Here is a 72,089-nt window from a genome sequence, read left to right as displayed (position 1 = left end):
GCCACATACCTGCGCCATAACTAAAACCGCCTATTTCCACCTCTGTAACATCGCCCGTCTCCGCCCCTGCCTCAGCTCGTCTGCTGCTGACACCCTCATCCATGATTTTGTTACCTCCTAGACTTGACAATGCACTCCTGGCTGGCCTCCCACATTTTACCCTAAGTAATCCAAAATCCTGGAACTCCCTTCCTAACAGCATTGTGGGTGTACCTACACCATATGGACTGCAGCGGTTCAAGAAGGTGGCTCACCACCATCTTCTCAAGGGCAATTAGGGATGGGCACTAAGTACAGGCCTAGCCAGCCAGCGACGCCCACATCCCATCAATGAATTAAAAAAAAGTAAACTTGAGGTAATTCAAAACTCGGCTGCCTGTGTCCTAACTCGCACCAAGTCCCGTTCACCCATCACCCCTGTGCTCGCTGACTTACATTGACTCCTGGTTAAGCAACACCTCAAGTTTAAAATTCTCATCCTTGTTTTCAAATCCCTCCATGGCCTCGCCCCTCACTATCTCTGTAATCTCCTCCAGCCCCACAACTCCCCGCGATATCTGCGCTCCTCTAATTCTGCCCTCTTGAGCATCCCTGATTTTAATCGCTCAACCATTGGTGGCTGTGCCTTCAGCTGCCTAGGCCATAAGCTCTGGAATTCCCTGCCTAAACTCCTCCGCCTCGCTACCTCTCTTTCCTCCTTTAAGACGCTCCTTAAAACTTACCTCTTTGACCAAGCTTTTGGTCACCTACCATGATATCTCCTTATGTGGCTCGTGTCAAATTTTTTTTGTCTTAAAATACTCCTGTGAAGCGCCTTGTGATGTTTTATTACGTTAAAGGCGCTATATAAATACAAGTTGTTGTTGTTGTTGTAAGCCAACGAGCAGCGGTTTTAGCACTGAGATCAGCACCATCATCATGTAAATGAGTACTAAGCACAAACTTTGCGTGCTACCTAGACCAGTTTGACTCAGCGCAGCTAAATAGCGCTGGACCATGACACCGCCCGTTTTCGTGCAATATCCAATTTCTAGGCCATAATCTTTATCTACATATAAAAGTTCATTTTAACTTCCTTTGCCTGGCAGAAACTGGGCAGCAGCAGAGTGAAAATCGAAGTGTTCGATTTACTGACTATGTGCTGCTCTGCTGCCATTTTAACTTGGACAAGCGTAGAGTCTTTCTGCTACGGAGTTTCACTGGCAAAAGAGATGCATAGAGCTGGTATTTTGTATTTAAGTTTCCCATAACGAGTTGCAGACATCAAGCCCTTGATTTTAACTCAGCTGCGGGCTATTGGCGTGTTTCCCGAATTTCGTGTTTCCCACTCGAATCTAAATGGAAGTGGGAGATTGATGCAATTTTAACTCAATTGGCCAATTGATTTCCAACGTGTGGGAAGCCTTTGCAAATGGGTTTCTCATGACTGAAAGTCCCCTCTGATGACGTCATCATTGCTGTTGCATTTAAGGTCCACAGCAAGCCTTGCTTCTTCTGCAGACTGCCAAGCTTTCTTCATTTGATGGCACAGGAACCTGCAGGAACAATGGCCAGCGGGAGGCCAAGAGCAGCTCCTAAGTTTGACGAGGCAGCACGACAGGCATTGGTGGATGGGGCTAGGGCCCACAGGGAGGTCCTGTTCCCTTCATCAGGGAGGAAGAGGCCTCCCAGTCAGACCAAGGCTGTGTGGATACAGGTGGCTGGGGAAGCCAACTCCTTGGAGGTCACACGGCGCACCTGGATGCAGTGCAGGAAAAGATTCCATGATCTTCAAAGCACTGGAAAAGTAAGTATGAAGTTCCCATCACCCTCAATCTGATCCCCATTGCCTTTCCTCACCAGCACTCAGCTTTAGCAATCTCTTCCTCCACATCCCACTTGACACTCACAGCCATGCACCCTTACCCATTCCCTCTCTCTCTATGCTCACAATCACATAACTATTCCACCATGCAGCCCTCACACTCCCTATCACTCTGATGCTTTGAACACAACTGACAACACACAGGGAGGGCCCTTGGTCTTGCAACCTCACTCCATCTTTGCCTCCTTCTAAGTATCTATGCTATGCAATCTCTACACTCACTCCTTCATTCTCACTCAACCTCCACTTGTCTCCCTCATTGCAGGAAAAGAGAGCTCACAATAAAAGGGAAAGAGCCCAGGACAGGAGGAGGCCCACCATCATTAGCCCAGCTCAACCCCTGGGAGGAAGCCGTCTTGGAAATTGTCAGGGTTGAAAAGGATGCGCACGTTCGGGACGGACAGACGGGTGCATCACAGCAAGCTGGTGACAGAATAGTTTTCCATCTCTCTCATTGACATTGCATGAGTCGCTGATAATGATTCTGAAGCTATAACAGATGGACTTATGATCATCTGCAATATGCAATGTGCATGCAACCTTGACCTCACATCTCTAACTCTTTCCTTTACTCCCCCACAGGACCATCGAGAGCCCCTGTCCCCACTGTCCAGGAGGAAGAGCCTGAGCTTCCAGACTCCTCAGAGGAAGCTGCAACCTCTGAGGGCGCAGCGTCAGCAGAAATAAGCGCACCCAGCACCAGCACAGACACTCACACCTCGGTGGGACCTTCGGGACATAGAGTAGTGTTGTCACCTGGTGTATCACAGCTCACAAGTGAGCATCAGCAGATTGTGGAGACAGGGACAGCAGTGGAGAGTCCTTGTCGGAGGGCGCAGGACTCTGTAAGCTCGGCTCAGCTGCATGTCGACCCTCCGCCTCTGGGTCCATCCATAAGATCAGAGGTGATGGAACTCCATGCACAGATGCAGGAGTCTCTGGCAGGTTTTGTCTCTAGGATCGCTGCGAGTGTGGAGCGAATGGAGGAGTCCATAGTGAACATGAGCAGAGCCTTTGTGGAGTCATTGGCGCATGAATGCATCAACATGGAAAGGATGGCTACCTACGTGGAAATGATTGCTGCCTCCATGGTAAGGCTGGCTATGGTAGAGGAGAGGAGGGCTACGGCCATGGAGGAGGTTAGTCGCCAGGGTATGGAAAACATGGTGAGTGTTCAGAATAGAATGACATCACTTGAGGAGCGATGGGCATCTATTGAACATAGAAACCAGAACTTCATGGAAGTCCTTCTAAATAGGACTGCCATTGCAGATACAGGTCCCCATGGACCCCCTGATGTGCAGCAAGGTGCTCTCCAGCCACTTGCAGGCATGAAGGGGGAGCTGACCCATGAGAGGGAGGTTGGTGGCAGAGCTCAATGAAGTGGGGGTTCCTTTCCAGACGCTCACACTTCCATGCCACTGCAGAGCCCTCGGTCAGAGCCCCACCGGAGTCCACACCCAAGTGAGATAGACGTCTCAACCCCTGCACAGCCGCAGAAGCAGCAGACTGTTGACGAGCCCTCACAGGGTCGCCACCCCAGAGAACGCCCGCCAAAGGTGTCGAGACAGGAGCAGCAGGAAAGTGAGCAAGGGGCCTCCACATCTGCTGAATCCACAGGGGAACCATGACGTAGGAGCACATGTAAGAGGAAAATAAAGCACAAGTAGTCACAAGGGTAGTCACTTGGGTGAAATTTTATGTATTGTTAAAAAAAGCCATCAGATGACTTCTGTGAATAAAAAGTCTGATGGCTACTGCTGTATTTGTGGCGTGTGTCATTTCGCGAATGGGACTTTCACATTTAGGGCTTAGGATTACTTGCAATTGTCAGTATGTTGGACAAATAGCTAGGAATCCGCAGGGTCTTGACCATTGTCGATGCTCAGGTAAGAAGCTGCGAGGCAAAAGTGTTTGTTTGGCTAGGCTCAGCAACTCTGGCCAGGATGAATGCGTTCCTTGCATCCCGGGCAGCAATGTTCTGGCATAATGCTGCCGCTGGTTGTTGGTCCTCTGCAGGATGGTTGTTTTCACCCTCCTCCTCCTCCTCCTCCTCCTCCCCATCATCATCTGAGGAGGATATGTGAGGAGCCACTTGGCCCTGAGGAATCTGCAAGCCACAACGCTGTGCCATGTTGTGAAGTGCACAGCAAACCACGATGATTCTGGAGACCCTGGCTGCTGAGTACTGTAGGGCTCCACCTGATCTATCCAGGCATCTGAAGCACATCTTCAGCAAACCGATGGTTTGCTCGATAATGGATCTGGTGGAAATGTGGCTGGAGTTGTAGCGCTCCTCAGCTTCGTTGGCTGGCCTCCTCAATGGCATCATTAGCCAAGTCCTCAGGGGATAGCCCTTGTCTCCAAGTATCCATCCGTGAAGTTGGTCTGGCAGCCTGAATAGCGGAGGCACACTAGACTGGCGCAGTATGAAGGAGTCATGGCAACTGCCAGGGTACATGGCACAAACATGCAAAATCTCCTTCTTGTGGTCACACACCAGCTGAACGTTAAGGGAGTGGAAGCCCTTGCGGTTGACAAAAATACCTGGATTGCGATGGGGTGCCCTAAGGGCCACATGTGTGCAGTCAACGACGCCCTGCACCCTTGGAAAGTCTGCCAGATGAGCTAATCCAACCACTCGCGCCATGACACTTGCACGATCCTTGGTGAAATGGATGTGATTGTGCGTGAGGGCAAAGAGGGCATCGGTTACCTGCGTGATGCAAGTGTGTGCGGCCACCTGGGAAATGCCGCTGATGTCTGCTGATGATCCCTGGAATGAGCCTGAGGCAAAAAAGTTGAGTGCGGTGGTGACTTTGATGGCCACTGGTAAGGAGTGTCCACCTGGTCCTCTGGGCTGCAGGTCTTGCTGTAGCATTGCGCAGATGTCAGTCACTACCTCTCGTGAAAGTCGGAGTCGCCTTTGGCACTGCTGCTCAGTCATGTTGAGGTAGCTGACCCTGTGTCTGTAGACCCTGTTTGGGGGGTATCTCCTGCGCCGACGGGCTTCCAGGCGCTGGCCCCTTCTGGCCTGTGCTGCCTCAGGTGGGTGAGCAGCAGCCTGTTACTCCTGCTGCTGCTGCTGTTGCTGGTGCTGCTGTTGTTCCTGGTTCTGCTGCTGCCGCGCCTGGTGCTCGAGCTCCTCTAATGCCCAGAAGGGAAGGAAAAAAAATGGCTCCCATGCTTCTGGCATATGCCTCCGTTGAGGAAGCGCTGAGTGAAGGTGGCGAGAGGGGTTTCCCAGGAGTTCACACTGGAGATGTGTGTGAGGCTCCAACCTTCCACAGGTGTGGTTAAGCCTGGTAAAAGTTGCCCCAGACCTGAGACAAAAAATCCTGCCACCTGCAAATGATGGCTGATCAAATCTCCTCTTTAATGATTGACCTGCAGCTGATAGTCAGCAAGCCAATAGTGCTCCCGCCAGGTTTCACAGTCGTGATTCCCACCAGGCGTGTTTTATGTGGGAAAAGGGTTAAAAGTGCAAGGAACTGTTAAAATGGCATTATGGAGGCCATTTAGTGGTGATTAAGGGCCTTAAAGACCAGTCCCGCCTGTTGGATGCGGGACGGATTCGGGACCATCAGACACGCCTGAGTAAAAATGGCTCGGAGTCGGGAACCAGGCAGGGGGGGGGTCCCGCCCGTCCCGCCCGCCAGTTTTTGCGCTTTTAACCCTCCGCACGCCTCCAAGCCCGCCTGCATGGCTCAGTTAAAATCGAGGCCCAATAGTTTACACCCTTTTATTACTTAGTTCAAGGTACATCAGGTCAGTTTATATTGTTTTTGTGCTGTTTGTTTGTTGGGTATTTCATTAAGAGGTCTCTACTTTATTACACTGAAACCGAGATAAGAATGTTTAATCTTGTTGAGGTTGAATGTGTGATTATTAAACAAGTCTTCAGTGATCACACACCTACAACCCACAACAGCTGAAAGACCAGCAGCCGTACAGTACTTCAATTCTTTCACTTATTTATTTAGTTGATTGTGCCAGCAGCACCTTGATGACACCCAAAGTGAACCTTTCATGTAACATCAAATAATGCTGCACTGCTATTGGAAAGCTACTCCCGAGGCTGTAGATACAGCTCTGGTTATACTGCCGGGTGGTTTCTACAGCAGTCAAATCCATGTCAAAACAACTGTAAATATACAGACAGATTAGTAACAGAAACAGCTGCCAGCAGGCAAAACACATTGCAGCCTCCAGCTTCAATAGCAGACTGTAGGAATGGGCATAGGCTATTTAGCAACTTGAGCCTGTTCCACCATTCAATTAGATCATGGCTGATCTGTACCTCAACGCCATTTAGCTGCCTTTGCTCCATACACCTGATAAAAATCTGTCGATCCCTGTGGCACCCATTTTTTGGAAGAAGAATTAGCGTTGTGGGGACCAATGTGGGGAAGTGCGCCAATTGCCAAATTGAAAGTTGGCAGCTTCCAAGTGTCCAGAATGCCCGTCTCAAACAAGCGTTAGGACCCCACTCCTAAATGTGGCATAAACTGGGCTGAGCATGCCCGTCGGTTTTTGCAGGTTTACTGTGGCCTAACCAGCGGTCCTTAACGGGACTGCTGAAGGCCACTGACGAGAAGGTAAGTTTGCTTTTTTTTAACTTACATTTTTATGGAGCCAGAAGGAGCTGGAGTGGCTCCACAGCACTGCAGGCCGATGCCGGCCCTGGTTCATGCCCAAACCCCACCCCCCTCTCCCGTTCACCTCTGCCACCCCTCCTAGGACTTAATCCCAACGGCCCCAACTGGCGAGCTGCACAGAGATGTCCGATTGTGTCCACAGTGCGGAGGTTTTATGCAAATGAGTTTCGAGATCCGACTTGCAGCGAGCTCAGGCCGATACATTTGGGCACATATTCCAGATGCCCTGCCCACTTCACACTGACTTCTGGAGCTACATGACTTTCTCCCCCAATATATCAAACTTATGATTCAGTATTGTACATTTAATGACTCAGTTATCATGCCACCAAAGGATCTTCTTGACAACAGCTTGCAGGTTCCTTGCATCAGACAACACAAGCACCTGATACCCAAAACTGTCCTTTTACAGGCCCCTTCCATAAAAGGAAACTGTAACATTTGCATATTGAACTATCATTGGCCCGCAGGCATCTGTAAGGAATACCTATTAGATTCACATGTGATCACATGCTGAGTTGTCATTGGCATGCAGGCATCTGTAAGGGCCTAACTCCATCTTGTCCCCACTGTGCTGTATGATTGAGATCACAGACCTGAGGCTTCATAAAAGAGTTTAAACTGTAATACTCCGTTGTCCTACAATTTATTATTTTTGTACAAAGTGTGCAAAACAAGACATGGTGTCAGAACAGGGATTGAAAATGGACATCGTTGGAGCTCCCTTACCTCGAATGAATTGGGAATCTTTGAACTTACATAGAGAATGGTGCAAGTTCAAGCAACACGTGGAGTTAATGTTCTCGGGTCCGTTGAAAAGAAAAGGGGAGGAAGAAAAATGCAGCTACCTACTCCTGTGGATCGGAGAAAAAGGGAGAGACATTTTTAACACATGGTCTCTCACCGCGGATGAAGCAAAGGTACTGAAAAGTTATTTTGACCGTTTTGAATCATATGTGATGCCCAAGACAAATACGATATTCGCTAGGTACAAGTTTCAGGAGAAAGTACAAGGAGCTAGTGAGTCATTTGAACAGTTCGTGACTGAGTTAAAACTGCTGGTAAAAGACTGTGAAGCACGGTGGCATAGTGGTTAGCACTGTTGCCTCACAGCGCCAGGGACCCGGGTTCAAATCCGGCCTCGGGTGACTGTCTGTGTGGAGTTTGCACATTCTCCCCGTGTTTGCATGGGTTTCCTCCGGGTGCTCCGGTTTCCTCCCACAGTCCAAAGATGTGCGGGTTAGGTTGATTGGCCATGATAAAAAATTGACCCTTAGTGTTAGGGGGGATTAAATACGTGGGGTTACGGGGATAGGGCTTGGGTGGGATGGCTGTCGGTGTAGGGACCGGGTGCTAGGGTTGGATGATCAGCCATGATCTCATTGAATGGCGGAGCAGGCTCGAAGGGCTGAATGGCCTACTCCTGCTCCTATCTTCTATGTTTCTATGTAATATGCTGATAAAGATGAGATGGTCAGAGACCGCATCGTGTTTGGAATACATTCAGCTAAAGTGAGAGAGAAACCTTTGAATGTTGGGTCCGGGCTAACATAGCTAGATCGCACGAGATAGCCCAAGCACAGTTGAAAACCATAATCGGTGCCACGAGCAGCTCAAGTGAACAGACAGTGCACGCAGTTAATAGACACACACTAAAGAACACCGCCCAGAGAGTGTGTTTCAGAACAGAAAGAACAGAGCGAGTTCAAAAATGAGTGACACAGACATAAAACGCTTCAAAAACTGTGGATATTGTGGAAACAAGATGCATGGAAAAAAGAAGCATTGCCCTGCCAAAGGAAGGCAATGTGGTAAACGGAACCACCGTGCTAAAGTTAGCAGGACTGTTTTTAGAAAAACAGTACACACAGTGAGTGACAGCCAAATGCCAGATAGAGAGCCAAATGCAGAGGAACTGTTTATTGATTCTGTGTCACAGAAAAAACAGATTTTAGAGACTGAGCAAGCCTTTGCCGATATTGACATAGGAAATCAGGGCAAAGAGCTTAAGTTTAAACTAGACACTGGATCTCAGGTTAATGTAATTCCTCTGAGTGAGTATCACAGCTTGAAGGATGAGTGTGAGCTACAGCCCACCTCACACAGACTGACCGGCTATGGGGGTGAGCAGCTCATTGTAAAAGGCACATGCATGATGAAATGCAAGTACAAAGAAAGCGACATGATGTTGGACATTTACATTGTTGACACTCGAGCACCTCCAGTGCTAGGTCTAAAGGCATGTTTAGACATGGACCTCGTCAAGCTAGTGCTATCATTGACAGCACCAGTTGATAAACAGACACTCATGGAGGAGTTTGCTGACGTTTTCAAAGGAATCGGACTATTCCCAGGTGAATGCACTATTCACCTTGACCCAGCAGCAACCCCTGTGGTTTGCCCACCGAGAAGGATACCCCTTGCTCTATGTAGTCACCTGAAGGAGGAGCTGCAGAGCATGGAGAATACAGAAATCATCGTCCAGGAAACAGAACCGACAGAGTGGGTCAACGCGTTAGTAATGGTTGAGAAACCATGTACAGGCAAGCTCAGAGTCTGTCTCGACCCCAGGGATTTGAACAAGGCTATCAAATGCCCTCACTACCCTCTACCAACGCTTGATGACATCACACCCAAGCTAGTGGGAGCATGTTACTTCAGTGTAATGGATGCATGATCAGGATACTGAACTATCAAGCTCATGGAAGAGTCATCTAAGCTAACAACGTTCAACACACCATTTGGACGCTACTGATTTCTGCCTTTACCATTTGGTCTTATCTCAGCTCAGGATGAATTCCAGCGGAAGATCGACGAAACCTAAGAAGGCCTCGATGGAGTAGTCGCAATCATAGACGACATCCACATTTATGGCAGGAATAGAGAGGAACATGACAGGAACCTCCATGCGATGCTACACAGATCACGGGAGAAAGGTATCCGGCTCAACCCCGAGAAAAGCATAATCGGATCCACCGAGATCAGTTATTTCGGGCATTGCCTCTCAACTGATGGCATTAAGCTGGATCCAGAGAAAATCTCCGCCATCAAGAAGATGGAGCCGCCGAAGAACCGCGCAGAGCTAGAGACAGTACTAGGCATGGTTAACTACTTAGCCAAGTTTGCCCCGAGCCTCTCCGAAATCAACGCACCCATGCGTCAGTTGCTCAAACAATCCAATGAGTTCCTGTGGGACAAACAACATGACACAGCATTTCAGAAAATGAAAGACCTAATCACCAGAGAACCAGAACCAGTCCTTGCCTACTTCGACACCAACAAAGAGCTCAGACTACAAGTGGACGCGTCAAAGTACGGACTAGGCGCAGTATTACTGCAAGAAGGAAAGCCCATCGGCTACGCTTCCAGATCTCTCAGACAGTGAAATCAACTATGCTCAAATCGAGAAAGAGCTATATGCAATTCTGTTTGGATGTAAGCATTTCCACCAGTACGTCTATGGCCGACAAGTCATTGTGGAATCCGACCACAAGCCCCTCGAGTCAATCATGAGGAAACCACTAGCCGCAGCCCCACCAAGGCTACAGAGAATGATCCTTCAGCTACAGAAGTACGACTTCACAATCATTCACCGTCCAGGCAAAGACATTCCTGTCGCAGACACGCTCTCCAGAAAGTCTCTTAGTTACCAGGACAGCAGCCTCAGTGAAGGCATGGATGTGCAGGTGCACATGGTGTACAACAGCTTACCTGTGAGTGACTCAAAACTGAAGGAGATCTGAGCAGGAACAGAGAAAGATGCACAACTCACACTGCTGAGCAAAGTCATACATGAAGGATGGCTTGAGGAAAGGAGGAAATGCCGTCAGAGCATATCGGAATTCTGGAACCACAGAGACGAACTGTCAGAAAACAACAGAATCATCTTCAAAGGGGAGAAAAATCATCATTCCTACCAGTCTCAGAGAAGACTCAGGGGCAGCACGGTGGCATAGTGGTTAGCACTGTTGCCTCACAGCGCCAGGGACGCGGGTTCGAATCCGGCCCCGGGCAACTGTCTGTGTGGAGTTTGCACATTCTCCCCGTGTTTGCGTGGGTTTTCTCCGGGTGCTCCGGTTTCCTCCCACAGTCCAAAGATGTGCGGGTTAGGTTGATTGGCTATGATAAATTGACCCTTAGTGTTAGGGGGATTAAATACTTGGGGTTACGGGGATAGGGTGGGATATGTGTTGGTGTAGAGGTTACAGGGATCGGGTGGGATATGTGTCGGTGCAGGCTCGATGGGCTGAAATGGCCACTATCTGCACTGTGGGGTTTCTGTGATTCTGTGAAGAGATGTTGACAAAAATTCATGCTGGACATATGGGCATGGAAAAATGCAAACAAAGAGCACGTGACATTATGTTTTGGCCCGGAATGTGCAAACACATTGAGGACATTGTCGGAAAATGTTCCATTTGTCTAGAACGCCACCCATCAAATGTCAAAGAGCCCATGATACCTCACCGTATCCCAGACAGGCCCTGGCAGATCGCGGCAACGGATCTGTTCACATGGAACAACGAGGACTACATAGTGACTGTTGATTACTACAGCAGATTTTTTGAATTGGACAAGCTTCACAGCACCACATCTGCAGCTGTGATCCACAAGCTAAAGGCAGCCTTTGCCAGGCATGGCACTGTAGAGACTTTAGTCTCAGACAATGGCCCCCAATACAAATCAAAAGAGTTTGAGTTGTTTGCCAAGGCATGGGATTTCACACATGTCACATCAAGCCCACATTACCCTCAAAGTAATGGCCTTGCTGAAAAAACTATCCAGATTGCAAAAACACTCATGAACAAAGCCAAAGCGGACAAAAGAGACCCCTAAATCAGTCTCCTTGAGTACCGCAACACTCCGGTTGACAACTTCAAGTCACCAGCACAGCTGTTGATGAGCCGCAGACTTCGCTCAATCCTTCCAAGCACCAGCCAGCAGCTGCAGCCAGAGGTCGTCAGCTGCAAGCAAGTGCATGCAAAACGTGTACAGAGACAGCAACACCAAAAGAGATACTATGACAGGTCAGCTAGACTACTGCCACCGCTGCACAATGGAGAATCCGTCAGAATCCAGGAGCATGACTACTGGAAGCCAGCAGTCGTCATCCAGCCAGCTGACACTGAGCGATCGTATCACGTCCGCACCCCAGAAGGACAGGTGTACCGCCGCAATCTCAGGCACTTCCTGAACACCAAGGAACAACACCGTCATTACGATGAGAGGATCAGTGCAACAGAGTGTGATGAACAGAGCAATACACAAAACACATCATACTTACCTGAACCTAAACCTGAACCTGATTTGTTGACCGATTCAGGAGCATGCTCAGTTCCATACCGCACAAGGTCGGGACGAGAGGTCAAGCCTAGAGTTATCCTTGACTTGTGAACTGTCAAAGGGTGTAGGCGGATCGCTGCCCTAAAAAAAAATGGTACATCGTTATTGAAACGTTGAGATGTTTTCAGTGCTAGTTAAATGCTGAGTTTACTTATGTTTATGCTACTGAGAACATTAGGTAGAAGAAAGGTTTAAAAGTAATGCATAACATTTTTCTGTTAAAAGAAAGGGGATGTAACATTTGCATATTGAATTATCATTGGCCCGCAGGCATCTGTAAGGAATACCTATTAGATTCACATGTGATCACACGCTGAGTTGTCATTGGCCTGCAGGCATCTGTAAGGGCCTAACTCCATCTTGTCCCCACTGTGCTGTATGATTGAGATCACAGACCTGAGGCTTCATAAAAGGGTTTAAACTGTAATACTCCGTTGTCCTACAATTTATTATTTTTGTACAAAGTGTGCAAAACAAGACAGAAACTTGTACAGTACCATCATAAACACAGTGAGACTGTAAGCAAGCTCTTAACCAACCCCTCCTTGTACATCGATATAAACTAGTTACACTTTAACCACTGGCTGGGTTTCAATAGCACTTTCACTGGAAATAGGTTATTAAGCCATTCTGATTCAGAAACGAGATTAAAAGCATGTACTTATCGCTGCTGTGTAGGGGAAGACATTCTTGCTTTATCTTAGTTTGGAGGTGCTGAGTCATTAGTTTCCTCAGCAACACTTAACAATCTCTTCTTGTATTGATCTTTTAGTTGGTGCTTTACTTTTGTCCTAGTTCTGGGTTTCGGTTTTGGGCGAGTGACCTCATGTTCCACTCTCCTGCTTTCAGTAATCACAGCAGCTGATCTCGGCATCCTGGGCTCTGCTATGTAATGCGGGGACTCAGAGTATAATCGCATGAAACCAACTCCCCATGTTTGCTTCACTAAAACCCAACAGCAGATTGGTGGGCTCGTATTTTTGTTTATTACAGAACTAGTTTCCAATCAAGTTTGTTTATAGAAATGTCGTCTTATCTTTTATAACTTGTTAAAATATTCCATTGTTAATTCATAAATCAACTGCAATATTTTATAAGATTAAGTGCAGGATCTCCCGATGAGTCACTGAGGTGAATTCTCATTTTTAGCACTCAGAACACATACCTGAATTCCAAAATGTGCTACTGGCAATTAAAGCTTTGCATTGGGAGTACAAAAGACAAATAAAGTAACTCATTGAGTTTGTCCAGTAAACAGTTCAGTCATACTGACCATGAAAGTTCTAGATGTGATTCCTGGTCTGTGTTGAGTTGTGGGGTGGGGTGGGGGTAGGGGGTGTGGCTATATTGTCCTCTGCTATATCAAAGAAAGCGTAAGGAAAATAGGAAGAGGAGGCCTACCATCAATTCCCCACTCCTGAAAATGGCACTTCTGCTTTTCCTGCTGGCATCCCACCCACCCTTGCCCTCAACAACCCCGCTATATTTAAATGACAGCAGAGGGGGCAGGCCTAGAGCAATCATCCGATTTCCACATCTCCCTCCTGCTGTACTGCCAACTCCAGGTAAGATCTGTACAGGGGCGGCAGTACTTCCTGGAGCAGTGGCAGATAGCCCGCCGAAGGCCCTGGCTGAGGGAGAGCACCTTGCAGAGACTACCTCTCGCTACCTTCTGCCCTCATGAGTCCTTTGTAGAAATTTTTGCAAACACTTCGGAGTGCTGCTACCCTCTTTAATGGTGGCTCTTGCTTCTTTCGGTGCTGCAGCTTTTGTTCCTTTGCAACGCTGCTGTATTTTTCAGCCTGGCAGTGGCAGCCTCCCTCTCTATGCCTGAGATACCACCTAGAACCCACCCTGCATGGTCGTGACCCATGGCCTGGGGTCAAGGTCACTGCGGCGTTGGAGCTGGCAGGTGGAAGTCCTGCCCCAATCCACCTCTTGTGGCGAAGCCACCCCTGATGAAAATCCAACCCTTGGCTGCATTTCCCATTCATGGCTTTTATTTTATTTTTTCTATTCAAACTGTTCTGTGTAAGAAAAGACAGCGCCCATTTCCATTGACCAGTCCCACTGATACTAAGGACTGATCTTTCTGCATTTCCTTCCTTTCTGTCAGTTATTTGCATGTAAAGAATATTTATCTGTACTTCATTTTCCAAAGCAGTGCTACTTTCTCTGCAAATAGAGCAGTTTGTGCCACTCTTTACCCAAAAAAGGATAATACGGGTGCTGATGTTTGCAGAACAGGGCGTTGGAAATCATAACAACTCCCAGCATGTGTCATTATGGAAACAAATATGGAGCAAAATATGTGGAAATATATGTTTTGATCTATTTTAGTTCATTCACAATCTGTTATAGTATTCCAGCTATAGTTCTATGTGTGGTTATATCCTTGGTGTGGAGATGCCGGTGTTGGACTGGGGTGGACAAATGTAAGAAATCACACAACACCAGGTTATATTCCAACAGCTTTATTTGAAATCATAAGCTTTCGGAGCGCTGCTCCTTCGTCAGGTGAAGTGGAGAGATGCATAAAAACACAGCTTATATAGTCAGAGAATAATGTCAGATGTTTACAGGTAATCTTTCTAACTGCCATTTATCACACCTCGGCAGAGAGATAATCACAGCAATCAAAGGTATAAATGGTGTCCAAACAGGTCAGTCAGGAAAACATTACATCACAGAACAATGAGGTGGGGTCACAAGGGGTCAAATGTTGCAGATGCTGGGGTCTGTATGAAAAACAAAAAAAAGACGAAAAACATTTTTTTTGTTGTTGCTGGAAACCACAGCAGGTCCGGTCGCATCTGTGTGGAGAGAACAAGCCAACGACGACTCGAGTCTGGATGACCCTAAGTCAGCTGGGGTTACATGTAGCGTGACATGAATCCAAGATCCTGGTTCAGGCCGTCCTCATGGGTGCGGAACTTGGCTATCAGTTTCTGCTCGATGATTTTGCGTTGTCGTGTGTCTCGCAGGCCGCCTTGGAGAATGCTTACCCGAAGATCGGAGGCTGAATGTCCTTGACTGCTGAAGTGTTCCCCGACTAGGAGGGAACACTCCTGCCTGGCGATTGTTGCGCGGTGTCCGTTCATCCGTTGTTGCAGTGTCTGCATGGTCTCGTGCCTGACGTGAGGACACCACCCACCAGGTACATGGTACATACTCATGTGAGTCGGCCAATGTTGTCTACCTCATACGTTGCAGGAAAGGATGCCGCAGAGCATGGTACATCGGCGAGACCATGCAGACACTGCGACAACGGATGAACGGACACCGCGCAACAATCGCCAGGCAGGAGTATTCCCTCCCAGTCGGGGAACACTTCAGCAGTCAAGGACATTCAGCCTCCGATCTTCGGGTAAGCATTCTCCAAGGCGGCCTGCGAGACACACGACAACGCAAAATCATCGAGCAGAAACTGATAGCCAAGTTTCGTACCCATGAGGACGGCCTGAACCGGGATCTTGGATTCATGTCACGCTACATGTAACCCCACCTGACTTAGGGTCATCCAGACTCGAGTCGTCGTTGGCTTGTTCTCTCCACACAGATGCGGCCGGACCTGCTGTGGTTTCCAGCAAAAAAAAATGTCTTTCGTCTGTTTTTTTGTTTTTCATGCAGACCCCAGCATCTGCAACATTTGACCCCTTGTGACCCCACCTCATTGTTCTTTGATGTAATGTTTTCCTGACTGACCTGTTTGGACACCATTTACACCTTTGATTGCTGTGATTATCCCTCTGCCGAGGTGTGATAAATGGTAGTTAGGAAGATTACTTGTAAACATCTGACATTATTCTCTGACTATATAAGCTGTGTTTTTATGCATCTCTCCACTTCACCTGACGAAGGAGCAGCGCTCCGAAAGCTTGTGATTTCAAATAAAGCTGTTGGACTATAACCTGGTGTTGTATGATTTCTTACATTGGTTATATCCTGTATGGATACTTTTATTTTGAACATGACTACATTGTTTAAGTCTTGAGCATCTTTTTTTTTAATTCATTGATGGGATGTGGGCGTCACTGGCTAGGCCTGCATTTAGTGCCCATCCCTAATTGCCCTTGAGAAGATGGTGGTGAGCCGCCTTCTTAAACCGCTGCAGTCCATATGGTGTAGGTACACCCACAATGCTGTTAGGAAGGGAGTTCCAGGATTTTGGCCCAGCGACAGTGAAGGAACGGCGATACTGGTCCAAGTCAGGATGGTGTGTGGCTTGGAGGGGAACTTGTAGGTGGTGATGTTCCCATGCGTCTGCTGCCCTTGTCCTTCTAAGTGGTAGAGGTCGCAGGTTTGGAAGGTGTTGTTGAAGGAGCTTTGGCGAGTTGCTGCAGTGCATCTTGTAGATGGTACACACTGCAGCCACAGTGCGCCAGTGGTGGAGGGAGTGAATGTTGAAGGTGGTGGATGGAGTGCCAATCAAGCGGGCTGCTTTATCCTGAATGGTGTCGAGCTTCTTGAGTGTTGTTGGAGCTGCACTCATCCAGGCAAGTGGAGAGTATTCCATCACACTCCTGACTTGTGCCTTGTAGATGGTGGAAAGGCTTTGGGGAGTCAGGAGGTGAGACACTCGCCGCAGAATTCCCAGCCTCTGGCCTGCTCTTGTAGCCACAGTATTTATATGGCTGGTCCAGTTCAGTTTCTGATCAATGGTAACCCCCAGGATGTTGATAGTGGGGGATTTAGCAATGGTAATGCCATTGAATGTCAAGGGGAGATGGTTAGAGTCTCGCTTGTTGGAGATGGTCATTGCCTGGCACTTGTGTGGTGCGAATGTTACTTGCCACTTGTCAGCCCAAGTCTGAATGTTGTCCAGGTCTTGCTGCATATGGACACGGACTGCGTCAGTATCTGATGAGTCTAGAATGGTGCTGAACAGTGTGCAATCATCAGCGAACATCCCCACTTCTGACCTTATGATGGAAGGAAGGTCATTGATGAAACAGCTGAAGATGGTTGGGCCTAGGACACTGCCCTGAGGAACTCCTGCAGTGATGTCATGTGATTGAGATGAATGACCTCCAACAACCACAGCCAACTTCCTTTGTGCTAGGTATGATTCCAACCAATGGAGAGTTTTCCCCTTTATTCCCATTGACTTCAGTTTTGCTAGGGCTCCTTGATGCCACACTCGATCAAATGCTGCCTTGATGTCAAGGGCAGTCACTCTCACCTCACCTCTTGAGTTCAGCTCTCTTGTCCATGTTTGGACCAAGGCTATAATGAGGTCAGGAGCTGAGTGGCCCTGGCGGAACCCAAACTGGGCGTCAGTTAGCAGGTTATTGCTGAGTAAGTGCCACTTGATAGCACTGTCGATGACACCTTCCATCACTTTGCTGATAATTGAGAGTAGACTGATGGGACGGTAATTGGCCGGGTCGGATTTGTCCTGCTTTTTGCAGACAGGACATACTTGGGCAATTTTCCACATTGCCGGGTAGATGCCAGTGTTGTAGCTGTATTGGAACAGCTTGGCTAGGGGCACAGCTAGTTCTGGAGCACAAGTCTTCAGTACTATTGCCGGAATATTGTCAGGGCCCATAGCCTTTGCAGTATCCAGTGTCTTCAGCCGTTTCTTGACATCACGTGGAGTGAATTGAATGGGCTGAAGACTGGCATCTGTGATGCTGGGGACCTCAGGAGGAGGCCGAGATGGATCATCCACTCGGCACTTCTGGCTGAAGATAGTTACAAATGCTTCAGCCTTGTCTTTTGCACTCACGTGCTGGGCTCCACCATCATTGAGGATGGGGATATTTTTGGAGCCTCCTCCTCCTGTTAACTGTTTAATTGCCCACCACCACTCACGACTGGATGTGGCAGGACTGCAGAGCTTTGATTTGATCCGATGGTTGTGAGATCGCTTAGCTCTGTCTATCGCATGTTGCTTCCGTTGTTTGGCATGCAAGTAGTCCTGTGTTGTAGTCTCACCAGGTTGACACCTCATTTTTCGGTATGCCTGGTGCTGTCCCTGGCATGCTCTCCTACACTCTTCGTTAAACCAGGGTTGATCTCCCGGCTTGATGGTAATGGTAGAGTGAGGGATATGCCGGGCCATGAGGTTACAGATTGTGGTTGAATACAATTCTGCTGCTGCTGATGGCCCACAGCGCCTCATGGATGCCCAGTTTTGAGTTGCCAGATCTGTTCACAATCTGTCCCATTTAGCACAGTGGTACTGCCACACAGCACGGTGGAGGGTATCCTCAACATGAAGACGGGACTTCGTCTCCACAAGGACTGTGCGGTGGTCACTTCCACCAATGCTGTCATGGACAGATGCATCTGCAACAGGTAGATTGGTGAGGATGAGATCAAGTAGGTTTTTCCCTCTTGTTGGTTCCCTCACCACCTTTCGCAGACCCAGTCTGGTAGCTATGTCCTTTAGGACTCGGCCAGCTCGGTCAGTTGCGGTGCTACCGAGCCACTCTTGGTGATGGACATTGAAGTCCCCCACCCAGAGGACATATTGTGCCCTTGCTACTCTCAGTGCTTCTTCCAATTGGTGTTCAACATGAGGGAGCACTGATTCATCAGCTGAGGGAGGGCAGTAGGTGGTAATTAGCAGGAGGTTTCCTTGCCCATATTTGACTTGATGCCATGAGACCTCATGGGGTCCTGAGTCAATGTTGAGGACTCCCAGGGCTACTCCCTCCTGACTGTATACCATGGTGCCACCACCTCTGGTGATTCTGTCCTGCCGGTGGGACAGGACATACCCAGGGATGGTGATGGTGGTGTCTGGGACATTGGTTGTAAGGTATGATTCGGTAATTATGACTATGTCAGGCTGTTGCTTGACTAGTCTGTGGGACAGCTCTCCCAATTTTGGCACAAGCCCCCAGATGTTGGTAAGGAGGACTTTGCAGGGTCAACAGGGCTGGGTTTGCCGTTATCGTTGTCGTTTCTGGTGCCGAGGTCGATGCCGGGTGGTCTGTCCGGTTTTATTCTTATTGTTTTTCGTAGCGGTTGTTTACAACTGAGTGCCTTGCTAGGCCATTTCAGAGGGCATTAAGAGTCAACCACATTGCTGTGGGTCTGGAGTCACATGTAGGCCAGACCAGGTAAGGACAGCAGATTTCGTTCCCTAAAGGACATTAGTGAACCAGATGGGTTTTTGCAACAATCGACAATGGTATCATGGTCGCCATTACCAGAATTAAATTGAATTGAATTTAAATTCCACCAGCTGCCGTGGTGGGATTTGAACCCATATCCTCTAATGAGCATGCACATTGATATGATTTGCTTTGAGGCAGTTGTGCAGTACAGCCTTGTCTGTTAACAAAGGAACTTCATGGTGCTTTGATTTTCAGAGTTACTGTGTATGAAAGACAAGTAAAGGAATAATAGATAATTGGGGGCAGTACTTGGTGTGGAGGACTGAGTGAGCCTTGGCTCACTGGTAGCATTCTCACCTGTGAGTCAGAAGGTTATAGGATCAAGCCCCACTCTGGTGAGCAGAGATGTGAGTTCTGGTCTCTGAATACTGGGTTGACATCCAGGGAGATACTCTTGTCTTATGGGAGTGGAGTGGTGACCACTTGCATCACATCCAGCCAGTTCTCCTGCTAGAGAGCTCTGAAGGGGCAGTGACATGGCATTACAAGTATCTGTGCTTTTTTACCATGCTTTTAGCCCTGGAATAAGTGTCCTCGAGGCACAAAGCACAGGAATACTGGCCTTAATAGGTTAATATGACGGTGTGGCATTCCTTTTCTATTTTTCTTTCCGTCATGAATAAAAAATTCACACAAGTTCAGTGGCACATTCTCTGGTATTGGGATATCTCACTGTAAGGAAATCATCCGGACAGTAGATAAAGATTTCCGTCTCTGCATTTGATTAGAAGCCAATTTTCGGTAAGTGCTGAAAGCCTTGAAAGCTGCACATGAGATTGTCCAGCTCACTGAACTGCCTTTTCCAAAATAGAACTGTTGAAAGTGAAAACTCAGCATTTTGAAGAACACCCAGGCTAGACCATGTTGATTTTTGCCACATGTTCATTTTAATGTATGATTGGTATTTGCATATAACATTACATAGCAGCTAGGGTTGATTAAGTAATCTAGGAATTGCCCCAGATGGAGGTGTGGGTTCCTTCCATTTCCTTGGGTACTACTCATTTGAAAACTGCTGAAACTAGGATCAAAAATATAGCTCACTCAATGGCTCAGTGTAAATGTACCCCATGGTATGGCACTGAGCCATGCAAACCAGGAAGGACCCAGACTCAATCCCTGTTCTGTGCTGCATTGGGGCCCTTCTTTTCTTCATCCATATGCTGCTTCTCAGTAACAGCATTCATAGACATAATCAAGTCAGCTTTCACATGTATTTTGGCAGCATCCAACTCTGGATTTTCCAAGCCCCGAGGAGGCGGGCATGGAGGCGGGACAGCCGGTAAATTCGGAGAAAGTGGGGGCGGATGGCAAACCCACCCCATCCCGCCTCCGTGCCCTTTTGCCAGGAGATGGGAAGATGTGCAGCTTTAGGTCCCGTCTCCTGGAGATGGGAAAGGCATTTAATCCTTTTAACTGCCTGTTAACAGGTAGTTAACAGGTAGAAAAAAGGATTAGTGCCATCTTACCTTCACAGGTGAAGGCTTCCCGACCTCGGAGAACCCCATCGGGTTGGAGGAGACGTGGAGGAGGTCTGCGGCGGTCGGAGGCCCCTGGAAGTAAAATGTAAAAGTGAGTGATGGGTGCAAGTGTGGAGTGGTAAGTATGCAAGGTGAGTGATAAGTTTTAAAAAGTGTTCACTCACCTTGATTTCTTCCTATAGCCTTCAGCCGCGGAGGATCGGGAGAGCCAACATCCTCCTTGTCAATTTCACAGACTGGCTGCTGGAACCTCCGAACCAACAGCCACGTGAAATTTACAAATTTGAAAGGTTTGATGAGTCCTGAACACAAGGACTCATCAAACTAAAGAGAATGTCAGTGTTTGACAGCTTCACAGAGCTGTCAAATGCTGACATTTCTTCTGTCAAGACGTCTTGACAGATAGCACGTCTGGCATTGATGTGCTCTGTCAGTGACTTCGTCCCTAATTGGCCTGCTGAGCCCACAGGGCGGGCTTAACAAGCTCAATCAGGGGAAAATCCCTCTGGTTGGTCAGGCGAGGATGGAGGCGGGACATTTACACGAAAAGCAGCAGTCCCGCCTCCAACTTGCCTCCATTCACAAAATCCAGCCAACCACTACCCTTGACTCCTTCATCACCCGCGGATTGGAAGGTAGCAAATGTAACCATGCTATTCAAGAAAGGAGGGAAAGAGAAAACAGGGAACTATAGACCAGTTAGCCTGACATCAGTAGTGTGTTTGGATTTTCAAAAAGCATTTGATAAGGTGCCACATAAGAGGCTATTACACAAAATTAAGGCTCATGGGATTGGGGGTAATATTAGTATGGATTGAGGATTGGTTAATGGACAGAAAAAGAGAGTAGGAATAATCGGGTCACTTTCGGGTTGACAGGCTGTAACTAGTGGGGGACCACAAGGATCAGTGCTTGGGCCTCAGCTATTCACAATCTATATCAATGACTTAGATGAAGGGACCGAGTGTTAAGGTAGAAGATCAGCCATGGCAGAGCAGGCTTGAATGGTCGAATGGCCTACTCCTACTCCTATTTCTTATGTTCTTATGTCAGCCTAATGGTGCACAACCCCACTGTTTTGTTTGATTTTGAACTGAGTTTCAAACCCTATAACCTAGGGATTACCAAGACCGCTTATTTCCAGCTCTATAACATTGCTTGCCTCTTCCTATTACACCCTCATTATCGCTGAAACACCTATCCACACCTTTGTCACCTGCAGACTCGACTTCTCCAACAACCTCCAATTTCCACCACCCACATCTTATCCTCCACTTAGCTTTGCTTACCAATTGTGCCATTCTTGCTAACTGAATTAATGGGTTTGGATAATGAGTGAACAAAGGTCATTGAATCAAGAAGAAACAAATGAGGAGAAAAGGTAAAGTAGCTGGGGAGTTTCTAGTACCGATTTTAGCGTGGAGCTTGGCCATTTTAACTCTCAGGACTCATTTAAATACACCAGGCCTGAACCTCACCCTCAACCTCACCCAGCAGAGGCCACAGCCAGGGGGAGTCCCAAGGATTCCTTATGAGCTTGGAGGCGAACACCTGCTTTGCCTGGCCCACAAGGAAGCCTTTAAAAAATGTTTTAATGTACTTACCTGGACCTCTTCTGGCTTTAGATCCATTTCCCGACAGCTTCACCAGGTACAGTTGGCATGTGGCCTGGGTTAAAATTGAGTTGCACTCCGAATGACATCATCAGACTGCAACTTTTACATTTTAATGAGGCCCTCAGTGGTAAGGGCTTCACAAGCTGGCTGAAGCGCGCCAAATAAAATGGCGGGTAGCAAGAGTGTGCATAGACCAGAGGTGAGTGTCACACTGCCTCTATTTGAACTCCCTGCATACCCTGTTTTTGACAGGCGTAGGGGGTTAAAATCAAGGGAGAGTTCCTGTGCTCGCTGACCTACATTTGCTCCCAGTTTAAAATTTTCATCCTTGTTATCAAATCCCTCTAAGGCCTCGCCCCTCCCTATCTCTGTAACCTCCTCCAGCCCTACAACAATCAGAGATCTCTGTGCTCCTCCACTTCTGGCCTCTTGCAAACCCCCGATTTTATTTGCTCCTCCATTGGTGGCTGTGCCTTCAGCTGTCTAGCCCCTAAGCTCTGAAACTCCCTCCCTAAACCTCTCCACCTCTCTACTTCTCTTTCTTCCTTTAAGATGTTCTTTAAAACCTACCTCTTTGACCAAGCTTTTGGTCACGTGTCCTAATATCTCCTTATGTGGCTCAGTGTCAGATTTTACTTGATAACTCTCCTGTGAAGCGCCTTGGGATGTTTTACTACGTTAAAGGCACAGGCACGATGGGACAAATGGATTCCTTCTGTGCTGTATTATTCTATGGTTCTAAGATAAAAATGCCAGTTGTTGATGTTGTAAACTGTTTCGAGTGCATGTTGCCAAGGGATGTCATTGACTTGGATGGTGTCCAAGCCAATGACAGAAGATTCATCAATGTGTTCAAGAGTTCCAGAGATGCATAGCATAGGCTGCAAGATCATCAGTGGAATGGCCGTGCTGAACATCATACTAGTGATAAATACAGAAAATGCTGGAAATACTCAGCAGGTCAGGCAGCATCTGTGGAGAGAGAAACAGAGTTAACGAGGCCAATCAACCCAAAATTGGAAGTGCTGGGAGGCAGCAGCCGGGTGCGTTCCGAAAGCTGCCGAGCAGCGGGCCCACCCTCAACCCACCTCTGTTATTAAAATCCAGCCCGTTGACTCTGTTTCTCTCTCCACAGATGCTGCCTGGTCTGTTGAGTATTTCCAGCATTTTCTGTTTTTATTTCAGATTTCCAGCATCTGCAGTATTTTGCTTTGGTATCATACTGGTGATGACAGATTAAAGAAAAAGAAAGAAAGAATTGCATTTATATAGCACCTTTCACGACCACTGGACATCCCAAAGTGCTTTACAGCCAATGAAGTATTTTTGAAGTGTAGTCACTATTGTAATGTGGGAAACGTAGCACCCAAATTACGTACAGCAAGCTCTCACAAGCAGCAATGTGATTAGTCCAGCACCTTCATGACAATGGATAATTTGAGAGTTAACAGCAGTCCTATTCTATCGGTCATAAATCAGGATGCTCATGAAAAATTAAATACCCTGACAAAACTTGTTGACTGAACTCGCATATGATCACAATGGTCACTTGAGTTAGTGGCTAAGTAACTGTATTCCAACAAGGACACCCGTCCAAAGCCTGCAGGCCCTTTTTAACATATGCGTATCAGGTCCCAGTGATGTCATCAAGACCTGACTACAAGTTTTCCTAGGCGGCCTGAGCAAGAAGCAGCAGTGCCTCCCCTGCCAGACTGCTTTTTACACCAAAGACTGCACCAATAGGAATGCAAATGAGCAGCCCCAGGAAACTCGCGTATAACTCCCTCTGTGGGTCACCAGGGCAACAGCGGTGTAACTCACTTTGAGCAAATTCTAGGCCTCTATTTTTAGCACGCTGGTTAACCTATTTGCATTAAATTCTTCAACTGCACTATTTTTGCAGCCTTTAACCCATCTAAAATAAGAGGGTTAATGACACAGATAGGAATTTGATGCAAACATGTTAGCTAGTGCAACAAAAGATAAAGTGAAATGCTTTCCTGGGGATGTGGTGAGACCTGATGCTGATAAATGGATGTGCTACATTCATGTCATTACCAAAATGGAGAGGGAAACAAAACAACTATCCTATGACACTCATGTTATGTGACAAATGTTAGATGTGTTGGAAAAAAAACATTGCTCGGGTGTCCTTTTAGTTAACATAGTCAACCGGAGCAACAAAGGCAGGCAGGTAGTGCAGGGAACCCCTGCGGACATCCCCCTTTCAAACAAGTATACCGCTTTGGATACTGTTGAGGGGGATGACTCACCAGGGGAAGGCAGCAGCAGCCAACTTCCTGGCACTGGCGGTGCTCCTGCTGCCCAGGAAGGGGGGAAAAAGAGTGGGAGAGCAATAGTGATAGGGGATTCTATAGTAAGGGGAACAGATAGGCGTTTCTGTGGCCGTAGACGTGAATCCAGGATGGTTTGTTGCCTCCCTGGTGCCAGGGTCAAGGATGTCACTGAGCGGCTGCAGGGCATTCTGGAGGGGGAGGGTGAACAGCCAGTGGTCGTGGTCCACATTGGTACCAACGACATAGGTAAAAAGAGGGATGAGGTCCTGCAGCAAGAATTTAGGGAGCTAGGTGAAGGATTAAAGAGCAGGACCTCAAGGGTTGTAATCTCTGGATTACTCCCGGTGCCACGTGCTAGTAAGTATAGAAATAGGAAGATAGAACAGATGAATGCGTGGCTAAAGGGATGGTGCAGGGGGGAGGGCTTTAGTTTCCTGGATCACTGGGTCTGCTTCTGGGAAAGGTGGGACTTGTACAAGTCGGACGGTTTACACCTGAACCAGAGGGGAACCAATATCCTTGCGGGGAGGTTTGCTAGCACTGCTGGGGGGGGTTTAAACTAACTTGGCAGGGGGATGGGGTACAGAGTGGAGCTATAGTAGGGGGTGATTTACAGCCAAATACAGAGGGAAAAACAAGTCAGCTGGGAAGGCAAAGCAAATATGTGAAGGCAAAAGAGAATATGGCAGGGCTGGAAGGCATTTATTTTAATGCAAGGAGTCTTGCAAATAAGGTGGATGAACTGAAGTTGTTGTTGAACACATGGGAGTACGATATTGTTGCTATCACGGAGACATGGTTGAGGGAGGGTCAGGACTGGCAGCTCAATATTCCGGGGTATAGAATCTTCAGGCGAGACAGAGGGGGGTGTAAAAGGGGAGGGGGTGTTGCAATATTAATTAAGGAGTCAATTACTGCTGTAAGGAGGGATGATATATTAGCGGGTTCCTCTAATGAGGCCATATGGGTAGAACTTAAAAACAAAAAGGGGGCAAGCACTTTGCTGGGAGTGTACTATAGGCCCCCAAACAGTCAGGGGGAGATAGAGGAACAGATATGTAGGCAAATCTCAGAAAAGTGCGAAAATAATAGGGTAATAGTGGGGGATTTCAACTTCCCCAATATAAATTGGGATAGTCAGAGTGTGAAAGGCTTAGAGGGTGCAGAATTCTTAAAGTGCATCCAGGAGAGCTTTTTGAGCCAACATGTAGAAAGTCCTATAAGAGAGGGGGCGGTACTGGACCTAATTCTGGGGAATGTAGCCGGGCAAGTGGTGGAAGTGTCAGTAGGAGAGCATTTTGGCGACAGTGACCACAATTCGGTGAGATTTAAGGTGGTCATGGAAAAAGACAAAGACGGCCCGGAAATAAGGGTTCTAAATTGGGGGAAGGCCGATTTTAATATGATAAGGCAGGATCTGGCCAAATTGGACTGGGAGCAGCTACTTATAGGAAAATCCGCATCAAAACAGTGGGAGACTTTCAGAAGGGAAATAGAGAGAGTACAACGCCAACATGTTCCTGTAAAGGTCAAGGGTGGGACCAACAAGCAAAGGGAACCTTGGATGACAAGGGATATACAAAAATGCATTAGAAATAAAAGGGGGGCTTTTGGCAGTTACAAAAGACTAAAGACGGAAGAAGCCCTAGAGGAGTATAAAAAATGCAGGGGCATACTTAAAAAAGAAATTAGGAGGGCGAGGAGGGGCCATGAAATAACACTGGCGAGCAAAATAAAGGAAAATCCTAAGATGTTTTATAAGTATATTAAGGGCAAGAGGATAACCAGGGAAAGGGTAGGGCCCATTAGGGACCAAAGTGGCAATCTGTGTGTAGAGCCAGATGATGTAGGCGGGGTTTTAAATGAATTTTTTGCATCTGTGTTCACTATGGAGAAAGACGATGCAGACATAGAAATCGGGCAAGGGGGCTGTGACATACTTGAACATATTAGCATCGAGAGGGAGGAGGTGCTAGCGGTTTTAGCAGGCCAAAAAGTGGATAAATCCCCAGGCCCGGACGAGATGTATCCCAGGCTGCTGTGGGAGGCAAAGGAGGAGATTGCAGGGGCTCTGACACAAATTTTCAGAACCTCTCTGGCCACAGGGGATGTACCAGAGGACTGGAGAACAGCTAACGTAGTACCATTATTCAAGAAGGGTAGCAGGGATAAACCAGGGAATTACAGGCCAGTGAGCCTAACATCTGTGGTAGGGAAATTATTGGAAAAAATTCTGAGGGACAAAATTAGTCTCCACTTGGAGAGGCAAGGATTAATCGGGGATAGTCAGCATGGCTTTGTCAAGGGTAAATCATGTCTGACAAATCTGATTGAATTTTTCGAGGGGGTGACTAGGGGGGTGGATGAGGGAAATGCTGTGGATGTGGTTTACATGGACTTCAGTAAAGCTTTTGACAAAGTCCCGCATAGGAGACTGGTCAAGAAGGTAAGAGCCCATGGGATCCAGGGTGCCTTGGCGCGTTGGATCCTAAACTGGCTGAGTGGCAGGAGGCAGAGGGTGATGGTCGAAGGTTGCTTTTGTGACTGGAAGCCTGTGTCCAGTGGGGTACCTCAGGGATCGGTGCTGGGTCCCTTGTTGTTTGTGATCTACATAAATGATTTGGATGAGAATGTAAAAGGTATGATCAGTAAGTTCGCAGATGACACGAAAATTGGTGGGGTGGTAAATTGTGAGGAGGAAAGCCTCAGGCTACAGGACGATATAAACGGGTTGGTCAGATGGGCGGAAAAGTGGCAAATGGAATTTAACCCTGAAAAGTGCGAGGTGATGCATTTTGGACGGACAAATAAGGCAAGGGAATACACAATGAGTGGTAGGACCCTAGGAAGTACAGAGGGTCAGAGGGACCTTGGTGTACATGTACATAGATCCCTGAAGGCAGCGGAACAGGTAGATAAGGTGGTTAAAAAGGCATGTGGGATACTTGCCTTCATTAGCCGAGGCATAGAATATAAGAGCAGGGAGGTTATGATGGAACTGTACAAAACGCTGGTGAGGCCACAGCTGGAGTACTGTGTGCAGTTCTGGTCGCCTCACTATAGGAAGGATGTGATTGCTTTGGAGAGGGTGCAGAGAAGATTCACCAGGATGTTACCTGGGATGGAGCGCCTCAGCTATGAAGAGAGGCTGGACAGGCTGGGGTTGTTTTCCTTGGAGCAAAGAAGGCTGAGGGGGGACCTGATTGAGGTGTACAAAATGATGAGGGGCATAGATAGGGTAGACAAAGAGGAACTTTTCCCCTTAGTCGGGGGCTCAATAACAAGGGGGCATAGATTCAGGGTAAGGGGCAGGAGATTTAGAGGGGATTTGAGGAGGAACTTTTTCACCCAGAGGGTGGTTGGAATGTGGAACTCAATGCCTGAAAGGGTGGTAGAGGCAGGAACCCTCACAACATTCAAGAAGCATTTGGATGAGCACTTGAAATGCCATTGCATACAAGGCTATGGACCAAATGCTGGAAAATGGGATTAGACTGGACAGGGATGGATGGGCGGCGCAGACACGATGGGCCGAAGGGCCTCTTTCTGTGCTGTAAAACTCTATGACTCTATGACTCTATAACTGTAAGAAGTCACACGACACCAGGTTATAGTCCAACAGCTTTATTTGAAATCACAAGCTTTCGGAGCGCTGCTCCTTCTTCACCTGAAGAAGGAGCAGCGCTCCGAAAGCTTGTGATTTCAAATAAAGCTGTTGGACTATAACCTGGTGTCGTGTGACTTCTTACATTTGTCCACCCCAGTCCAACTCCGGCATCTCCACACCTTGTTTATAACTTTTCAAGTGGCTGTATAGACATCAGAACCAGACACTTGCAGTTTATCAAACAGCCTTTCAAAGCAGTACCTGCCTCAGTATATAAAGTATTATGCTCATGCATAATGGTATTCCCTTGATTAAAAGGTAGGCTGACCTCATCTGCATGGTACAAGACACTCCAGGGCAGTCAGCTTGAATAGGTAATGATCTCTGTGTCACTACAATAGCCTGTTAAAATGATAAATCACCTGCAGTTTATTACTTATGAATGCTATTATTGCCTTAAAAGTCTACTGTAATGCTGCGGGAGTATTTTTAGAAGGGTTGGTCCCATCTAAGCTTTTTTTTAAATAATGTATTTTCTAAAACGTTAATTTGAACCAGTAATTAAATGACATTGAATGACATTTTTATAATTGGCTTAACTCTATCAACTCTGGTGCCTAAAAAAATCAAAATAGATGATGGCCTCATCTAGCCTTTTTGAAGTAATGTTTTCAGCAATCCAATTGCACTGGGCAATAAGCAAATAAGCAGGGTGGCTTCCTTTTTTCAAATAAAGATTTTCCAACCTGGAGCTCTGACTGGTTAATGTTCTGCTGCGTTCTCAGGACATGTATATTTGTCTAATTCCTGTGGGGGCTTGCAACCACAGATACCAGCAACTTTCCAGAACAACATCCATGACCTTTTTAAAAAATTCATTCCTGGGATGTGGGTGTCGCTGGCAAGGCCAGCATTTATTGCCCATCTCTAATTGCCTTTGAGAAGGTGGTGGTGAGCCGCCTTCTTGAACCGCTGCAGTCCGTTTGTGAAGGTACTTCTATAGTGCTGTTAGAGAGGGAATTCCAGGATTTTGACCCAACGACGATGAAGGAACGGCAATGTATTTCCAAGTCAGGATAGTGTGTAACTTGGAGGGGAACTTGCAGGTGATGGTGCTTCCATGTGCCTGCTGCCCTTGTCCTTCTAGGTGGAAGAGGTTGTGGGTTTGGGAGGTGCTGCCAAAGAAGCCTTGGCGAGTTGCTGCAGTGCATCTTGTAGATGGTAAACACTGCAGTCACAGTACGCCGGTGGTGGAGGGAGTGAATGTTTAAGGTGGTGGATGGGGTGCCAATCAAGCGGTATACTTTGTCCTGGATGGTGTCGAGCTTCTTGAGTGTTGTTGGAGCTGCACTCATCCAGACAAGTGGAGAGTATTCCACCACACTCCTGATTTGTGCCTTGTAGATGGTGGAAAGGCTTTGGGGAGTCAGGAGGTGAGATACTCGCCGCAGAATACCTAGCCTCTGACATGCTCTTGTAGCCACAGTATTTATGTGGCTGATCCAGTTAAGTTTCTGGCCAATGGTGATCCCCCAGGATGTTGATGATGGGGGATCCAGCGATGGTAATGCCATTGAATGTCAAGGGGCAGTGGTTACACTCTCACTTGTTGGAGATAGTTATTGCCTGGCACTAGTGTGGTGCGCATGTTACCTGCCACTTATCAGCCCAAGCCTGAATGTCATTCAGCTCTTGTTGCATTCGGGCATGGACTGCTTCATTATCTGAGGAGTTGTGAATGAAACTGAACACTGTGTAATCATCAGTGAACATCCCCACTTCTGAGCTTAGGTTGGAGGGAAGGTCATTGATGAAGCAGCTGAAAATGGTTGGGCTTTGGACACGTCCCTGAGGAACTCATAGATACATAGATACATAGAAGATAGGAGCAGGAGTAGGCCATTCGGCCCTTCGAGCCTGCTCTGCCATTCAATGAGATCATGGCTGATCATCCAAATTCAGTACCCGGTCCCTGCCTTCTCCCCATATCCCTTGATCCCTTTAGCCTTAAGAAATATATCCAACTCTTTCTTGAATATATTTAATGAATTGGCCTCCACCGCCCTCTGTGGCAGAGAATTCCACAGGTTCACCACTCTCTGGGTGAAGAAATTCCTCCTCATTTCAGTCCTAAATGGCTTACCCCTTATCCTTAGACTATGACCCCTGGTTCTGGGCTCCCCGGCCATCAGAAACATCCTTCCTGCATCTAGTCTGTCCAGACCTGACAAAATTTTATAGGTTTCGATGAGATGACCTCTCAATCTTCTAAACTCCAGTGAGTATAAGCCCAATCGACACAATCTCTCCTCATACGTCATTCCTGCCATCCCAGGTATCAGCCTGGTGAATCTTTGCTGCACTCCTTCCATGGCAAGAACGTCCTTCCTCAGGTAAGGCGACCAAAACTGCACACAATACTCAAGGTGTGGTCTCACCAAGGCCCTGTACAACTGCAGCAAGACATCCTTGTTCTTGTACTCGAACCCTCTTGCTACGAAGGCCAACATACCATTTGCCTTCTTAACCGCCTGCTGCACCTGCATGCTTACCTTCAGTGACTGGTGTACAAGAACACCCAGGTCTCTTTGCACTTCCCCTTCTCCCAATCTATTACTATTCAAATAATAATCTGCCTTCCTGTTTTTGCCACCAAAGTGGATAACCTCACATTTATCCACATTATAGTGCATTTGCCATGTTTCTGCCCAATCACCCAACTTGTCCAAATCGTGCTGGAGTTTCACGACATCCTCCTCGCAGCTTACCCTCCCGCCCAGCTTTGTGTCGTCTGCAAATTTGGAGATATTACATCCAATTCCCTCGTCCAGATCATTAATATATATTGTGAACAGCTGGGGTCCCAGGACCGATCCCTGCGGTACCCCACTAGTCACTGCCTGCCACTTGGAAAACGACCCGTTTATTCCAACTCTTTGCTTTCTGTCTGCCAACCAGTTCTCTATCCAAGTCAATACCTTGCCCCCAATCCCATGTGCCTTAATTTTGCACGCTAATCTCTTATGCGGGACCTTATCGAAAGCCTTCTGAAAGTCCAAATACACCACATCCACTGGTTCTCCCTTATCTATTTTACCAGTTACATCCTCAAAAAATTCCAGTAGATTAGTCAAGCATGATTTACCTTTTGTAAATCCATGTTGACTTTGTCCGATCCAGTCACTGCTTTCCAAGTGCTCTGCTATTACATCTTTTATAATGGACTCTAGCATTTTCCACACTACCGATGTCAAGCTTACCGGTCTATAATTCCCCGCCTTTTCTCTACCACCTTTTTTGAATAGTGGGGTAACATTAGCTACCCGCCAATCCATGGGTACCGTTCCAGAGTCTATCGAGTTCTGGAAGATGACCAGCAATGCATCTACTATTTCTAGGGCCACTTCCTTAAGTACCCTGGGATGTAGATTATCAGGCCCTGGGGATTTATCAGCCTTCAGTCCCATCAATTTTCCTAACACCATTTCCCTACAAATACTGATTTCTTTCAGTTCCACCCTTTCATCAGACCCTATGTTCCCCGGCATCTCTGGGATGTTATTTGTGTCCTCCTTTGTGAAGACAGAAGCAAAATATGTATTTAGTTGGTCAGTCATTTCTTTGTTCCCCATTATAAATTCCCCCGATTCTGACTGCAAGGGACCTACGCTTGACTTCCCCAATCTTTTTCTCTTCACATATCTATAAAAGCTTTTACAGTCAGTTTTTATGTTCTCTGCAGTGATGTCCTGGGGCTGAGATGATTGACCTGCAACAACTACAACCATCTTCCTTTGTGCTAGGTATGACTCTAGCCAGTGGAGAGTTTCCCCCGGATTCCTATTGACTTCAGTTTTACTGGGGCTCCTTGATGCCACACTCAGACAAATGCTGCCTTGATGTCAAGGGCAGTCACTCTCACCTCACCTCTGGAATTCAGCTCCTTTGTCCATGTTTGAACTAAGGCTGTAATGAGGTCTGGAGTCGAGTGGTCTTGGTGGAACCCAAACTGGCCATCAGTGAGCAGGTTATTGGTGAGTAAGTGCAGCTTGATAGCACTCTTGATGACACCTTCCATCACTTTGCTGATGATTGAGAGTAGACTGATAGGAAGTTAATTGGCTGGATTGGATTTCTCCTGCTTTTTGTGGACAGGACATACCTGGGTAGTTTTCCACATTGTTGGGTAGATGCCAGTGTTGTAGCTGTACTGGAACAGCTTGGATAGAGGTGTGGCTAGTTCTGGAGCTCAAGACTTCAGCATGATAGATGGGATGTTGTCGGGGCCCATAGCCTTTGCTGTATCCAATGCGCTCAGCCATTTCTTGATTTCATGTGGAGTGAATTGAATTGGCTGAAGACTGGCTTCTGTGATGGGAGGGACCTCAAGAGGAGGCCGATGTGGATCCTCCACTCGGCACTTCTGGCTGAAGATGGTTGCAAACGCTTCAGCCTTGTCTTTTGCACTCACGTACTGGGCTCCATCATCATTGAGGATGGGGATATTCTAGAGTCTCCTCTGAAGTGGCCGAGCAAGACACTCATTTGTACAAGGCACCAGGGATGGGAAATAGATGCCAGCCTTGCCAGTGATGCCCACATCCCGAGAATGAATAAAAAATACTTAAGACTCTTACACAAATACTACGTGAATGTTCATGGACTCACTTACTCTAATCCTCAAGTTTATAATTACATTTACACAAACTCATTAAGACATCGCAGAATCTTTAACATTCAACATGTTGAAGAGATGAAAAGCTGCAGACACATATCTTATACATCTCTGTGTGCATGCCATCCACAATCATGTACAGACTTATCCATATAAATAACCTCATTCAACAGTTACCCATATATCAGGGCCTTGTAAACATTGCAGGAGAGCAGAAATAAAAATAGAAAATGCTGGAAGGACACAACAGGCTGATTGGCATCAGTTTTCCACCATTCAATTTTCTTTTCTTTTTATCTCTACTGTGGCAGAGAGCAGCTTGACTGAGATCCATTCCCTGCCCAGCAATGCGGTTTGACACCACAACCACAGCTTTGGAAAAGTTGTATACAAAACCTCAGAACCAGTTCAACAACCCTTGTGCTGCATAGAAGCCCAACCATCACTGCTGTGTTAGCCCTGCTCAATGGTAGGCCCTAAATTCGATAGCAGCAATTCTCTGTAAACAGGTGTCCCTGACTATATCTGTTACTAGTTTGTAATAATCAGGATTATTCCTCTGGGTGTGACAAAGTCAACGTGGATTTACAAAAGGTAAATCGTGCTTGACTAATCTATTGGAATATTTTGAGGATGTAACTGGTAAAATAGATAAGGGAGAACCAGTGGATGTGGTGTATTTGGACTTTCAGAAGGCTTTCGATAAGGTCCCGCAAAAGAGATTAGCGTGTAAAGTTTAGGCACATGGGATTAGGGGCAAGGTATTGACTTGGATAGAGAACTGGTTGGCAGACAGAAAGCAAAGAGTTGGAATAAACGGGTCCTTTTCCGAGTGGCAGGCAGTGACTCGTGGGGTACCGCAGGGATCGGTCCTTGGACCCCAGCTATTCACAATATATATTAATGATCTAGACAAGGGAACTAGATGTAATATCTCCAAATTTGCAGACGACACAAAGCTGGGTGGGCGTGTGTGCTGTGAGGAGGATGCCGAGAAACTCCAGGATGATTTGGACAGGTTGGGTGATTGGGCAAAAGCATGGCAGATGCAATATAACGTGGATAAATGTGAGGTTATCCACTTTGTTGGCAAAAACAGGAAGGTAGATTATTATCTGAATGGCAATAGATTGGGAGAAGGGGAAGTGCAACGAGACCTGGGTGTCCTTGTGCACCAGTCGCTGAAGGTAAGCATGCAGGTGCAGCAGGCAGTTAAGAAGGCAAATGGTATGTTGGCCTTCATAGCAAGAGGGTTTGAGTACAGGAACAAGGATGTCTTGCTGCAGTTATACAGGGCCTTGGTGAGACCACATCTTGAGTATTGTGTGCCGTTTTGGTCGCCTTATCTGAGGAAGGATGTTCTTGCCATGGAAGGAGTTCAACGAAGATTCACCAGGCTGATACCTGGGATGGCAGGAATGACGTATGAGGAGAGATTGGGTCGATTGGGCTTGTACTCGCTGGAGTTTAGAAGAATGAGAGGGGATCTCATTGAAACATATAAAATTCTGACAGGACTGGACAGACTAGATGCAGGAAGGATGTTCCCGATGGTCGGGAAGTCCAGAACCAGGGGTCACAGTCTAAGGATAAGGGGTATGCCATTTAGGACAGAAATGAGGAGGAATTTCTTCACCCAGAGAGTGGTGAACCTGTGGAATTCTCTACCACAGAAGGCAGTAGAGGCCAATACATTAAATATATTCAAGAAGGAGTTGGATATATTTCTTAAGGCTAAAGTGATCAAGGGGCATGGGGAGAAAGCAGGGACCGGGTACTGAATTTGGATGATCGGCCATGATCGCATTGAATGGCGGAGCAGGCTCGAGGGGCCGAATGGCCTACTCCTGCTCTTATCTTCTATGTTACCAATGCACAGATAGCTCCAGGAAAAATGTAAGACTGTGGGGTCCACAAGTGTGGCACATTCATTATGGAATTCAGCCGCAAATTTTCTTCATATTGTGAAAATTTGAAAGGGGCAATAATTTGGATTATTGCGTTGCTGCATGCATCTAATTTTTGCTGTTCTCCAAAATATGTACATTCTAATATTAAATAATTCGAATAAAGGAGCTAATTTCACAATCACCTATATGCAGTTATTCCTGTATATTTTTTTATCCCTCTGATTTTCAACCCTCCTATCCTGAAGGCACTGAGCATTGCTTTGGGTACGGTTCCATAGCTGGTGGTCACCCTCCAGTACCTCACCCATGTGACCATGCTTCATGATTGAGATGAGAAATTGAGTATGGGCATGTTATTCAACTATGGGGAGCATCACAGCTGAACTCAATCTTATTCTCACTCGACATCTGCACCGATGCTGAGAAGAGAGTGGACAGTGATCAGGACAGGGAATCTACACACAAACGGAGATTCCGCCACACATCCGGCGAAGTTACTGCAGCCAGGCGGGGGCAGCTCAGAGGAACTTCCCAGCCCATGAACCCTGGCTGATGGTTCCCCTTGCTAGCTCAGGAAGATGATGATAATTATCGTGTTCCTCCTGTGGCCCTGGCTGATATCAGCTAATTCAGCACAGATTGGGGAAAGACAGAAAGAAAGAAGTTGCATTTATATAGTGCCTTTCCTGACCTCAGGGCATCCCAAAGCACTTTACAGCTAATGAAGTAGTTTTTGTAGCGTAGTCACTATTGTAATGTAGGGAAACGCAGCAGCCATTTTGTACATAAGGCCAATTCTCATTCCTTATATTCTTATGTGCAAATATTGAAATTTCTCTGATGAGTATGTAAGTATAATCTATTGCTAAATTTTGGCTCTTTTTAGTAGTGTAGTCTAAACAAAGAGCCCTGAATTTTACTTTAAACCAAAGCATTAGTGCCCTCAGGTAAGTCCCTTTCGAACCTTATTTTAAATTTAGAATGATACCACCAAAGTTATGGAAACTGATCCTTATCATTAAAAAATGTAAATGTGTTTGAAAATGTGCAAATTGCAGATTTCTATCCCAGATCACTAGTGATCTTGTCAGCTTTCTATAAATATTTGTTTTGCCACAAAGTCTTTCACTTTAAGATGATCTTATGTATTCTGAGATTGGAGAATCACTTAATCATGGGAAATAATTTGAAATAATTTCTGACAGAATGTGAAGACGTAAGACTGCTACAATTTTTATCAAAATCATTCAAATTTACCCACAGTAACTTATCCCAATTTATAACTTTGTAAAAACATTGCTGCAATTCTGCATTAGTATTCCTTGCTTCAGAATTGCTGTTTTACATGACTGGCTGTTCCTATACTTTTTTTTGTCTTATAATACACCTGTGGAGCACCTTGGGAAGTTTTACTATGTTAAAGGCGCTATATAAATACAAGTTGTTGTTGTTGTTTATATTAACAAGGCCCACGTTGTACCTGTGGATGTTATAACTATGAGGACAACATTTGGTCCAACATTACAAATCAAAACCAGTTGAGAGACAGGAACCAGGAAAGTTCCAACAGCTAGTGGAGCCCTGGGAATACCAAAAACAAATTTACTATAGCTGGCCCATGATGTTTCCTTGGCAAAACATGAAGAATAAAACATCTCTAAAGATGGCTCAGCATCTCTAAAGATGTGGCTGATTTTTGCAGGAGGTGTGACAAATGTGAGTGTGTGGTTAAACTGAGGGATCACAGAAAAGTGCTGCTGCAAACCTTAACTGTTATTATTTAAGACAGCAGACATAGATATTGTAGGCCCCATGCCTGACAGTCCAGGAAACATTACATATTAACCACGATAGACTACGGGGGCGATTTTGCCAGCCCTGGGGAGGCAGGTATGGAGGCGGGACTGCCGGGAAAATGGCAGAATTTGGGGGCGGGTGCCCAACCCGCCTCCATGTCATCTTCCTAGGAGGCGGGTAGCCGTCCCATGCTGGGTCCCGTCTCCTTGGAGTTGGGAAGGGATTAAAGCCTATTGACTGCCTGCTAACAGGTAGTTAACAGGCAGAAATTAGGATTATCCCCTTTTTGCCCTCACAAGTGCGGGCTTCCCGAAGGTTCCAAAACCTGCCAGGTCAGCGAGGCGAGTACTGGGTCGGGGGGGTGCAAAAGTGTGCTATGAAGGTAAGTGATGGGTGCAAGAGTGTAGAGATGAGTATCTGACTAAGTGCAAAGTGTTAGTAAAAGTGTACTTACCTTTGTTTTTTCCTGCAGGCTTCAGTCAGTGTGTATGCGGAGAGTCTTGGACCTCCGTGTTGCAGATGAGAGACGCCCGTTGCATTCTCAGATGCAACAACCATCTCATTTCTGTAAAAGAATGAAGTTTGATGAAGTCTTGAATTCAAACCTCATCAAACTACAGAGAATGTCACTGTTTGACAGCTTCACAGAGCTGTCAAACGATGACAATTTTTGACAGATGAAACATCATACGTTGACGTTCTCTGCAACCGGCTTTCCCTTAATCGGCCTGCTAAGCCCACTGGGCGGGCTTAACAAGGTCAATCAAGGGAAAATAGCGTGGGTTGGCCACAAACCGATGGAGGCGGGACATCGACTCGCCAAGCAGCAGTCCCGCTTCCAACACGCCTCCATTAACAAAATCGCCCCCTTCGTGTCCAGATATCCAGACACAGCACCTCATCTTTCGATTAGGCACTTTACAGCCTTCTGGACTCAACATTGAGTTCAACAATTTCAAACTATAAACCCTGCCCCCATTTTTCATGCTGTATGATTTTGCCATTCCCATTTGCAACATTTTATCTTCCCTGCCTCTTACATATAAGCACAATATGTTCCTTCAATTCCTTCCTCCTCTCCAACCCTACCCCCCCCACCCACCCCCCATCTCTGCACCTGCTTAATATCTGTTACATCTCCAGCTTTTTCCAGTTCTGATGAAGGGTCCCAGACCTGAAACATTAACTCTGTTTCTCTCTCCACGGATGCTGCCTGGCCTGCTGAGCATTTCCAGCATTTCCTGTTGTTATTTCAGATTTCCAGCATCCGCAGTATTTTGCTATTGTATCCAGACATGATGCTTTTGCATCAGTGGACATAGATGCTGTGGCTAATGTATTGTTAGAAATGTTCACTCAGGTCAGATTCCCAAAAGAGACTTAGTACCAGCAGAGGGTTACTCTTATGTCTGAGCTAGTCACTCACTTGTGGCAACAGCGCCAAATGAAATAGCGTCACCCATCTCATAACACCCTCAGATGAATGGGCTGGTTGAAAGATATAATGGTATACTGACTCAAATGCTATGTTCATATGCTAAGCTGAACCCAAAGCACTGGGATTAAAGATTTTCATATGAACTATTTGTCTACGGGGCAGGAGGAGGGGGAAGTGCTTCACGAATCTACAGGATGCTTACTATTTGAAATACTATGTGAATGCTAAGCCCATGGTCTGATAACACTAACTTCTTCGGCAGCACCTCCCAGACCTGTGACCTCCACTACCTAGAAGGACAAAGGCAGCAGGTGTATGGGAACACCTCCAAGTTCCCCTGCAAGTCACACGCTATGTTGATTTGGACATATATCACCATTCCTTCATCGTCGCTGGGTCAAAATCCTAGAACTCCCTATCTAACAGCACTGTGGGAGCACCTTCACCGCATGGACTGCAGTGGTTCAAGAAGAAGGCCCACCACCACCTTCTCAAGATCAGAGAACTATAACCAGGGAAGACTGTTGATAAGGACAGAAATGTGGTAGGCTGAGGGATGACCTGACTATATTAGCTGAGGTAGCACAGGAGAATCTAGGACATGTGTAGAGCTGTCAGAAATCTGATATGACCACAGTCCCAGGCACGGGGAATATCAGGTGGGGCAGAGACTGCTGGTTCTGTTACCAGCAAAGCAGAACATATTACCAGCATAGGTGGGCCTGTACATTGAGGTGGAAAGGCACAAGCATATAGTCGAGATAGTCAGTCAAAGGTAAAAGCACCAGATCTTCCATGGAATTATGCTAAACACTCATCCCACCTGCAAGGAGTGGCTTCCTGTATCATGGCCATAAAAACATTTGGGCCCAGGAAACCCACGGGCCATGATCCCAGCAATTATGCCAGGATCATATCCACTGGTGATTTCCACTGCTGATCCTGCCAGACTATGCAGGGTCGGTGGGGGAGGTCTCCTAATTCGAATGACCTCAGCGAATGTCCATGCTAATACAGGCGAATCTCGAACCCCCACCTTCACCCCAAGGTCACATGCTGCAGCATAATCAGTTGGGCCCGTCGGATCCTCCCCAGAAGCAAGAGGAAAGAGGTCCCTTGGCTCCCTTTGCAAAAAGGCCAATTAAAAAACTCACCAATATCTTCCAGAGTCCAGGATGTGGTCCACAGTCTGACCCCAAAGGCAGGCCTCACAACTGCCATTTGGCAACCCAGTAACAGTCTTCCCACCGCCAAGCCTCCCCAACCTGCACCAAGGCCAGGGAAGTACAACGCAGAGTCCCCGACCTTGACCCACTCCTGTTGACACCACTGGCCTTATAAGGGACAAGCACAAGGCAGTAACTCCAGTGCTAGGCCAGGCCCTAATATATTTGGGTCCTGACCTAATTTTCCATAGTTCTGGTGTACTCCTGCTGGCGTTACAGGGGAGCATACTGGAAAGGTTGAGGATTTTTGATCCGTGTGAGATATTTGAGGGAGGAGCCAAGCCATTCAATTAAAATACAGGCATCTTGTGAGTTTTGTTTGAATATGTTTGATTAGCAATCCCTTTTGAGTGTAAAAGACTCGTATTTAAAGTTCCTTTTTCCCAGGCAAATTTGGAAAAGCATTTATCAGCTTGTCTTGTACCACTTGAAGCTATCAGAGAGAGACACATAGGCCACAGAGACTCTGTGGACAGTCACCAACAAACTAAGGAGAATCTGTGAGGGCAGTAAAGTAAAACGCAGGAAGAAGGAAGTCCTGTTTAATCCTGGGCTTGGTACAAATGACCCTGATATTAGGCTGTCACAGGCACACACTGGGCCATAGGGAATGAGGGCTCCTTACAGGAGAAGTCGGAAATATTGAACCCAATTTATTCAAGCAAAAACTCAAAATGTAGCACTGCCATCTCCCTGAGTGGCTGAGACTGTCGTCACTGAAAATACTTCCCACTTCAGTTTTTATTCTTTTACCTTCACTAGTGGTGAAACTAGTCTCCCAATCATCATCTGTTTCAGTATAATCACTATGGCCCAGTAATTGTGTTGATTAATCCAGCAAAATATTTTCTCACTGCTGCTGTGGCCTTTGTAATCTGGGTTAATGCCATATATGAGATGTGTTGAGTTTGAGCAACAAAAAATAGAAAAATATATTTCAGGAGTAGTTTTAGCACTGTAATATCAACCTTAAACTATGGAAGTAAACACTTCAAAACAATATAAGGCCAGCACTATAGGAGGGGACGGGGCCAGGGCACTGACTCCAACACTGGGTGCTCCCACATTCGCAGCCTCCCATCAAGTGGGTATCTCATTGGAGGCATACCAGGCCGGCAAATGGCAGAAGGGGTTGCCAGGCCTCTGTAGATTTCAAGGAGGATTTTTGTTTTATTTCTAAAGCAACCTCCTTAAAAAGTGGGTCGAAGAGGCTACTAATATCTCTTTACAAAGTGGAACATGACATGACACGCCCACCTGGAACAGACACAGCGTGCGGTCTCTGGGGCAAGGCAGGCACACTTGATGCACCCCTATTGGTGCAGGTGCCCGCCATTGACATGGTAATTGAGGTACCTCCCTTGACCCCGTGAAATTTGGTGGAGTTAGTTCTGGGATTCCCCCCACCCCCGCCGCCATGTACTCCATGCATGTGAGGACAGGACAATCCATGCACAGGCAGAAGAACCAGCCCTCAGACAGTCAATCGGCTCCAAGACCCCTGCAGAAGAATGGTGGCAAATTTTAAATAAGAACGCGTGGAGGTTGCTTTGGCCATGGCACTCCCATTATCGAAAGGGCACAAAAATACTATGTTAAAGGGCCTATAGAGAGGAGAGGATTGAAACTCTATTTTAAATATATGTTATTCACACACATCCTAGTGATCAGAAAAAAAATGCAAAATTATTCTGAGCTTATTTTGTCTGTGATACTTTGTATCATTGGTTTAATTGGTGGCTTTATTTGAAAGTACAGTTGTTTTTAACTCCTCTGATTAATTTACAATGGAGTAAATGTGACTGAGTGGTAATAATAGTTGACAATTTAGCACACCATAACAATTCTCCAGTGAACACTAATAGAGGAAAAACACAACCAAAGACAAAACCAGGCCAGTTTGTATTGTAGTGTATTTCAGGATATGCATACAAATGTCAACATTTTAATGATATAAAAGTGTCCTCATGCAGCTTTAATCAGGCCTACAACAGCATTTGTTTGGAATAATTGGTTCTACCTATCTTTCCACACCTCACTCCAATGGAGCATCAACCCTGTGAAAACCCAAGGTGATCAAACACTATTTTATTGTCAGTGATCTATATCTTAAATATTCATACTAAACGACTACATTAGGACCTCACACTGCTTACCACTGAGGATATATTTAATTTGCATTCCCTCCTATTTCACCCATGACATTTATCAAACTGCAAGCTAATACCTTCATGTACTCTCTTTATTTTATTTTACACATTCATGCTGAACTTAGGCTACAGAAAAGTAAATGAGATGCACAAAAAATGCTTGAATTGCAACTAGTGATATAACTTGAGATGTGCTACAGGGCTTCCCTATGGAGTTACGCAGCAGATAAATGATTATTGACCTGGACTTTGCAGTCGGCAGCGTACCTACGGAGTACGCTGCTGGCATCTGAATACAATGCGCACTTACCTGATGGGGACCCTCCTTTGCGAACTTGCTGTTTGACGCTGCGTACTGGAGGGCGGCGTAATGACCCATGGATCCCAGCGAGCATGTGTGGAAGTGTACCTGGGATCACATGGGCCGGTGCTCCAATCAGGAAACAGGTGTCTGATTCATTTAAACCCTCATTGCTAGAGCCTTCTCTTATGTTCATTAATAAATAGACATTCTTATTATGAACACAGCTGGCTTTTGCTAGTTACTTTATTGAGCACATGTGGACTAGGTACAGTATCTGTAGAGGCATCCATCTTGACTGCTGCCTTGTGGGTAGCCTAGTGCCTCATGGGTAATGTAGTCTTAATATACATACAGCTGGGTAGTGTAGTCTTATACATACAGCTATATACAGCTCTACACAGCTCTACGGCTCCACTTAGTGTTCACTATAGAATGACATGTTATTGATCATTACATCCCCCTTTCTTTGAGGTTTAACAAAATCAATATCAATCAACTTTCAAGAAAACAATAAAGATAATATCAGTAACACTTTTGTTAGTGCTCTATAAACATAAACATTTTCAAAACAGTCAACACATTTTCAAAGCTTTACATTGTACTCAAAGATTAAGTCTATCAGGCTTTTTTACTTCACGTGTGGATCTTCTCAACACGGGTAAGTCTGATGTGTCTTCATGAGATTGTTCTGGCAGTGAATGACAAGATGCAGTTGCGGCATTGTCATCAATCTGCTCTTGTATAGATCGAGGTCTCCTTGCGATCTTTGCTTGGAGAGGGTTTCAGTGTTTCCTTCACTCTTCATGCCATAACTCTCAATGTAGTCAATGCACTCTCGAAAAACTGCTGGCAGCTGGATCCCATCATACAGCATAGTCCTCTCAGCAGCCTCGGCTAATGGAACACCAAAGATTGGCCTGAGGGAAGAAGGAGTATCCACCGGAACTGCTTCCTGCTCTGGTGCAGGCTTCTTCTTTTTCTTTTTCTCTTTCCACTGCTTAACAACATCTGCTGTGGTTATACCTTTGGACTTTTTCTCCTTGTGTTTTTCCTCTTTGTGCTTTTCTTCCTTTGGCTTCTCTTTGACCTTAAAGTCTTTTTCTTTCTTCTTGGAGAAACTAGGCTTTTTGAAGACATGGATACCCTTTGGCCTTTTCATCCTTGATGGGCTCTCTGCTTCATCACCTGAGTCATCTGGTCTGCTTATGGCACAGTTTATACGGTAGACTCTCTTGACCAGTTCTAAGTCTTCACAAGCTTTGTCACCTAGTATCAAATCAAGTCTTTCAGCCACAACAGAAAACATGAGATGATGCACTTTGTCTTTGACTATCACTTTAAGTCTGCATACACCTAAGCTATCTATTTTCTGTCCATTATAGCTCTTCAGTAGTACTGACTTTTTCTGTATTTTGGGCTTTTCTTTCATATTTTTTATGTCACTCATACTGATTAAGTTTGCTTTTGCCCCAGTGTCCAGTTTCAATGTAACTAATGCTCCGTTTATCTACAGTGGGATCATCCATTTGTCCACTTTTACTGCATTGACTTTATGTTCAGCATTGTCCATTTCTGAGGGCTGCACATTTTCTGTATCCTTTTTGATATCCTCACATGACACCATTCATACAAAAAATGTCTCACTTAAATCAGTGTCCTCAATTACATTAACTCGTTGCCCTTTCTTAGTTTGTACTTTTGAAAAGCATTGTTTGGCAAAGTGATTCTTTCCATTACACTTTGTGCACATTTTTCCAAATGCTGGGCATTGTCTTAACTGGTGTTTGTAACCACAGCGTTTACAATTAAAATTTCATCCTCCGATTGCTTTTCATTTCTGTTCTGCCCACGTTTCTTCCCCTTGTAGGACACAGCACCGACAGCAGCATTATCACTCATTACAATCGCATCATTATTGATTTCACTGAAAGTCTTCACGTGCTTTCGAGCTAGCTCGCTGGCTTGGCATATTTTCACTGCATTTTCCAAATTTAGTTCGGTTTCTCTCAACAGGCGTTCCCTGACTTTTTTATCATCAATACCAAACACAATCTGGTCACGAATCATGGATGATTTCAGCTCAGAGAAATTACATGTCTGTGCTTTCAGTTCAGATCAGTTATAAAGCTATCAAAAGTCTCATTTTGCTGCAGTGTCTGAGAACGGACGATGTATCTTTCATAGGTCTCATTCTTTTTGGGAGAGCAATGTGCATCAAATTTTTTTAGCACATCTTCTAATTTTTCTCTGGTCTCCTCTGGATTAAATACAAATGTATTAAATACCTCTATCGCCTGTGGGCCTGCAACTGTAAGCAGCAACGCTATCTTCCTTGCGTCTGGCTTCGTACCGAATCCGATGGCTGCAATGTAGAGTTCGAATTGCTGTTTAAAAGTCTGCCAATTGTAGTCGATTTTTTCTGTGAGTTTCAAACGCTCTGGTGGCTTCAAATTCTCCATGTCACTTTTCACAATTTTCAGCAGATCTTCACCATCCTGGTACCATCTTATGTTCATTAATAAATAGACATTCTTATTATGAACACAGCTAGCTTTTGCTAGACACTTTTATTGAGCACATGTGGACTAGGTACAGTATCTGTAGAGGCTTCCATCTTGACTGCTGCCTTGTGGGTAGCCTAGTGCCTCATGGGTAATGTAGTCTTAATATACATACAGCTGGGTAGTGTAGTCTTATACATACAGCTATATACAGCTCTACACAGCTCTACGGCACCACCTAGTGTCCACTATAGAATGACATGTTATTGATCATTACACCTTCCAGGATTGAAATTTGCATAAACATCTCTAAATAATTACTTAAAATATAGCTAGTATTACAGATTTCCCATCTCCCTACAGGTAATAGCAGCACAACTTCAGAACTAAATTGAAACAATTGATAACCTGCTTTACTAATCCACGTTTGGCGAGCCTGATACTTATTCTGACAACTTTATTGAACGGAAACACACAGGCACTAAAATAAACTAACAAAAAAAGCTCTTTGCAATTCTACGAAGCTCATGGCTAAATTATTCAAATGGAGCTCAGGTGCTTCCATCTGTTATAATGTTCCAATTTCACTTTTATGCGAGCTAAATAATGTTAAAATATGCCAAACAATGCTTTGGATCTTTTTAGATATTACATAGGATATACAGTACAGAAACAGGCCATTCGGCCCAACCAGTCCATGCCGGCATTTATGCTCCACTCAATCCTCCTCCTGTCTTTCTTCATCTAACTCTATCAGCATAACCCTCTCTTCCCTTCTCCCTCATATGCGTATCTAGTCTCCCCTTAAATGCATCTATACTATTCGCTTCAACTATTCCCTGTGGTAGTGAGTTCCACATTCTCACCACTCTCTGGGTAAAGAAGTTCCTTCTGAATTCCTTATTTGATTTCTTGGTGACTATCTTATATTGATGGCTTCTAGTTTTGCTCGTCCCCACATGTGGAAACACTATCGGTGTCTACTCTATCAAAACCTTTCATAATTTTAAACACCTCTATTTGGCTACCCCTCAGCCTTCTCTTTTCAAGAGAAAAGAGACCCAGCCTGTTCATCCTTTCCTGATAGGTATTTCTGGTATCATCTTTGTAAAACTTTTTTGCACCCTCTCCAGTGCTTCTATGTCCTTTTTATAATACGGTGACCAGAATTCTGCGCAGTACTCTAAATGTGATCTAACTAGGGTTCAATATAAGTTTAGCATAACTTCTCTACTATTCAATTCAATCCCTCTAGAAATAAACCCTAGTGCTTGGTTTGCTTTTCTTATGGCCTTGTTAACCTGTGTCGCTACTTTCAGTGATTTGTGTATTTGTACTCTGAGATCCCTTTGCTCTTCTACCCCACTTAGATTCGTATTTTCCAAGTAATATCAGACCTCCCTATTTTTCTAACCAAAATGTAATACCTCACATTTATCTGCGTTGAATTTCATTTGTCAATTATATGCCCATTCTTCAAGTTTATTAATGTCTCCTTGTAATTTGTTGCAGTCCTCCTCAGTATTGACAATCCCACCACCCCCCACCCGCCCCCCCCCCCCACCCAATTTGGTGTCTTCTGCAAATTTAGAAATTGTGTTTTTGATTCCAAAATCCAAATCGTTAATATAAATTGAGAACAACAGTGGTCCCAGCACTGATCCTTGTGGAACGCCACTTCTCACCTTCTGCCACTCTGAATAGCTACCCTTTACACCTACTCCCTGCTTTCTGTCTTGAAGCCAGCTAGTTATCCATTCTGCTACTTGTCCCCAACTCTGCATTCTCTGACCTTATTCATTAGTCCATTATGTGGTACGTTATCGAAGGCCTTTTGAAAATCTAGATAAATTACATCTACTCCATTACCCTTGTCTACTCTCTCTGTTACCTCTTCAAAAAAATTCAGTGAGGTTGGTCAAGCCAGACTTTCCCTTTTGCAATCCATGCAAACTATTCATTATTATAGTTTTAGTTTCTAGATGTTCTTCTATTTTCTGCTTTAGTAGGGATTCCATTACTTTTCCTAACACCGATGTTACGCTGACTAGTCCATAGTTCCCTGGACATGTTTTATCTCCCTTCTTACATGTTAGCTATCTGCCAGTCCTCTGGCATGACACCTTGTTTTAACAAATTATTAAGTATGTGTAGTAATGCCTCTGCTATCTCTTCCATAGATTCTTTTAAAATGCACGGATATAATCCATCTGGACCAGGGGTTTTATCCTCTTTGAGTATGATTAGTTTATTTAATATTTCTCCTCTTTTTATTTTAAATGCAGTTATCTCATTTCTAATCTCATCATCCAATGCCATGTCCACCTGTTCTGTCTCCCTGATAAATACTGAAGCAAAGTAATTATTTAATATTTCTGCCATCTCTCTATCGCTGCCTGTGATATTATCCTGTCCATCCCTTAGTAGCCCTATTCCCATCCTGACTTTCCTTTTTTTATTTATGTGCTTGTAAAATATTTTACTATTTTGTTTTATGTTCCTTGATAATTTGATTTCATAGTTCCTCTTTGCCTTCCTAATTGTTTTTTTGACTTCTCTCCTAATCTCTTTGTATTCTATCTTGCCATGTACTTAATGTATGCCTCTTTCCTTACCCTCAATTTTTCCCTTATGTCTTTCTTCATCCATGGTGTCTCATTAGTGTTTAACTTGTTCTTGTTTTTTAGCGGAATATATTTTTCCTGGCTGTTGAACACCATTTTAAATATTTCGCATTGCTGTTCTACATCATTGTTTGCCAATATTGTTGTCCAGTTTATTTTCCCAAGTTCTATTCTCAGCCCCACAAAATTGGCTTTTCTCCAATCTATTCATCATACTTATGTCCTTCACAATTACTATCTTAAAGCCTATTATATGATGGTCACTATTGCTGAGATGTTCCCCTACTTTTACTTCTTTTATCTGCTCTGGTTCATTCCCCATTACTAGATCCAATAGTGAATCCTCCCTTGTTGGGCTTTTTACCTATTGGTTTAGAAAGGAGTCCTGTACACATTGTAAACATTCCATTCCCTTATCCCCTTTACCTACGACCTCTTCTGGCTAATTAATATCAGGGTAGTTGAAATTCCCCATGATTATTATTCTATGCTTTTTACTCATTTCTCTAATTTGTTTGCATATTCCTTTTGCCACCTTCCTTACACTATTTGGTGGTCTGTAGACTACCCCCATTAATATGATTGATCCTGTATTATCTTTTATCTCGATCCACATAGATTCTATTTTTGTCTTGCTGATAGCTGCCTCACTTTTTTCTACTGCCATTATGTTATCCCTATTAAGTACGGCTACTCCACCTTTCCTTTTTCCCTCTCTATCTTTTCTAAATATGTTATATCCTGCAATGTTTAATTCCCAGTCCTGATTTTTCTGTAGCCATGTCTCAGTAATCCCTACTATGTCTGGTTCCTCACAATGTATTATTGCCTCCAGCTCCTCTGTTTTATTACGGACACTGTGTGCATTGCTGTACAGACAGTTTAACTAATTTTTAATAGCAGTTCCTCTCTCTTTATTGTTAACCATCTTTTTACACCCCTGTTCTATAACCCTTTTTATTCCCTGGCCATCAATGCCCTCCTTTACTTTATTCATTCCTGTGTGCTCCTTTTCTGTTTTGTTTATATTTATGCTGGTTTCATTTCTTGTAGATCCCTCCCCCCATCTTACTAGTTTAAAGCCTTTGCCACCTCCCTATTTACCCTTTCCACTAGGACACGGGTCCCATCCCGGTTCAGGTGGAGCCCATCCCGTTGGTACAGCTGTTTCCTGTCCCAGTACTGGTGCCAGTGTCTCATGAAAAGGCTCTTTCCCACATCAGCCCTTTAGCCACATGTTAATTCTCCTGCTCTGACTGTTTCTATCCCCTTACACTGTATCTGTTTGCACCAGCTGTAAAATTTTCGTAGGTAATTGCTGGACAGTTGGTGCGCAATTAACCCAACTCTGCACCAGCAATGAGGATTCCCCCATCAGTGCAGATAATCTGTCAAGTCGGAACAGATCACAAGTTCGGGATTTAGTGCATTCGCAAGCGTATGCGGAAATCTCGAACTTGCGGTCAATTTCAATGGCGGTATTATATCCACGGCAAATTCTGGCCCATTTGTGAAGCCGGGAATACTCCTGAGGCAGAATGTTCAGTTTAGCTTTGTGGTTCATTGGCTGTTTGCACCAGCATTATAGTGCTTTTGTGCTCACAGCTGGACTGGAAGATTTGGTTTTTCATAGTCTGCGATGGCACCTTTACTACTTCACTGACTGCAGTGCCGCCAGTATTATATATGGGCCCGAAACTCCCGGGTTCAGACTCCACCGCCTGGAGTACGGTGGAGCAAAACCCACTTCCGTCTTGACCAGCCAGTTCTGGTTTTTATGCAGACATTCATTAGAAGGGCAGATGGGGGATGGTGGGAATGGCGGGATTTATGATAGATGGCTTTATCACATCCTAAATCCATGGGTCATTCTTCAGCCTGCCTGTACTTCCATCGGAATTGAGGCCATCATGTGAATACAGCAGAAGCTCCAAATTCCCACTTCCCCCAACCCCCCAGGAGAAATAGCTGATTTGCGCCCTTTCCCAGCCCAAGAACTTTGGACACGATGGGTTGGACTTTGCTTAATCGGTCTCTACAGGTTTAAAGAGGAATTTCCACCGGTGCCCTGAGCCCAACCCAGGGTCATCAGGTTTTGTGGTGGGCCCCCAATTGTATCCCCACCAGCAAGCAGGGCCCACTAGTGGCCCCAATGAAAATGAAGGCAATGCTGCAGCGAGGAAGCAGGGGACTTTATTAAAAGGCCCACAGGGGCCCCCAAAAATTGGACCAATTCATTTACTGAATGCCTTAGCCAAGATTGAGGTCTTTAGCAGGTAAGTAATCAGAGATCGAGGTGAATGGCAGTCAGTATAAATCAAAATTAGGAGAGATGTAAAACGGGCTGTCGACTTGCAACAACAACAGCTTGCATTTATGTAGCATCTTTAATATTTCACAGGAGCGTTTTAAAACTAAATTTGCTACTGTACTGAGTCATATAAGGAAATATTAGGACAGGTGATCAAAAGCTTGGACAAAGAGGGAGGTTTTAAGGATTGTCTTAAAGGAGGAGAGAGAGGGAGAGAGGCAGAGAGATTTAGGGAGGGAATTCCAGAGCTTAGGGCCTAGGCAACGAAAGGCATGTCGACAAAAATCAGGGATGCGCAAGAGGCCAGAAGTGGAGGAGCACAGAGATCTTGGAGGGTCGTAGTGCTGGATGAGGTTACAAGAGATAGGGAGGAGCAAGGCCATGGAGGGATTTCAAAACAAGGATGAGAATTTTAAAATTGAGGAGTTGCCAGACCAGGAGCCAATGTAGGTCAGCGACCACATGGGAGATGGGTGAGCCGGACTTGGTGCGAGTTAGGATACAGGCAGCAGAGTTTTGGATGAGCTCACATTTATGGAGGGTGCATGGTGGGAGGCCCACCAGGAGAGCATTGGAATAGTTGAGGCCAAAGGTAACAAAGACGTGAATCAGGCATTTTACACTAACTCACATTGTCAAGATCTACCCTCTACTCGGCCCTCTATCTCTACTTGGAAAATTTGGGTACATTCCCACTGCTGGTGGGATTGATTTGATTTAATTTAATTGCAATTAATTAAAGGGTAAGTCATGGCAGGACAGCCCGGTACCGTGGTATGCTCCTCCTGCGCTATGTGGGAACACAGGGACACTTCCTGTGTCCCTGACAACTATGTGTGCAGGAGGTGTGTCCATCTGCAGCTACTGGCAGACCACATTGCAGCGCTGGAGCTGCGATTGGATACATACTGGACCATTCGCGAGGCAGAGGACGTCGTGAATAGCACGTTTAATTAGTTGGTCACACCGCAGGCAAAGGTTGGACAGGCAGAAAGGGAACGGGTGACCAACAGACAGAGAACTAGGCACAGGCAGATAGTGCAGGGGTCCCTTGTGGACATCCCCCTCTCAAACAGATACACCACTTTGAGTACTGTTGGGGGGGATGGCTTATCAGAGGAAGGCAGCAGCAGCCAACTTCCTGGCACCAGGGGTGGCTCTGCTGCACAGGACGGGAGGAAAAAGAGGGGTAGAGCTATAGTAATAGGGGATTCTATTGTAAGGGGAATAGATAGGTGTTTCTGCGGCCGCAAACGAGACTCCAGGATGGTGTGTTGCCTCCCTGGTGCAAGGGTCAAGGATGTCTCAGAGTGGCTGCAGAACATCTTAGAAGGGGAGGGTGAACAGCCAGTTGTCGTGGTGCATATAGGTACCAACGATATAGGTAAAAAACGGGATGAGGCCCTAAAAGCTGAATATAGGGAGTTAGGAGGTAAATTAAAAAATAGGACCTCAAAGGTAGTAATCTCAGATTGCTACCAGTGCCACGTGCTCGTCAGAGTAGAAATAGAAGGATATTTCAGGTGAATACGTGGCTAGAGGAATGGTGCGAGAGGGAGGGATTCAAATTCCTGGGACATTGGAACCGGTTTTGGGGGAGGTGGGACCAGTTCAAACCGGACGGTTTGCACCTGGGCAGGGCCGGGACCGATGTCCTACGGGGAGTGTTTGCTAGTGCCCGGGGGGGAGGATTTAAACTAAAATGGCAGGGGGTTGGGAACCTGAGCAGGGGGACAGAGGAAAGGGAAACAAGGATGTAAGCAAAAGATAGGAAGGAGAAAAACAAAACTGGCAGTCAGAGAAATCAACGGTTTAAAACAAACATGGCCACAGTAAATAATAATTATAATAGGTCTAAGAGCGTTAAAAAAACAAGCCTGAAGGCTTTCTGTCTTAATGCGAGGAGCATTCGTAATAAGGTGGATGAATTAGCTGCGCAAATAGAGGTAAACGAATATGATATGATTGGGATTACGCAAACATGGCTCCAGGGTGGCCAAGGCTGGGAACTCAACATCCAGGGGTATTCAATATTTAGGAAAGATAGGCAAAAAGGAAAGGGAGGTGGGGTAGCATTGCTGGTTAAAGAAGGGATTAACACAATTCTAAGGAAGGATATTAGCTCTGATGATGTGGAATCTGTATGGGTAGAACTGAGAAATACCGAGGGGCAGAAAACATTAGTGGGAGTGGTATATAGACCTCCAAACAGTAATGCGGAGGTTGGGGATGGCATTAAAAGGGAAATTAAAGAAGCGTGCAATAAGGGCACAGCAGCCATCATGGGTGACTTTAATCTACATATAGATTGGGCGAACCAAATTAGTAACAATACTGTGGAGGAGGAATTCCTGGAGTGTTTACAGGATGGTTTCCTGGACCAATATGTCGAGGAACCAACCAGAGATCAGGCCGTCTTAGACTGGGTATTATGTAATGAGAAAGGATTAATTAGCAATCTTGTTGTACGAGGCCCCTTGGGTCGGAGCGATCATAATATGCTCGAATTCTTCATTAAGATGGAGAATGAAGTAGTTGACTCAGAGACTAGGGTCCTGAATTTAAACAAAGGAAACTATGATGGTCTGAGGCGCGAGTTGGGTACGATTGATTGGGGAATGTCATTCAAAGGGTTGAAGGTGGATAATGTGGAAATTGACATTATGCTTAGCATGCTGGGTAGAATAAAATGGCCAAGTAAAAGAACAAACTTGCTTAGGTTGTAGCTAAAGCAAGAAAAAGTAAATATGTCACAACGTGTCCAGGACCAAGAGATCTTTCATAATACCCACCCACACTGAGGATGTGATAACAGCTATAATTGACTCAGTAGCACAAGGGATGCATAAGGCTATAGAATAGATAAAGTATTAATGATTGTTCCTAGACAAAGAAGCAAAACTATTGAGTAAGTTAATCATCTTGGTAACAAGATGATCAGACATGAGTAAGTAAATCATCTTGGTAACAAGATTCAGACAGGACCTCCTGACAGAATATATGATTGACTAACCTTGTCTGGAGATATTTCTGTCCTGCTGACCTTTTGATTGTCCTTGTGCAAAGCCTTAATTTGTTTAAAATGATAGAATACCATTACACGTGATTTATGGAATGCTTGCTTGTTTGAGTGTATAAATATGCTGCATTCGCTGATGTCCTTTAGAGATGTTGGCCTAGCCTTTGTCCAGGCATCTCTCTCCTTGTGCAAGTAAAAATTAAACTAACAGTCTGACGGTACTGCTTGGGTTTTAGAGTCTTACTCGGAGTCGAGATTTCGACAATAGGCAATGGCAAACATTCAAAGGCCACATGGATGAACTACCGAATTTGTTCATCCCAGTTTGGCATAAAAATAAAACCAAAAAGGTGACTCAACCGTGGCTAACAAGGGAAATTGGGGAGAGCATAAGATCCCAGGAGAGGACATATAAATTGGCCAGAAAAAGCAGTAAACCTGAGGATTGGGAGCAGTTTAGGATTCAACAAAGGAGGACAAAGGGATTAATTAAGAAAGGGAAAATAGAATATGAGAGTAAGCTTGCAGGGAACATAAAAACTGACTGTAAAAGCTTTTATAGATATGTGAAGAGAAAAAGATTGGTGAAGTCAAGCGTAGGTCCCTTACAGTCAGAATCAGGGGAATTTATAATGGGGAACAAAGAAATGGCAGACCAATTAAATACATACTTTGGTTCTGTCTTCACAAAGGAGGACACAAATAACCTCCCAGAGATGTCGGGGAACATAGGGTCTGATGAAAGGGAGGAACTGAAAGAAATCAGTATTTGTAGGGAAATGGTGTTGGGGAAATTGATGGGATTGAAGGCCGATAAACCCCCAGGGCCTGATAATCTACATCCAAGGGTACTTAAGGAAGTGGCCCTAGAAATAGTAGATGCATTGCTGATCATCTTCCAACATTCAATAGAATCTGGAACAGTACCCATGGATTGAAGGGTAGCTAATGTTACTCCACTATTCAAAAAAGGTGGTAGAGAGAAAACGGGGAACTACAGACCAGTAAGCCTGACATCGGTAGTGGGGAAAATGCTATAGTCCATTATAAAAGATGTAATAGCAGAGCACTTGGAAAACATTGACAGGATCGGACAAGTCAACATGGATTTACAAAAGGTAAATCGTGCTTGACTAATCTACTGGAATTTTTTGAGGATGTAACTAGTAAAATAGATAAGGGAGAACCAGTGGATGTGGTGTATTTGGACTTTCAGAAGGCTTTTGATAAGGTCCCGCATAAGAGATTAGCGTGTAAAGTTAAGGCACATGGGATTGGGGGCAAGGTATTGACTTGGATAGAGAACTGGTTGGCAGACAGAAAGTATAGAGTTGGAATAAACGGGTCTTTTTCCGAGTGGCAGGCAGTGACTAGTGGGGTACCGCAGGGATCGATCCTTGGACCCCAACTATTCACAATATATATTAGTGATCTGGACAAGGGAGCTAGATGTAATATCTCCAAATTTGCAGACGACACAATGCTGGGTGGGCGTGTGTGCTGTGAGGAGGATGCCGAGAAACTCCAGGATGATTTGGACAGGTTGGGTGATTGGGCAGAAGCATGGCAGATGCAATTTAACGTGGATAAATGTGAGGTTATCCACTTTGGTGGCAAAAACAGGAAGGCAGATTATTGTCTGAATGGCAATAGATTGGGAAAAGGGGAAGTGCAACGAGATCTGGGTGTCCTTGTGCACCAGTCGCTGAAGGTAAGCATGCAGGTGCAGCAGGCGGTTAAGAAGGCAAATGGTATGTTGGCCTTCATAGCGAGAGGGTTTGAGTACAGGAACAAGGGTGTCTTGCTGCAGTTGTACAGGGCCTTGGTGAGACCACATCTTGAGTATTGTGTGCAGTTTTGTTTGCCTTATCTGAGGAAGGATGTTCTTGCCATGGAAGGAGTTCAGCGAAGATTCACCAGGCTGATACCTGGGATGGCAGGAATGACGTATGAGGGGAGATTGGGACAATTGGGCTTGTACTCGCTGGAGTTTAGAAGAATGAGAGGGGATCTCATTTAAACTTATAAAATTCTGACAGGACTGGACAGACTAGATGCAGGAAGGATGTTCCTGATGGTCGGGGAGTCCAGAACCAGGGGTCACAGCTAAGGATAAGGGGTAGGCCATTTAGGACAGGAATGAGGAGGAATTTCTTCACCCAGAGATTGGTGAACCTGTGGAATTCTCTACCACAGAAGGCAGTAGAGGCCAATACATTAAATATATTCAAGAAGGAGTTGGATATATTTCTTAAGGCTAAAGGGATCAAGGGGTATGGGGACAAAGCAGGGACCGGGTACTGAATTTGGATGATCAGCCATGATCGCATTGAATGGCGGAGCAGGCTCGAGGGGCCGAATGGCCAACTCCTGCTCCTATCTTCTATGTTTCTATGTTTCTGTGCCCCCAACCTACAAGGTTCATCTAGTGATCCCTGGGAATGGTGGAAACAAGATGGAAAATGGACTGCGTACCCAGGTTCCACCCTTCTGGCGGGATAGTGGAAGAAAATCCACCACGCCGTGTTTAATGACTGCGTGTTCGCAGTCCAGCTGGCCTTTATTTTTCGGTTCTATATTTGCTTTTCAAGATAACATGATCATTTAGGTGTTCACCATTTTCTTTGTGTTGGATATTTTTTTTCCACTTATCTCGACCCCAACATGGTACCCAGACAAGAGTAAAAGAGTCTATTTCTGCATTGTCGTCACATTAATATACATGAAAAAATGCTGGTAGGAAAGGAGAGAGGTGACAATATGGTTATAATGGGCCAGAATTTGTTGCAGCAGGGCATCTAATGGCGTCAGCCATGAGTTAGACTTGCCCCTGCACCCTTCAGCTCCAAGGATTTTTGCGCGCAAATTTGCTGAAATTGCGAGCGGCCTGCACAGAGCAGCATTAAACAGAGTGCACATAAACAGAGTGTTTCATTTGGGAATTTGGAAAGTGTGGGAATTTCTGGTAAGTATTGGGTAAGTAGAAGCTGTAAAAGTGAAATTTAGTGTAACATTTTGGTTTAAAACTAGAACTTTATAAACTGTAGATAACAGAAGCTGCCTACCAGCAGCAGTTAACTGTCAGTCAGCTGTAAGTGTTTGTCTTGAATAGGTGCTAATCACAGGGAGCAGGGGAGCTGAGTCAACACCTGTAAATTGGGTGAGGCTCCTAGATATAAAAGTAAACAGTTCTGCAGAGCACAGAGTGGCATTAAATGGAGTGCACATAAACAGAGTGTTTTATTTGGGAATTTGGAAAGAGTGGGAAGGAGTTGCTGCTTTTTGCCTACACTGCTTGTAGTGCTTTGTATTACAGGTAGATATTTAATTTCATAACCCATAACTTAATCTAGATCAAGTAAGTAGTCAAGAAATTAAACTGTAAACTAAGTTGCTTAAATACAAATTTAATTACATTTAATTAAATAAAACTAGATCATATAGGGATGGCAGTGCAGGTGGTGTGCTGCAACTGCAGCAGGTGGGAGTTTGTGGAGAGCATTGTGATCCCGAACAACCACGTTTGCAGTAAGTGCCTGCCACTTGAGGAACTTCAGATCAGAGTTTTTGAGCTGGAGTCTGAGGTGCAGACATTGCAAAGCATCAGGGAAGGGGAGAGTTACCTGGACACTTTGATCCAGGAGGCAGTCACACCCCTTAGGTTATGTAGTGGTACATGTCTGGTTAGTGGTCAGGGACAGGAGGGTGTGACAGCAACTCAGGCAGGTAACGGGACTCCAGGTGCAGTGCTGGAGGAGCCACGGAATTTGTCGTTATGCAACAGGTATGAGGTTCTTGCTGCCTGTGTGGATGAGGGAAAAGCCTGCAGGATGGATGAGCAAGCTGACCATAGCACCATGGTGCAGGAGGCCAGTCAAGTGAGGGGAGTGAAAGGGAATGTAGTTGCGGTAGGGGACAGTATAGTCAGTGGGATAGATACTGTTCTCTGCAGCCACGACCGGGAGTTTCGAAGGTTGTGTTGTCTGCCCGGTGCCAGGGTTAAAGACATCTCCTCGCAGCTGGAGAAGAACTTGGAGTGGGAAGGGGAGGATCCAGTTGTCGTGGTCCACGTAGGAACCAACAACATAGGTAGAATGAGGAATGAGGTTCTGCTGAGAGAGTTTGAGGAGTTCGGGTCCAAATAAAAATGCAGAATCTCACAGGTAATAATCTCTGGATTGTTACCTGAGCCACGTGCCAATTGGCATAGGGATAAGCAGATTAGAAGGTTAAATGCGTGGCTCATAGAGAAGTGTGGGAGGCAGGGGTTTTGCTTCATGGGGCACTGGCACCAGTACTGGGGAAAGAAGGAGCTGTTCCATTCAGACGGGCTCCACTTAAACCGGGCTGGAACCAGTGTCCTGGCGAATCAAATAACTAGGGCAGTAGACAGGGCTTTAAACTAATGAAGGGGGGCTGGGAGGATTCAGGAAAGAGTAAATTTAAAAGCAGCGAGAGAAAGTCAAGACTCTAGAGCAGAGTAGAGCTTTGGGTAAAAATAAGCAGAGTGGGTCAGGAAGGAACAGAGAGAGTAACAAAGGTAATAGGGCATCAGTGACTAAGGTGACATCAGGGAAAAACAGAAAGAAGTCAAAGCTAAAGGCACTATATCTGAATGTGCGAAGCATTTGCAACAAAACAGATGAATTAATAGCTCAGATAGAAATGAATAAGTCTGATCTAATAGCCATTATGGAGACTTTGGGGGCGATTTTGCCAGCCCTGGGGAGGCGGGTAAACATAGAAACATAGGAGCAGGAGTAGGCCATTCGACCCTTCGAGCCTGCTCTACCATTCAATATGATCATGGCTGATCCTCTATCTCAATACCATATTCCCGCTCGCTCCCCGTACCCCTTGATGCCTTTTGTGTCTAGAAATCTATCTATCTCCTTCTTAAATATATTCAGTAACTTGGCCTCCACAGCCTTCTGTGGTAGAGAATTCCACAGGTTCACCACCCTCTGAGTGATAAGGTGCCACACAAGAGGTTATCAAACAAAATTGAGGTTCATAGGATTGGTGGTAATATACTGGCATGGATTGAGGATTGGTTAACAGACAGAAAACAGAGAGTGGGAATAAACGGGTCATTTTCAGGTTGGCAAGCTGTAACTAGTGGGGTACTGCAAGGATCAGTGCTTGGGCCTCAGCTATTCACAATCTATATCAATGATTTGGATGAGGGGACCAAATGTAATATATCCAAGTTTACTGATGATACAAAGCTAGCTGGGAATGTAAGTTATGAGGAGGATGCAAAGAGGCTTCAAGGGCATATAGACAGGCTAAGTGAGTGGGCAAGAACATGGCAAATTGAATATACTGTGGAGAAATGTGGTTATCCACTTTGGTAGGAAAAATAGAAAAGCAGAGTATTTTTTAAATGGTGAGAGATTGGGAAATGTTGGTGTTCAGAGGGACCTGGGTGTCCTTGTACATGAATCACTGAAAGTTAACATGCAGGTACAGCAAGCAATTTGGAAAGCAAATGGTATGTTGGCCTTTATTACAAGAGGATTTGAGTATAAAAGTAAAGATGTCTTACTGCAATTATATAGTGCCCTGGTGAGACCACACCTGGAGTATTGTGTACAGTTTTGGTCTCCTTAACTAAGGAAGGATATACTTGTCATGGAGGGAGTGCAACAAAGGTTCACCAGACTGATTCCTGGGATGGGGGGATTGTTCTATGAGGAGAGATTGAGTAGAGGAGGCCTATATTCTCTACAGTTTAGAAGAATGAGAGGTGATCTCATTGAAACATACAAAATTCTTACAGGGCTTGACAGGGTAGATGTAGGGAGGATGTTTCCCCTGGCTGGGGAGTCTAGAACCAGGGGTCACAGTCTCAGAATAAAGGGTTGGCCATTTAGGACTGAGATGAGGAGAAATTTCTTCACTCAGAGGGTTGTGAATCTTTGGATTTCTCTACCCCAGAGGGCTGTGGAGGCTCAGTTGTTGAGTATATTCAAGACAGAGATCGATAGATTTTTGGTTATTAAGGGAATCAAGGGATATGGGATTGGGCAGGAAGGTGGAGTTGAGGTAGAAGATCAGCCACAATCTTATTGAATGGAGGAGCAGGCTCGAGGGGCCGAATGGCCTACTCCTGCTCCTATTTCTTCTGGTCTTATAGTGAAGCAGTGAGGGCAATAGGGCATCTGGGAGCTGAGTGAACAGGGCAACCAACAGGGTACCTCCTTAACCAATGAGATTTAAAGATTGGGAAATAAACAAAGATGGAAAGAGAAGAAGGGTGAATTAAATTCAAAGTCAAATCAGGCACAGAGAAATAAAGAGAGGGAAAGAAAGATTGGATTAAGATATTTAAAAATAGAGACAGAGGAAAAGTAAGAAAAAAAATTAAATTTAATATTTGACCATCTCCCCGAAAAAATCAAAGAATTGAAGGAATGAGACTCCACACTTATAATAGTAAATTTTTGGTGCCAGAGAGGTTCATTAGCAGTCATTAACAGCTATCATATCATTAAAAGGGTACTTATGCTAGTAATGACAAGACTTAACTTTCTGTAATTAAAAACAGAAAATGCTGGAAATACTCAGCAGGTCAGGCAGCATCTGTGGAGAGAGAAACAGAGTTATTGTTTCAGGTTGATAACCTTTTGTCAGAACTGGAAAAAGTTAAAGATGTAACAGATTTTAAGCAAGTGCAGGGGCAGAGAAAGTTGAGAGCAGAGGAAAGAACAAAAGGGAAGGCCTGTGATGGGTAGAAGGCAGGAGAGATTAAATGACAAAAGGGATGATAGTACAAAGCAAAAGGAGATGGTAATGGGACAAGTAAAGAAATAAAAGATGATTCTAGAAGATGTGTAAATGGAAATGGCAGAATCATCAACAGCTATCATTTGAGAGAGAGTAAAAAAATGATAAGGGCAGAGGTTATGGTCTGAAAAGGGGCAGAGGTGATGGTCTGAAATTGTTGAACTCAATGTTGAGTCCAGAAGGTTGTAAAGTGCCTGATTGAGGTGCTGTCCCTCGAGCTTATGTTGAGCTTCGTTGGAATAGTGTAAGAGGCCGAGGACAGAGAGGTCAGAGTGGGAGTGGAGCGGAGAATTAAAGTGACAGGCAACCGGAAGCTCAGGGTCCCCCTTACGGACTGAACGGAGGTGTTCCGCAAAGCGGTCACCCAATCTGCGTTTGGTCTCCCCAATGTAGAAGAGACCACATCGTGAGCAGCGAATACAGTATACTAAATTGCAAGAAGTACAAGTAAATCACTGCTTCTGTAGTGGGTTTAGTGGCCAATTAATAGGCAAATGCAGCAAGTGTCTAAAGAAAAAGGAAGTCTAAGTACAAGATGCTGTTTAGGTAAAGCTAACGGCAGAGCAGCGCATCTTGGACAGCACATTTTGGATCTTCACATTTAACAGCGCACCTGCTCCTTGCCTAAAGTTGCTGCACCATTTACCCATAAATAACGTCGAGCACCATGAGCCTTGCTGTTATTTTGACAGAATATTCTGGCCCATTTGAAAACAAATTAAAAGCCTTAACATATGCTATAGGAAAAAGCATACTTTCTATTTATGTATCTTCCTCTGTGTGCATATATGTGTGGAAAATGAAATAAGCCGTTAAGTTGCTGCCCTTTCTGAGATGGGTTTAGTCCTATCTCGCCTCCTCTGTTCCATGTTAGATTAAAATCTAAATGTCAACTTGCCTAGTACAAGATACATCATTATGCTTCTTAATGCTGTGCAATAAAAAGGGTTTTAGGGTGAATTTACATTCAAATGTGATCTCAACATCAACAACAATTTGCATTTATATAGCGCCTTTAACATAGGCCAGAATTGGAGGAGCGCAGAGATCTCGGAGGGTTGTAGGGCTTGAAGAGGTTTCAGAGATAGGGAGGGGCGAGGCCATGGAGGGGTTTCAAAACAAGGATGAGAATTTTAAAATCAGGGCGTTGGTGGACCAGGAGCCAATAAGTCAATGAGCACAGGGGAATGGGACTCGGTGCAAGTTAGGATAAGAGCAGCAGAGTTTTGGAGCTCAAGTTTATGGAGGGTGGAAGATGGGAGGCTTACCAGGAGAACATTGGAATAGTCAAATCTAGAGGTAACAAAGGCATGGATGAGGGTTTCAGCAGCAGATCAGCTGAGGCGGGGTGGAGATGGGCGATGTTACGGAGGTGGAAGTATGTGGTCTTGGTGATGGAGTGGATATAGGGTCGGAAGCTCATCTCAGTGTCAAAAAGGATGCATAGGTTGCAAACGGTCTGGTTTGGCTTCAGGCAGTGGCCAGGGAGAGGGATGGAATCGTTGGCTAAGGAACGGATTTTTGTAGCGGGGATCAAAGACAATGGTTTCCCAAAATTTAGTTGAAGGACATTTCTGTTCATCCAGTCGGACAAGCAGCGTGACAAATCAGAGGCAGTGGAGGGGCCAAGAGAGGTGTTGCTGAAGTAAAGTTGGGTGTCGTCAGCATATGTGGAACTTGACGTTGTGCTTTCGGATGATCTCATCAAGGGACAACATGTAGATGAGAAATAGGGTTAATTCATTTGAAATTAAAATATAAGAAGAAGGTTATTAAACAGAATTTGCCTTTTACTTACTTACTTATATTAAAATGTTTTTCCCTAATATAAATCACAAAATGCAAACACTGCCATAGGCCACGGTGGCTACACAAATAATTTTCTTTGTGTCTGGATTGGAATTTTATTCACTACTAATGCGAACAGTACAAGATTGATGTATCTTTGCGGAAGCGTTTGAGCTGTGGGGTGCACTTGTTCTTTGCCAAGAGATTTATTTTCCATTTGGCACTAATTGGGCAAAAACTGTAAAATTCACAACAAAAAGGATGCAAACCTCTATTTTGTCAACAAAGGTGCTCTGTGACTGAGCCTAAGGCTGGAATCAGGTGAACATATGCCAGAGCCTTCATCTAACCTGAAATGCTTGAGTCTTCTCAGGGTTACAATGCTGTGAGTTGTGACATTGTTTCTAAAAGCTTAGTTTTTTTTAGGTAAGATGGTAAATTCTTTGCTTGTAAAGTATTCCTCGCCCCTCTATACACATAGTGCTGTTCTCCTTTAAATAATCTCAGGAAGATTTACAAAAATCCTATTGATGATCGTAAACCTTCTGCATTTCCTTTTCTTTCTGCCAACCCATTAGCTTCTTTCAACTATTAAACATTTCACCAGGAGCTGGACTTCATTCAGCAGAGCTCCTCGCACCACCCAAACTCCGACCACACTTAAAATGGACCCTATGGTGTTAAGCCAGAGCAAAACCTTGGCACCCGACCTAAGGCACCGTACGACGTACGTGTGAAATGGAACATGCTGCCCAGCAGTCAAGCAATACCAGAACACAGAGCAATACACATGACTTTTTTGGGCTGACATAGGCCTTTTATCAGGTTATTGTCCCAGTCCATTGAAGAAACTACACTCCCTCATTCGGAGGAGGATAAGGGCTGAGAAGGTGAAGGATTCCACTATCTCACAAACATTTAAGTAGCAAGACAAGCCCCTCCATAACAATGGATAGAATGAAAGATTCTGTTATGTATGTACCTTTAAGAGAAGAACTGATTTTATACTGCAGTACCGGCAGTGACCACCCCTGTATAAAAGGCCCTAGCAGGCTTCTGTACTTCAGTCTGATGTTACCCTCTGTCAGACCTCATTCTCAGCATTGCTGGCTGTGCAGCAGTACACAAGGAGAAGGAGCAGCCAGACCAGGAGAGTGGAGAGTGGAAAGTGGTGGTCTCCTGACCAGGAAGAGGAGGAGAATGCTGGACCACCACCACCACCAACTCCACCATCATCATAACATCAACTGAGGTGCCTGGAGAGAGAGGACAGAGGAGGAGAAGGAGAAAGGAGGCCAGCAACAACATCAACCAGGGGAGAGGCCTTTCCATTACTGCCTCCCCAAATTGGCCTCCACTTCAGGAGAGGGAGAGAGGGGAGAGAAACAATCAACAACCACCAACTGTTTGGAAGGAGGGAAGAACAACATCATCTTTTCAGAACATCTACAGGTGGGTGTTATTTGGTGCACTCTCCCAAAGACTTTGTATTTTAGGTGGGGGGAGAAAAGAAGAAAAAAGGGCCGGATCATCAAGGGGTGTGTGTGTGTGTGTGTGGCTCTTGTAAAACACTAGGCCACACACACCACTAATAAGCACCCCTTCCTATTGCCTGGCCTGGGATAGCTGGAGCTGCCTAGGTGAACAGCCCAATTAATACATCATTAAGACCTGGTGTGGGACTGAGCCTGGGGCATCTCCAGCTTTCCCAGGTGAAGACATCTTCTCCCCCTGCCAGAAGACCACCCTCAAAGACTTAAATTTTTCCATCAGAGAGTGCACCCCTGCCAACACCCACCCACCCACCATCCTGAGTGGCAACCCTGCCCTTGCGGCCTCCCTCCTTCCCAACCCCCCCTCTCTCTCTCTCGTTGTCTCTCTCTCTCTGCCTTTCTCTCAAAAGGCACCTCATCTATCTATATTTTGATTACCTATTGAGCAGAGGGGAGAAGGCCCCTCCCCCAATTCTAATCAATAGGGGGAGAGGCGTGCCTTCAATTTAAACAGCTCCCTCTTCTCAATAGAGGACCAAAAAATACCTGAGGCTACTGTTGTATCCGTGTGTTAATGGAGACACGGAATGCAGGAGTTGGTTTAACAGGTGTTTACTGAACAAAGTCTGGAGGTGAACTAAAAGATACAAGATGCTATACAGGCTTATATACCCGAGTGGTCACTACCGGTATTACAGTACACAGGGGCTCTTAAAGGTACATACACTACAGACACAATTAACACCTTCAGGCCTGTGACTTGGGGTGAGTGTAGCCCTTTTTTAGAAAACACCCCAGAATGGCGGCTGCATCTTCGCCAGTGGCGGGGCCAGCCAGGATTATGCGGGAGTAGCAGCCACAGCCACAGCCACAGCTGCTCCCGCTGCTTCTGCTGCCCCATCACCATTTAGATTGATAACAAAAAAGCTTGGGGTGAAGAGCTACACTCACCCCACTATGACCATTGAGGCCTGCGTTAAAGCCATGGCTGGGGTTGTCGGCCCCTCAGCCATCGTCGTGAACTCAAAAATGTATGGGAAGGCTGTGTTCTTCCTGGGGTCGGAGCGGGCAGTGTCCCTGGCCGTCGCCAAGGGGCTCACCGTGGGCGGGACCTTCCTGCCGGTGGATCCTCTCGAGGCCACCGCGCAGAGAATTGTCATCTCAAACGTCCCGCCCTATGTCCCTGGTGAGCTCCTCCTCCCACATTTGCGCCAACTTGGGGAGGTGAGGTCGGGGATCACGCCCATCCCGCTCGGCTTCCGGGAAGCCAGTCTTCGCCACGTCTTCTCCTTCCGGCGCCAGCTGTTGGTCCAGCTGGCGTGGGAGGAGGACACCGACGGGGCGTTCATCATCCACCATGAGGGGACCGCCTATCGCGTCTTCTGGACGTCGGACGGTGTGCGGTGCCACGCCTGCAAGGAGGTGGGGAACATCCGGAAAAACTGCCCCGCCTCCAAGGCCGCCGGATCATCTCGTGCGGCCGAGGCTGGAGCCGCCGCCGCTCCTCCCCCCGGATCTGCCCGCGCGTCGGGAACGTCTGATGCCACCAAGGCCTCCGGCGGGAGGGAGAGAGCGCGTCCAGCCGGAAAGAAGGCGCGGCGAAAAAATAAACACCTTACGGCGGGTCCCCCCGTGGATGGCCAACCCTTGCCCCTTGCGCCCCTTACACCCGCGCTCCTCGCGGAGTTAATCGGGGCAGACGCGAGTGGGAGAGGCCTCGTGCCCGAGCCTGTGGCCGCAACCGCCGCAGCGGTAACTCCAATACCTGTGGCCGGGCTTGGGCCCGAGGAACCCGACAAACCTGCGCCGCCGGAGGGAGCAGAGGAGGGGGCCTCTGCAGACATGGGGGTCTCCCTCGCTCCCTCCGTGCTAAAAAGAAGGCGCGACCCCCTGGAAGAGGAGGAGGACCGGGAGGAGGAAGGTCCCTCCGAGCAGGGGGAGTCGTCGCCCGCCGCGGGTACTGCGCCCCCCCCCCCGCTGTCGTCATTACCAGCGATCGGAAGGGGTCGCCTGTCCCTCGGGAGGCTGAGGCAGATGTGTCTGTCCGGCACGTGCCTCCCGGGGATGGGGACGAGACCCTGCCCGTGGGGGGGGGGGTCGCGGAACAACCCGCGGCTATTGGCATTTTATCGATGCCATTACCCCTCGCCGGGTCGGGCGGCCTGGGGTCTAGGTTGCACGAGCTCGAGGAAAATGAGCTCGCCCAATGCGACCCGGACATCTCCCAGGGGCTGCTCGACCTGGTAGAGGGTTTAATTCAAAACACCCCATCCGCTGGGCCGGAGGTTGGTGGCAGGGAGGAGGATGGCCCCCTGGCTGCGTCTCTGGTGCCGGACGTACTGGAGGAGCTGAGAATTGTTCTCTCCCCGGTTTCTCCGGTCGTTCCGGCGTCTGAGGCGGAGGGGAGCTCTGAACCGCCGCCGTCTTCTGGCCCAGCACCCCTAGAGGAGCCCAGGGAGGAATCCTCTGCCGCCGATCCTGGGGGTGGGATCTGGGTGGAGGCGGGGCCGGCTGGTGCGGCCGAGCTGTTCGCTGAGCACTGCGCGGCGGACGGGTCGGCTGCTGGTGACGACCCCCTGGAGAAGGATGGGGACTCGGTGATGGGCACGGAGGACGATTCGGACTCCAGCGCCGACGAGGTGATGGATGGCCTCGTGCCCCTCGCCGAGTCTCCCCTCATTCCCGTAAGGGAACTCTGGGATTTTATGGCCACGTGCCTGGGTCAGCGCAATAAGGTCCGGCTGGCCCTCGACAGGTCGTCGGAGCTGGCGCTGCTCATTGTGCCCATCCGCGCCGCCGTTAAAATCATGGGCGCGGACGAGGGCGTGGACCCACTCGAGCTGCGTCAGCTCAGAACGTTTCTCACTGGGCTGCTGAGGAAGTGGCGGCTGATCAGTGGCTGCGCTTCCTCCCCCCGTTAGGTGTAGGTCGAGGCTGCACTATGCTTCTGACATGAAGATAACCATAGCCAGCCTCAACATCAACGGCAGCACGGAGGCGCGCCGCAGATTCAATAACTTCTCGGTCCTTCGGGACGGGAAGTATGCGGTGTGCTTCCTGCAAGAAACCCACGCCATTACGGGAGACAAAGCCACATGGCTCCTGGAGTGGCAAGGAGGGGTCAGCATGAGTCACCTCTCCAACAATTCCAGCGGGGTGGCTATCTTGCTGGCTCCACATTTTCAGCCGGAGATCTTGGGGGTCAAGGAGCACGTGCCGGGCCGCTTGCTCCAGGTCACTGTTTGCCTGGGGGGCGTGCCGCTCCATCTAGTGAACGTGTACGCCCCTCAGACCGGTGCGCAGCAAGTGCGCTTCTTCGAAGAAGTGTCCGCTCTTTTGGGCTCCGTCGACGTGGGCGAGTGCGTCATCCTCGGGGGGGATTTTAACTGCACCCTCGAGGCGAGGGACCGTTCGGGTCCCCCGCGAAGCCCGGCGGCGATGGAGAAGTTGAGGGACCTGGTCCGGTCCTTCGACCTCTTGGACGTCTGGCGAAAACTGCACCCCGACTCCAGCGCCTTCAGTAGCGTGAGGTTTGGGGGAGGAAGGTCCAGAATCGACCGACTCTACATTTCCCGGGCGTACATCTCCTGCGTTCCGGCGGCTTCCATGCGGCCAGTGTCGTGCACGGACCACCACCTGGTGTGGGCGGAGCTCGCTCCGCTGCACGCGCGGGGGGGGTGTCCGCGTACTGGCATTTTAACAACCTGCTGCTGGAGGACGCGCGTTTCCAGGATTTGTTTCGTCGGTTCTGGGCCGACTGGAGAAGGAAGCGGGGGGGCTTCGCCTCCTTGAGGCTATGGTGGGACGTGGGCAAGGCTCACATCCATCTCTTCTGTCAGGAGTACGCGAAGGGTTCAACCAAGAGGCGGGAGGCCCGGGTCGGGCGGTTCGAGAAGGAGGTGCTCGACCTGGAGTCCCGTCTCTGTCAGGTCGTCGAGGACCCGGCCCTGCGGAACGTGTACGAAGAGAAGAAGGGTGCGCTGAAGGACCTGCAGCTCGTCGGGTCCCGAGGCGCGTACGTGAGGTCGCGGATCCAGCTCCTGCGGGACCTGGACCGCGGCTCCCCCTTCTACTCGCTGGAAAAAAGACGGGGGGTCCGTAAGCAGCTCTTGGGGCTGCTGGCCGACGACGGATCTCTGTTCTCGGGTCCGGAGGGAATCAGCGCGGAGACCCGCGCCTACTACGGGGCTCTGTTCTCTCCAGATCCGTCCAGCGAGGATGCGCGCAGAGTTTTGTGGGAGGACCTGCCGAAGGTCAGCCCGGAGGGCACTGAAAAATTGGACGCTCCGCTAAGTCTGGCGGAGCTGACCGGCGCCCTCCGCCAGCTCTCTAGGCGAAAGTCCCCGGGGCTGGACGGGCTGACCGTGGAGTTCCACAGGACGTTCTGGGATGTCTTGGGGGGCGACTACGCGCGGGTCCTGGGGGAAAGTTTGGCGACCGGGGAGATGCCCCTCTCTTGGCGCAGGGCGGTCATTGTCCTGCTGCCTAAGATGGGCGATCTCCGCCTCCTTAAGAACTGGCGCCCGGTCTCCCTCCTCAACACAGACTATAAAATCTTTGCCAGGGCCATGTCTGCTCGCCTTGGCACCGTGCTGGCCCACATGATCCACCCCGACCAGTCCTACACGGTCCCGGGCTGGACCATCCACGATAACATCCATCTGGTCCGGGACCTGGTCCACCACTCCCAGAGGGCTGGTCTGTCGGTCGCCTTCCTTTCCCTGGATCAGGAGAAGGCGTTCGACAGGGTGGATCACGAGTATCTCTTCGGGACTCTGCGCGCATTCGGGTTCGGGACGCATTTCGTCACCCGGATCCGACTTCTGTACGCAGCCGCGGAGTGTCTGATTAAAGTTAACGGGTCCTTGACGGCGCCCCTTCGCTTCGGGAGGGGGGTGCGTCAGGGATGCCTCATGTCCGGTCAGTTATACGCCGTTTGCGTGGAGCCATTCCTGCGCCTCTTGCGGAAGAGGTTGATGGGACTGGCTCTGCAAGGGCTGGGCGTGGAGGTGGTCCTCTCGGCTTACGCCGATGACGTTCTCCTCATGGTCACGGATCCCGCTGACTTGCGGAGGATGCGGGAATGCCAGCAGATTTACTCGGACGCATCCTCCGCCAAGATCAACTGGGAGAAATGTTCCGGACTTCTGGTGGGTCAGTGGCGGGTGGACTCCCTGCCGGAGGAGTTCAGGCCTTTCGCCTGGAGCACCACGCACCTCCTCTATTTGGGAGTCTACCTTAGCCCTGCCGAGGACGCCTGGCCGGCGAACTGGCAAGAGCTGGAGGCCAAACTCACCGCTCGCCTAGGACACTGGACAGGACTGCTCCGAGTGTTGTCCTACAGGGGTCGAGTGCTGGTCATAAACCAGCTGGTGGCCGCCATGTTGTGGTACCGGTTGGTCACTTTGATCCCTCCCCCTGCGTTTGTCGCCAAGATGCAGAAGAAGCTCATCGACTTCTTCTGGGACAAAAGGAAGCACTGGGTCTCTGCCGCGGTTCTGTGTCTCCCGCTTAGGGAGGGCGGTCAGGCGCTGGTGTGCCTTCGCACCCAGGCTGCGACTTTCTGTCTTCAGACGCTGCAGAGATACCTGTACGTCGAGAATCCTCCGAGATGGTGTGCGCTGGCGACGTATTTCTTCCGCCAGCTGCACGGCCTCAATTACGACACGCAGCTCCTGTTTGTGAAAGTGGGCTGCAGGCGTGCCGGCCTGCGGGAGCTGCCTGTCTTCTACCAGGAACTGCTATGGGTTTGGAACTATGTCGCTTCCAGGCGGAGCTCTCCCCCGTCAGGAGCGGCGGCTCTCCTTCGGGAGCCACTGCTCAGGAATCTGCACCTCCACGACCGCGGGTTCGGACGGCTGGCGGAGGGCAGGGCTGTGCCTGGCAAGGAGACCAGAGTCGGGGACCTGCTCGATGGCGGAGGAGCGGGCTGAATGGCACCGGAGGAGCTGGCGCGGCACCTGTCCTGGGCCAACGTCCGGCTCGCGGTCGAAGCCATCGAATCGGTGAAAGTGGCACTGGGCCCCGACTCCACTAGGTGTATCGAGTCGGCTCAAGCTCGTGGGGCGATCCCGTCCGAGCTTACCCCCGTCCGGACGGAATTCCTCATCAGCGCCCGGCCCCGAAACTCCCCTCGGGAACTGGCGCCTCACAACTTGAGCCGTCTTGAGGAAATACCGTCCGTGCCTTTTCATTCCGTGTGGAGGGGTTTCCTGTACGGGCTGCTCCTGCACACTCTCCACTTTGCCTTCTTTATCTACCGTCCGGACACGTCTTGGCGTGGCGTCTTTCCGACCGGCGGAGGCGGAGGTCCCCAATGGAGGGCTCTCTATGCAGGAGTCCTCCCTTGTTCCATCGGGGACTTGGCCTGGAGGGTGTTGCACGGGGCGGTCCCGTGCAATAAGGTTTTAAGTAGGTTCACGGACTCCCAGGCCGCCTGCATTTTTTGCGGCCTGGAGGAGTCCGTGTTTCACGTTTATATGGAGTGTGAGAGGTTGCAGCCCCTCTTTCACTACTTGAAGGGGCTGCTCCTCGATTTTTGTTTGCGCTTCAGTCCCACGCTCTTGATCTACGGTCACCCGGTGCGGAGGGGAGCGGGCAGGTTGGAGGACCTCCTTGTGGGCATGCTCCTCGGCCTGGCTAAAAAAGCCATCAATTGGTCCAGGAGCGGGTGGTCGAGGGGGTCGTCCAGCCGGATTGCCTGCCTCTCTTCCGCGGCCATGTTCGCGCCCGGGTGGCCCTGGAGATGGAGCACACGGTGTCCGCCGGTGCGCTTGAGTATTTCCGTGACCGGTGGGCACCGCGGGGACTGGAGTGCATCATCAACCCGGAAAACCAAATTTTAATTTGATTTTTTATGTTTTAGTTGAACTTTTGTTAATTTACAGTCCAATTTGTTTTGGGGTTTTTTTTGGGTCCAAACAAAAGAGTGCCCTCTGTTCAGTAAAATACCTGTTTAATTGTTCTCCCGAAGTCTGTGTATTATTGAGGCGCGGACTTTACAGATTCCATCGAGCTCTGTTTCTGGACATGAGTTATAACCTTGTCAGGCAAAATCCCACCTCAGCCAGTAGTAGACAAATGACCTTCTAAGAGAGCAAACCACAAGCACTGGAGTAATTTCATATCTGGCAGGATCACAGCTGGGACGTGCACTGAGAGCCTTATGATGTACACAAGTGTTGTGACTGATTGCTAGATTACATCTTAAAAGAAGTGATTAAAAAAGAAATATATATAAATACATAGCTACACTATCAAAGGAACCAAGGCTGTATATCCTGGAATCAATTTATTTTTAGTAACTTAGGCTTCAGCCATGTTATACCTCAGTTCGCTATTAACCATTGAATACACTAATCAGTTCTCAGGTAAAAACATGTTGATAGGTCCTTCAGGATCTGAGAAAAGAAAAGTCAGGTTAATCTTTCAGGGGTAGCCTCTCCATGAGGGATCTGAAATATTAACCTTGTTTTTCTCTTTCAGATGCTGATGGATCTGTTGTGTATATTTGGGAGTTTCTTTCTTTATTTCAGATTCACAGTATTTCATTTCGCCTTGATTGGTTCCTAGAGTTATTTGTAACTTCCAATAGACTGATTGGGTCTCGGGATTACTTTTAGCCATCAATACGTTAATTGGATCCCAGGGTCAGTATACGACATAGAATGTACAGCCATTCGGCCCTACTGGTCTATTCCGGTGTTTATGCTCCACACAAGCCTCCTCTGACCCCTCTTCATCTAACCCTATCAGCATAACCTTCTATTCTTTTCTCCCTCACGTGTTTATCTAGCTTTCCCTTAAATACATCCATGTTATTTGCCTCAACTACTCCTAGTGGTAGCGAGTTCCAAAATCTAACCACTCTCTGGGTAAAGAAGTTTCTCCTGAATTTCCTATTGGATTTATTGGTGACTATATTATATTTATGTCCCCTAGATTTGGTCTCCCCCACAAGTGGAAACATCTTCTCTATGACTACCCTATCAAACTCTTTCATAATCTTAAAGACCTTTATCAGGTTACCCCTCAGCCTTCTCTTTTCTAGGGAAAATGGCCCCAGCCAGTTCAATCTTTCCTGATAGATATAACCTCTCAGTTCTGGTATCATCCATGTAAATCTTTCCTTCTTCAGTGCCTCTGTATGCTTTTTATAATATGGAGACCAGAACTGTGCGCAATACTCCAAATGTGGTCTACTGATTGATCTTGGGGTTGCTTGTGGTCCATTGAACAGTCTGTATTAGTCTCAAGCTTAGTTCATAAGGATCTATGTCTGCTCTCTGATGAGACATAACAACCGGGGTCACAACATCAATGGTATTTATGTAACCACACTGTAGACACCAGGTTTATCTAGAAATTAAAACATTCCTTGTTCACGGGTGGAGCCACCTGCACTGTCTGTGTTAGCCACAGACTTGCTTACGCTCATTTATGAACATATACTTATTGAGTAAATGTAAATGAAAAAAAAAGAAAAAAAAGCAAGTGCTGAAAAGTTGAAATAAAAGAGAAATCAGTTCTAATGAAGGGTCCCACCTGAAATTTTAACCTTTCTTTCTCCTTCAGGTGCTGATTGATCTGCTTTCTTTTCTAGCATTTTCTGCTTTTATTTGAAAGGAAATATGTCACAGCTGACACCCTGTTTATATACTTGTGTTAAAAAATATCAAAGCATGTAAATATGCTGATAGTTAAATATTTAGATTTAAATACATAAATGTCAACATTCTAGCTGTGACATAAGGTACCATTTCAGTTCATGACTGGGAATGTCTGCAAAATGTTCCAAATTCTCTCTTTCTCCAGCACGGCTGAGGTTACTTAGTAACTCAGATTCCACATATTTTCCATCCAATGAAATTGCAGATGCACAAGGGTATACTGCGTGTATAGTCTTCCAACGTAAGTGGCACTTTGTGGTGTGCTGTATGTTGTGTTTTACATCAATTTCCTGCATTGCAGTCTCTTCCAGCTGTGATTTCAGAACAGTCTGGCTTGCGCACTGCGCTATGACTGCTGACAGCCTGTGAAGAGTTGGCATGATCTGTGGTCACAAAGTGGCAGGCAGCTGTGAGATTTTAGTTCAATCAAGAAGAAATGTCCTGCCAAATGAAGCGTTCCATCGAGTGGTCCAGTTAAGAAACCAAATGCAGATTTTTTTTAAATCTTGAATTTGTCACTTTTAAATCATTCCCTACATTTTAAATTGCATCTATTTCAAATTTAAACATCTATTTAAATAGATGTTTATTTATGTGACACAGAGAAATGTTCAAATGGAATGTAAAACGATACAGGCCCTGAATTTCAGCAGGGATTTCTCCTAAGCCGAGGAAGCGGGATCTCCCGAGGTAAGGAATATCAATGGCCCTTTTTGGGCCTTTTTGTACCAATGGCCTTTTTTGGGCCTCAAACAAAGGCCACAGGAAACAAGCAAGATCAGGACTCAAGTGCACTAGGTACAGGCCTCTCTGTTGCACTTCCGCTGCAGCTGTGGCAGGAGTGCATCAGAAGGATAAGCACTTTTTGGCTCCATTGTATCAAAGAATGTTAACATATTTGTAGGGGGGTGGTGTGGGGTGGCGCATGCGCCCAGTCAGTTATGCCTCTGACTGTTTATGAGCGGTTCGAATCGCTCCCACGCCCCTGGGTTCTAGACACCGGACTTAGGTACAGGCGGCGATACAGAAAAGACTCGAGTAGACAGGTGGTTTGGATGTAAGCAAAAACCAAGATTTTATTAAACAGAAATTAACATAATCTTATGAGAAGTTACTAGTGTAAAATTACAGGCAAATACAAATAACTATACTTATACAGGGAATGGGGAACACACGGCACATTGAGGGAAAACAACTATCTTAACAATCCCCTTATCCTTATCCCACCCCCTATACCTAACTAGATTAAGCTATGAGGGGCCAGAATTCATGCTCACCAATCAAAGATCTGCTGAATTCAAAACAGCGGTGGGGTTTGGGGTTCGCTCTTTGTGCTCTCTGGAGCTTGCCGTCGTCACGTGGTCTCTGGGTGCTGCAAGGGCGTTGTCCAGGTACGAGT

Source organism: Somniosus microcephalus, chromosome 2, assembly GCF_052327205.1.
Source record: "Somniosus microcephalus isolate GS21.2 chromosome 2, FLI_Smic_1.0, whole genome shotgun sequence".
NCBI lineage: Eukaryota > Metazoa > Chordata > Chondrichthyes > Squaliformes > Somniosidae > Somniosus > Somniosus microcephalus.
Note: the sequence above shows the minus strand (reverse complement) of the source record.